The sequence below is a fragment of the Scyliorhinus torazame genome, chromosome 9, assembly GCF_047496885.1.
Source record: "Scyliorhinus torazame isolate Kashiwa2021f chromosome 9, sScyTor2.1, whole genome shotgun sequence".
NCBI classification, from domain to species: Eukaryota; Metazoa; Chordata; class Chondrichthyes; order Carcharhiniformes; family Scyliorhinidae; genus Scyliorhinus; species Scyliorhinus torazame.
In genome coordinates, this window is record NC_092715.1 from 192,759,263 (window position 1) to 192,831,351 (window position 72,089).

Below are 72,089 nucleotides of genomic sequence, written 5' to 3' on the forward strand. Positions count from 1 at the left end.
TTCTTTGATCCGGCCTGCCAAGGACTAGCTCTCCTAAGCCCTTCCTTGAGCTCCTTCCTAGCTATCTTGTATCCCACAAGTGCCCTAACTGAACCTTGTTTTCTCATCCTTCTTCCTCTTGACAAAACATTCAACCTCTTTTGTAAACCATGGTTCCGTCACTCGGCCATTTCCACCCTGCCTGACAGGGACATACATATCAAGGATACGCAGTGTTTGCTCCTTGAACAAGCTCCACATCTCAATTGTGCATATCCCTGACCGTTCCTGTTTCCATCTTATGCTCCCCAATTCTTGCCTAATCACATCGTAATTACCCTTCTCCAGTTATAAACCTTGCCCTGCCGTATGTTCCTATCCCTCTCCATTGTTATAGTGAAAGTCACCGAATTGTGGTCACTATCTCCAAAGTGCTCTCCCACAACCAAATGTAACACTTGGCCCGGTTCATTACCCAGTACCAAATCCAATGTGGCCCCGCTTCTTGTCAGTCTATCCACATATTGTGTGAGGAAACCCTCCTGCACACACTGGATAAAAACAGCCCCATCCAAACTATTCAAATTATAGTGGTTCCAATCAATATTTGGAAAGTTAAAGTCACCCATGACAACTACCCTGTGACTACCACACCTATCCAAAATCTGCATTGCAATCTTTTCCTCCACATCTCTGTTACTGTTTGGGGGCCTATAGAAAACTCCTAACAAAGTGACCGCTCCTTTCCTATTTCTAACTTCAGCCCACACTACCTTAGTAGACAGAACCTCCTCAAACTGCCTTTCTGCAGCCATTATACTATCCTTGATTAGCAATGCTGCTACTCCACCTCTTTTACCACCTTTTCTAATCTTACTGAAACATCTAAACCCCGGAACCACCAACAACCATTCCTGCCCCTGTTCTATCCACGTTTCCGTAATGGCCACAACATTGTAGTCTCACGCACCAATCCATGCTTAAAGCTCACTAACTTTATTCCTGATGCTCCTCGCATTGAAGTAGACACACTTCAAACCACCTTCATGCCTGCAGATCCACTCTTGTGACCTTGGTACCTTTCTCAGTACTGCACTACCCTCAACTTCCTGAACTCCAGCAACGCTATCTCCTGGACTACAAATAAGTTTCCCATCCCCCTGCCAAATTAGTTTAAACACCCCCGAAAAGCTGTAGCAAATTTCCCTCCCAGGAAATTGGTGCCCCTCTGGTTCAGGTGTAACCCGTCTGTTTGTACAGGTCCCAACTTCCCCAGAATGTGCTCCAATTATCCAAGTACCTGAAACCCTCTCTCCTACACCATCCCTGTAGCCACGTGTTTAACTGCACTCTCTCCCTGTTCCTCACCTCGCTAGCTTGTGGCACTGGCAGCAAACCAGAGATGACAACACGGTCTGTCCTGGCTCTCAGCTTCCACCCTAGCTCCCTGAATTCCTGTTTTACATCCCTGTCCCTTTTATATAGAACATACAGTGCAGAAGGAGGCCATTCGGCCCATCGAGTCTGCACCGACCCATTTAAGCCCTCACTTCCACCCATAACCCAATAACCCCTCCTAATCTTTTTTGGTCACTAAGGGCAATTTATCATGGCCAATCCACCTAACCTGCACATCTTTAGACTGTGGGAGGAAACCGGAGCACCCGGAGGAAGACACGCAGACACGGGGAGAACATGCAGACTCCACACAGTCAGTGACCCAGCAGGGAATCGAAACTGGGATCCTGGCGCTGCGAAGCCACAGTGCTAATCACTTGTGCTACCATGCTGCCCAACTTTTCCTACCTATGTCGTTGGTACCGATGTGCACCACGACTTGTGGCTGGTCCCCTTCCCCCTTAAGGATCCTGAAAACACTATCTTTAATCTTCAATTTAACTGTAATGTCTTTCATAGTACCCAGTTCTCTATCAAGCGCAACTGTGTGCTTCTTTGGAGTAAGTGTAAGGCTTAATTCTTCATTCGTCATCTGGTTGACCCCGGCCCAGTTCACTCGAATCTTTTCTAACCATGTTCGACCCATCCATGCTGGATAATTGCCCAAGAAAGATAAATCTGTTGTTTTCCCATTGAGTTGCACAGCTATGTCAATACGACCCTTCAATAGAGCCACGTCTAAGGTTTTCCTGATGGAGAATTTCTGGCACCCCACGAGACTGCTACCCCAGTGTCGACTTCCATCCTTACTGGATATCCATCCAGTAGTGCTGTGACCCCATACCTGTTTGTAGCACCATCAATGGCTAGCACATTCAGTGACAATTCAACTTCAGGCCGAGAGTGGCTTTGATTCTCTCAACCCTTTTGCACAGCACTTCTTTTATACTGTATACATTCTGTTTCGGTTTACCCTTGCTTCTTATTATTTTTGATTGTAGCTTGATTTTTCTTCCACCAGGCAAGCTCTATATGACCTTTTTCCCCACAACTTCTACATATTCCTTGCACCAGCATTCCACAGCTGAATAGGAACATAAGAACTAGGAGCAGGAGTAGGCCATCTGGCCCCTCGAGCCTGCTCCACCGTTCAATGAGATCATGGCTGATCTTTCGTGGACTCAGCTCCACTTTCCGGCCCGAACACCAAAACCCTTAATCTCTTTATTCTTCAAAAAACGATCTATCTTTATCTTAAAAACATTTAATGATGGAGCCTCTACTGCTTCACTGGGCAAGGAATTCCATAGATTCACAACCCTTTGGGTGAAGAAGTTCCTCCTTAACTCAGTCCTAAATCTACTTCCCCTTATTTTGAGGCTATGCACCCTAGTTCTGCTTTCACCCGCCAGTGGAAACAACCTGCCCGCATCTATCCTATCTATTCCCTTCATAATCTTATGTTTCTATAAGATCCCCCCTCATCCTTCTAAATTCCAACGAGTACAGTCCCAGTCTACTCAACCTCTCCTCGTAATCCAACCCCTTCAGCTCTGGGATTAACCTAGTGAATCTCCTCTGCACACCCTCCAGTGCCAGTACGTCCTTTCTCAAGTAAGGAGACCAAAACTGAACACAATACTCCAGGTGTGGCCTCACTAACACCTTATACAAATGCAGCATAACCTCCCTAGTCTTAAACTCCATCCCTCTAGCAATGAAGGACAAAATCTCATTTGCCTTAATCACCTGTTGCACCTGTAAACCAATTTTTTGCGACTCATGCACTAGCACACCCAGGTCTCTCTGCGCAGCAGCATGTTTTAATATTTTAGCATTTATATAATAATCCCTTTTGCTGTTATTCCTACCAAAATGGATGCCCCGGCTTCGCGCATCGGTGACATGTAGGAGTTTCAAAGCTCTTAGTTGTCGAATAGGCTGACATTTTGTGTATCCAAGTATTTAAACTCAGTTACTTAGTTTCTTTCACAACCAGTTCCATTGAAACAGTCATTTCCATGGCGTTTTTCAGAGTAGGGTTACTCCCGACAACCATTTCTGCATCGCCGCACTTCGCAGAGCAGAGACCAATTTGCCTCGAATTGTATCATTCAGCACATCATTGAAGTCACAGTACTCTGCAGGACTTTTTAAATAAAGCCATGAATTGTGCAATTGAGTCCCCTCTTCTTGATGTCTTTTGGCGAATCTGATGTGCTCTGCAATCACCAAAGGTTTTGGCGAACCGTGTGCTTGCAGGATCTCTATAATTTGTTCATATGTTTTAGTGCCTGGCTTCTCCAGTTGTAGTAAACTTCTGAAAACATTGAACACTTTCCCCCCATCATGCTCAGGAATGTGAGAACCCTAATATCTTTTGCTATTTTGTTTGTCTGCGTAAAATAATCAAAACAATCAGTATAGGAGCCCCATTGTTCCACATTTTCATCGAAGGGTTCGACGGCATGGAAAACTCCTGCCATTTTCTTCCAAATGGAGGTTCACCGTATGCACACTTGGCAATGTGTTTTCAGCAGCTACCTTGCTTTTCCTGTTTAAACAAGTCAACAACCCAAGTTTCAGCCTCTTTTTTTCAACACCCACAGCTCCATTATTGCTCTGCAGAGAATCACTACTCACGTCCAGCTCACCTATTATGTCTGGAGCACATGCAAGAGCTTTGCTTCTAAGTCTTTCCTGACTTTCATATAGCAAGTGCCGTTCGAAGTCCTCGTCGCCAATTTTCATGTTGTGTATTGTGGAGAACTAACGCTAGGAAACACAAGAGGGTCAAAAACTAACGGAGCTTTATTTACAAGATGTGTTCACTACAGGCTGCTTCTTCATTCTGGCAGTTTCCTGTGCTATCAACTTGTGATGCCACTTTCACTGAGGACATCCATTTATTAATACACAGTGCTTACAGCAGCTACTAAGTTTAAATATTAAAACTTAACAATTGCTTCTCAGTCAGAGGTTGTGCATTCAAACTTCACTTTGGAGACTTGGGGTGATAACCGATGCCAGGATAATTTCTGAGTCCTGACTTTGCATTATGCCTTTCAATTTGCAAATGTCAATGCTCTATTTGGGTTGTCGGCGAGCCCGATGCCCAATTAGCTGCATCCAGTGTTGCTAGAAAGCTAGAGCTGCCTGCAAAGCATGAATAATAAAAGATAGATGGCAGCCATGATGGAATTTGTTGCTGCCTTGCGGAAGAGAGGAGGCAGGAGTTTGGAGGTCCAGCATCCTCACTGAGCAGAGAAATAGTCAAACGGTCAACTAACTGGTACTGTATTTGATCTCACACAAAAACCCTGAGTGGCGAAAATGTTTCCTCAAAATAATTTCTTACATGCTCCCCTCATTGAACCCAACAGCTGTGCAAAAGCATGCACCAGAGAGTTTGGGTATAGCAATTTGCGAACTGAAAATTGCCCCCATGGGCAATTGTAAACACTGTCCTGAAACTCAAAATCTAGGTTGCACTCTAGTGTGGTACTAAGGCTGTGATGCACTGTTCCAGGCACCCACTTTTAGGATGAGATGGTGAATTTACATTTGTCTTCCCAGTTGAATTTAAAATAGCCCACAACATTATTAAACTCTGAGTTTGAGAGCTGGTGTGGTGCCTTGGTCTTTTCCAGTGCCATCAAAAACCAACTGCATTTCCTAAATTACTGTTTAAAAGCACATAATAGACTACAAACACTTTAGAATATCATCAGATCAGGAATGTCAGTATATAAATACAACCTCTTTCTCTTTTTTCATAATGATAGTCACAATTTGACCTCATGTATTTTAAGGAACCTCCCGTTAATCCCTGTTTGCCCCTTGTTTGTTTCTTTTTTTTTTGTTATTGCATTTATAATTTTTGTGCCCGGACAATTAAGATGTGCCTACACCTTTAAGATGGACTTCACCCTTAATTTTTTAAGAAAGGAATTCAGGAGGATGTGCTTGCATCGGTGATGACTCATCTTGATGGACTTGGCTGTTGGCCAATGAGTTGTTTACTATGCCAGGCTCTTAGCTGATAGTTTATGATGATTGGTGCTGACCATTCTGGAGTGTTCTGCCAGGGACAGGATGGCTTCATTTGTATTTTTAGTTTTGGTTTGTTCAAGAAACTGGAGGGCCACAGCCTGATGTCTCTCTTACCCGATGGACTCTGTCTAAATGTTCAATGTAAATACCTCTCTCTCTCTATAGTAAGATTTAACTGCAAGAAAGTTCACTCCCGCAACATCTGCAGACAGGACCAGTTGTTTAAAGAACCCTCTTTAAAATCTCTTGAGGGGAACTCTGTTTTTCCTAAGCTAACAAACATTCTGGTGGAGTTGGAAATTGGTAAGAATTACACAAGCCTGAGGCGGATCTTCTGAGTGAAGGCCAGGTTAATAAAAGTGAAAGTGACTCCCCAGAGGGTATCCCACAGTCTGGGGATTCAGACTGAATGTTGTAAATCACTTACAAATTTGGTGCCTGTAGGTCAATGCTATCCTGTTCCACTTATAATCTCTAACCCAACTCAGCGAAAATTGATGGGATAGATGTTGCTCCATTCTGATTGTTGTAAGGGGCCTAAATTCAATGATATTGGGTAATCTAAAGCATTTCTTAGGGAGCACCAGCCCACAGCATAAAACTGTCCTTAATTCAGCACAAATTGCGATTACATTTGTTGATTAGAAAGCCCACAAGGGTGTGTATTGTGAGAAGATCTGATAAATGCAGTAACGTCCTCCCTTAAAATTGAAGCTGAGACATATTACTCGGGGTAAATACATTTGGTGAGATTCTCCATTTCTTAAGTGTGAATGCAGAATGTGTGGACTTTCACAACAACAAAACTGGCGCCACACCTGGAACGGATCCGCTACTGTTGAGGGCTAACATCGGCAACACATGGAACACAAGCAATTCTAATGAGAAATGGTGCTGTATTCACCGGTTCCATGATTGACACTCACGAGGCTGACAAGCTGCAGCCGCATGTACACACTTCACTCCCCACACACACCATCCCAGCCACAAGATGGCAGCAAGGACAGCAGCTCCACACTTCACTGCCGCCAAGGAGGAGACCCTCATGGACGCGGTGGAGGAGAGGCAGTAACCCTGTACCCCGGCCCGGGAAGGAAGCTGCGAACTGCCGCGGTTCGCTGTGCAGGGCGCAGGTGGCAGAAGCAGTGAGTGCCGTGGGCAACACGTTCGGACCGGCCAGGAGTGCCGGAAAAAACTGCAAGACCTCTTCAGGGTAGCCAGGGTGAGTAGTCAGCACTGTGCCCCTGGCATCAACTGCTGTCGCACACACTCATATCCCTACCTCCCCCAACCCGGAGGGCGGCAGAACTCCTACCCAGCCCCTCATGCTGGTAACCATACCGGCCACCATTGCCTGGTGCCCTGGCCACTGAGGCCATCAGCTACCCACCTCCTCGGCTGCATGCGTTGGACTGTCTAACGCTGCCCCAGCCCCCCCTCCCCGGACATCCCCCCCTGAGATCACTGCGCACGACCGCCGGAAGTGGGAAAAGACAGGAGCGGGACGGTCGGACCTGCGGCCCAACACCATGGCCGAGCAGAAGGCACTGGACATGCTCGGTGGCCTGGAGGAACAGGAGGTCGCCAAGGTGGAGCTCGGCCACGGGCGAGGAAGTGGGACCCCATTTAGTTGTGGCTCCCCGACGTCTGCCCAAAGCCTAATCATGCATTTTATCTTCTGTCTTACAGGACCTGCTGGGGATGGGGTGGGTCCATTTGTCAGTGCCACAGCTGGAGCTCCCCCGAGCCGGGCACCAACTCTGAAAACATCCCGTACACTAGCCCTCCGCCCGAGACTCAGGAGACCCCAGAGCTGAGGTCAGAGGATGTGATTTTCCATCACAGCTACCACCATCCCAGAGACACTCACCTCGGTTTAGCATGTTAGTGAAGAAGCTCCTGGGACACTATCTGGTGTGCGCCACACAGTTGGCCCGGTACAGCAGGTGGAGGTGGAACACCTGAGGGGTGGACGGTCGGAAGGCAGGCCGACCTAAGGAACTGGCTGCCACCCAGACTGGTCTCGAGCTTCTGGAACAAACAGTCCCATCTATAGTGGAGATGCAGTCGCAGAGCCAGGGACAACATGAGGGGTTGCCAGCGAGCATCCAGTACCTGCAGGCGCAGTTGGAGGAACTCAACTGCGTGCAGGAGTAGGAGGTGGTGCCGCCAATGTGTGCCACCCAGGCCATCACAGCCTGGGTGGCGTCAACGGTGGAGCCATTGGGGGCGACTGTTTCAGCTGTGGATCAGCATGTCCAAGGCCTGGGGAATTCTGCACAGGTGCTGGTCGAGACCCAGGACAGGGTTGCTGCCTCACAGGCGACCATGTCCCAAGCCACCTGGAAATTACAGTGGCGTTCCTGAGCACGGCCCAGTCTCAGCAGACCATGGCTGGGAATGTTGATGGCATTGCCCAGAAGCTGGCCAACATGGCACAGATGTAATGGGATGTAGCCCAGTCCCAGAGGGAGATCGCACAATCACTGGCTGATGTGACACAACCCCAGAAGGTGATGGCACAGTCAATGGGTGATGTGGCGCAGTCCCAGATGGCGATGGTCCACTCCCAGCGCTCTATGGCCACGAGTGTGCAGACCCTGGTCAAGACCAGAGCGGACTTCCAGGACTGGCAGTGCCAGGTGGCGGAGAAGCCTCAGGGGATAGCTCTCCTCGACGCCCGCCTCACGGAGTAGCCCAGGGCGAACGGGCACCCCGAGGCAGGAGGTGGCTCCCATAGGGGGTGGTGTCGGAACACCGGAGCACCTCTGACCCGCCCCCCCCCCATCTCCTGTACCTGGCGCATCTGGTGGGCAGCGGGCCGAAAAGGGTGGTACTACGCCATCCGGGACACCTGAGAAGCAGCCGGGCCCATCCAGGCCTGGTCGCCCCAGAAGATGTCTGCCAACGGGGACACAGGTCGCAGGGCAGGAATCACAACAGGCCTCCTCCACTCCTGCTGCACCATCTGGGGCCCCACCTAGGCATAGCGTTAGGGCCCGTAAGGCCCGTAAGGTCCATAAGTTAGACACTAGATAAGTTGGCACGGGTGCAGGGCACAGTTTAGTTATAGGGGCTAGGGCACAAATCTGTATATATTTGTTCACAAACACCTGTTGCCACCATTACAACTTACCTTAGTGCTCTGTCTGATGTGTACGAGTGGTGGGCTGGTTGGGTCTGGCCGGGTGGGGGGGTGGGGGGGGCGGGGGAAGATGAGGGAATGGGCGGACGTTGGGGTGGGAGAAAGGGCAGACCCTGTGGCCTGGACTCCACCCCCACCTCAGGAATTCGATGGGACCGTGCGACGGAATGACCAGCTCGCATGCAGACGTCAGACGTTGTCAAACAACGGGGAGCATCGCAGAGCGCGTTGTCATTGTTGTCCATCCCATGGACCAGACCCGATGTTACTGCTAACCCAGGGCCCACACCCCTTAGTGTGACAGGTATGTATCACAGAGGGAATTGCAGGCGGGGGTTGGCCGGGAGGGGGTGTGTGGGGCTGGGATGCGGTGACCATGCTCCTGGCCATTCCCCTCCTCCAACCGTCCTCCCTCCAGTCGGTGAACCTGGAGGCGATCAGAGCGTCTGGTGCGTGTTGCCCTGGCGCAAAAGTCGTGCAGCCTCCCGTGCCTGCCCGGAACCCATGTCCCACCCACCTTCGCCCACTCCCGCATTCTCCTCATCGGACGAGGCCTGGTATTCCTCCTCCTCCAGCACAATCCCCCTCTGCTGCACGATGTTGTGGAGGATGCAGCCAGTCACCATGATGTGGGCGACCCTCTCAAATCGTACTGGAGGGCCCGTCCAGAACGGTCGAGGCACCTGAATAGTATCTTCAGGAGGCCGAAGCATCACTCGATCACGCTCCTGGTCGCTGTAGGGGATTTGTTGTAGCAGGTGTCCGCGTCGGCCTGTGGCCTTCGGATTTGCTTCAGCAGCCAGGATCGCAGTGGATAACCCCTGTCACCCAGGGACTAACCACCAGGCGGGGGGGGCGGGGTCTCTTGAACATGTCAGGAATTGTCGAGTGTGCCAGGATGAAGGCGTTGTGTACACTGGCCGGGTATCGAGTACAGACGTGAATGATGCACAGCCAATGGTCACATATCAGCTGCACGTTCATCGAGTGGAACCCGTTTCGGTTTGTGTAGAGCGGCCTGTCATCTGCAGGTGCTCGTAGAGGAACATGCATCCCATCGATCACCCCGTGGACCCGGGGAATCCCAGCGATGGCGACGAACTCCGCTGCCCTGGCATCGTGGTGGGCCTGGTCTACGTTGAAGTGGATGTATTGAGCTATCTGGGCAAATAAGGCCTCTGTGATGGCACAGATGCACCTGTGCACCGGGGTCTGTGAGACCCGTGAGGACAGGTTCCCCATTTGGCACCTGGAAGGATCCCGTGCGTAAAGGTTCAGGGCCATCGTCACATTGACGGCCAACCGGAGCGGGTGTCCTCCCCCATACCCCCGCCCTGCCAGGTATGCTATCATCTGGCAGATATGTTGCACAGTCTCTCTGCTCAGCTGGAGTCTTCAATGGCATGCCCAGTCTGGCAGGTCCTCAAATGATAGGCCGTGTCGGTACACACGAGGCTTCTTGTGCCGCCTCCTTGGAACCTCCTCCTCCTCGGCCTGTTGGCCGGTCGGCTCTCCAACCTGGACGGCTGCTGCCTGAACCTCTGTGGAACGCTCTGCTGCTGCACCCTCCACTGCTGCAGCTTCCTCCTCGAGCAGTGCCCCCTCGTACAGCCGCAGGGCATCCCCAGGGCTGCGGCGACTAGCATGAAGGTTACCATTGCTGGTTGAATTCCAATATCCATTGTCTGCAGAGGGTGATGTCATGATATTCAGGTAAACAACATAGCACATACATATTGATGGACAGATCAACAGACCAATCAACACACACAACACCACAGCCAATCACAGGCAAGAGCATACACAGTACAAAACAGGGAACACAAGACTTCCTGGGCATTCCAGCAGGAGACAGCTCAGGGCACAGAGCTCACAGCAAGCCACTCAGCCATCCACCATGTGCTGAGTGCCACTCCAAGATAGTATTAGGAATAGGTCCACAGATTCTAGGGTTATGATCGAACCTCAGTAACCAGTTTACCACTGTAAATAAATGTTAGCAATAAAACTGAGTTGCACCATTCGCAACCGTGTTGGTTCGTCTGTGTAGCAGAGTACCCAACACATCAGGTGAAAAGCCGAGATGTAAGCATGGTGCAAACCCCGTGCCCAACAAGGTCCACCGGCTACTTGGTGGCCCCAGTTGGTACTGCGGTCTCTGCCCCCACATGTTTCCACCCCCCATCCCTACATCCCTGGCCTGTCGGTAGCCAGCACCTTTGGGGCCTCTGGCACAAGCTGGCCATTCCATCACACGGTCCCATCGAATCCCTGAGGTGGGGGTGGAGTCAAGCCTACCCACAGGGTCTGCCCTTTCTCCCATCCCAACTTGCGCCTGATTCTGATGCCAGGCGTATGCACCGCAGCCCCCGTAGGAGCTACTGTGGGTGTTGCCCTTGGTTGACTCCCGGTGTGTGGCGGCCGGGTTGGGGCGGGAGGGGTGTGGGGGGGTGGGGGGGGGGAGGGGGGTGGAGGAAGGTGGGGTGTGGATGTGGGCCCATAAGGCCGGTGTCTCTGTGCAGAACTAGGGGCCAAGGTGGGTTGTCAGTGGGTGCGCAGTAAGATGGTCATGGTAATGGCGGTCCATACCTGGTCACCACCCCAGTCCCATGTGGGGGGGTCATACCGGCCACTCGGCCTGTTCCCTCCTTTTTCCCCCCCCTCCCACAGCCCTGGCAGGGCCCCCACCCCAACCAGCTCAGCCAGTTCCAATCCGGCAGCCCGCAGTTGCTCCTCTCCATGTCCTACCTCCTTTCTCTCTCCCTCAGCAGCCACAATTTCTGAAAGCACAAGTGAACCGCGCCATCGCGGAGGCTCCGGAGAATATCGGGTCGGGCCCGCTAATAATATGCAACGTCTATTCCTAAACGCATCGACGCCGCTGTCGAGGTGACGGAGAATGGCGATTTTGCGTTGGAACCTATTCTCCGCCCAATCGCGTTTCGTGATTTTGGCGTTGGCAAACCGAGAATCCCGCCCATTGAATTTTACCCTGCAACGAACAGACTTGCACCATACTGGTATGGGAAAACTTCATCCTGTTATTAGGGGCTGAAAATACTTTTATGAAAGTTCTATTTTTCAGACCTGTTACTGTATTAAGCTGCAAAATTAACCCAAAATATTTGAAAACTGATTTCGCAGCTGAGGTTTCAGCATTTTTGTTGCCAATTGGAACTGTAATAGTGCAGAAAGTTCGATTACACGTTAAGCTTGGTGAGCGGCTATGGTCGTTTGTTTTTATTAGCTTGAAAATGGGCATCGCGGTTTACAAGCAGGACCAATATTATAATCTGTAATCAGTAAGGAGGATCAATTTATCAAAATATGTAGTGACTCAATTGGATTTGAGTCCTGGCTGGAGATAGTGGTGCCCAAGCATGCTGCACGATGGCACTCCAGATGACAGAAGCATTGCAATGCATCAATGCTGATTAGGTGTCAGGCATTTACTCCGAGGGACGGAGCAAACTAGTGAAAGGAGAGACATTATCAAGCTGACCTTCCAAAAGCCTGGCTTTAGCAGATGCTACAGTCTGAGCATCTGCAATATGCACTATAAATTATTTAAAGAAAAGCTCCAAATTTTGAAAGCTCCTTTTGGGTGTGATAATTTTTTTGGCTTTCTTGGTCAGGATGTTTCTTGTGTGTATAAGCCATGGAGGAGCAGCAGTATTGAAAACGCTGGGCACACATGTATAGGACATGCTGCAAATCATAGGAGACTAGACAGCAAGATATGTGGCTCAGGTGTAGTTAAGGGCCAGGTGTAACGGTAGATTATTGACATGTGCAATGTACTCATTAGAGGCAGTGGAAGCAGCTCCTATGTTGAGATGGCAGACAAATGAGAAAGGCCTACTTTTAGCATAAGATAAAAGCAGAATACTGGTGATCTGAAATGAAAACAGAAATGGCTGGGAAAACTCAGCAGGTCTGGCTGCACGGGGAATGCAAAGGGGTTGGTTCAGAGCTTGCCCTTGCTGCAGCTTCTGCTCCATTGTATTGTTGCGCTGCACACATCAGAGGTAATACCACTGCTGGCCAGTGTTGTAGCCTGATTGTCAATAGGACATCTACTCCTCTGGCCATCCTGTGGATGCGGCATCACACTGGTCAAGCACAACTGGACAATGAAAGGGAAACCCTAATAACCATGTGGAGGCTGTATGAGAGATTTTTGCATTGCAAATCTTCGCTCTGGTGACGGCAGCACAACTGCAGGTCTGGTCCAGAGTTCTTTCACTACAATGAGATCCTAGCAAGGTGTAGAGCTAGCTACCTTTCACTCTGCACAAGAAAAATGGGGAGGGGTCATCTGGAGTCCATGGCCCCTGCTTTGAGTCTTCTGTTTGGGGGAAGGTGCACTCTTCTCAGCCTGAGCAGCCGAGGTTGATGGGACTGGGGACAACCGGACCCCTTGGAGTATCCTGCGTGGATTCGCTAGGGTTCTCATCCCGAAGCTCATCCTACAAAGGGCATGCAGGTGAATGACAGCCAAGTCACGAGTGCAAACGTATATCCTCCCAGGGAAAGGACTTGCCTGGCAAAGGCTCATGTGGTTCATCTTTCTATTGTGACAACGTTTCTCCATATGTTGTCGAGGGCAGTGGAAGCAAGTGGAATAGTGTGAGTGGGAGGCCTCTTGCTCATGGAAGTCTTCACCCTTGTCATAAGAGCGATGTCTCCAAGTGAAGCCATGTATTGGGGAGGAAGACACATCCTTGGTGGATGTGACCATTAAAACAGCTAGCAGAGGAATGACTCTAGGAGACCTCCAATCAGTGCAAGCTAGCATATATTTAGAGGTGAAAGATCTGTATTTTTATTCATTTACGGGATGTGGGGGTCGCTGGCTAGGCCAGCATTTATTGCCCAGTCCTAGTTGCCCTTCAGAAGGTGGTCGTGAGCTGCCTTCTTGAATCACTGCAGTCCTTGAGGTGTAGGTGCACACACTGTGCTGTTAGGGAGGGAGTTTCAGGATGTTGCCCCAGTGACAGTGAAGGAACGGCGATATATTTCCAAGTCAGGGCGGTGAGTGACTTGGAGGGGAACCTCCAGGTGTTGGGGTTCCCAGGTATCTGCTGCTCTCGTCCTTCCAGATGGTGGTCGTGGTTGTGGGTTTGGAAGGTGTTGTCTGAGGAACCTTGGTGAGTTATTGCAGTGCATCTTGTAGAGGGTACATATGGCTGCCACTGTTCATCGGCGGTTGAGGGTTTGCATGTTTGTGGAAGGGGGAGCAATCAAGTGGGCTGCTTTGTCCTGGATGGTGTCGAGCTTCGTGAATGTTGTTGGAGCTGCACTCATCCAGAAATGTGGAGAATATTCCATCACACTCCTGACTTGTGCCTTGTAGATGGTGGACAGGCTTTAGGGGGTCAGGCGGTGAGTTACTCGCCGTAGGATTCCTAGCCTTTGACCTGCTCTGGTAACCACAGCATTAATATGGCTAGTCCAGTTCAGTTTCTGATCAATGGTAACCCCCAGGATGTTGATTGTGGGAGATTCAGTGATGGTAATGCCGTTGAAAGTCAAGGGGAGGTGGTTAGATGCTCCCTTGTAGGAGATGGTCATTGCCTGGCACTTATGTGGCATGAATGTAACTTGCCACTTGTCAGCCCAAGCCTGGATATTGTCCAGGTCTTGCTGCATTTGGACATGGACTGTTCATTATCTGAGGAGTTGCAAATGGTGGTGAAGATTGTGCCGACATCCGCAAACATTCATATTTCTGACCTTATGGAAGGGTGGTCATTGATGAAGCAACTGAAGATGGGTGGGCCGAGGACACTACCCTGAGTAACTCCTGAAGTGATGTCCTGGAGCTGAGATGATTGACCTGCAACAATCACAGCCACCTTCCTTTGTGCCAGGTATGAACCAGCGGAGTTTCCCCCCCTGATTCCCATTGACTCAAGTTTAGCTGGGGCTCCTTGATGCCATATTTAGTCAAATGCTGCCTTGATGTCAAGGACAGCCACTCTCACCTCATCTCTGGCATTCAGCGTTTTTGTCCATGCTTGAACCAAGGCTGTAATGAGGTCAGGAGCTGAGTGACCCTGGCGGAACCCAAACTGAGCGTCCATGAGCAGGTTATTGTTGTGTAAGTGTCACTTGATAGCACTGTTGATGACTCCTTCCATCACTTTGCTGATGATGGAGAGTAGACTGTTAGGGCTGGGTTGCATTTGTCCTGTTTCTTGTGTACAGGACACACCTGGGCAATTTTCCACATTGTCGGGTAGATGCCAGTGTTGTAGCTGTACTGGAACAGCTTGGCTAGGGGTGTGGCATGTTCTTGAGCACAGGTCTTCAGTACTATTGCCAGGATATTATCAGAGCCCATAGCCTTTGCATTATCCAGTGTCTTCAGCTGTTTCTTAACATTGGATTGGATTGGATTGGATTTGTTTATTGTGACATGTCACAAGGTACAGTGAAAAGTATATTTCTGCAAGCAGCTCAACAGATCATTAAGTACATGAAAAGAAATGGTAATTAAAGAAAATACATAATAGGGCAACACAAGGTACATCAGGTGGAGTGAATCGTATTGGCTGAAGACTGACATCTGTGATGCTGGGGACCTCTGGAGAAGGCCAAGACAAATCATCCGCTCAGCACTTCTGGCTGAAGATTGTTGTGAATGTCTCAGTCTTGTCTTTTGCACAAATGTGCTGGGCTCCTCCATCATTGATGATGGGGATATTTGTGGAGCCTCCTCCTCCAGTGAGTTGTTTAATTGTCCACCATCATTCATGGCTGGATGTGGCAGGACTACAGAGCTTAGATCTGATGCATTCATTGTGGAATCTCTTAGCCCTGTCTCATACTTGCTGCTTATGCTGTTTGGCATTGTAGCTTCACCAGGTTGACACCTCATTTATTGAATTGCTCCTGGCATGCACTCCTGCACTCTTCATTGAACCAGGGTTGATCCCCTGGCTTGGGGGTAATGGTAGAGTGGGGGATATGCCAGGCTATGAGTTGCAGATTGTGGTTGAATATAATTCTGCTGCTTCTGATGGACCACAGCACCTCATGGATGCCCAGTCTTGAGTTGCTAGATCTGTTCGAAGTCTATCCCATTTAGCACGGTGGTAGTGCCACAAAGCATGACGGAGGGTATCCTCAATGTGAAGACGAGACTTTGTCTCCACAAGGACTGCACGGTGATCACTTCTACCGATACTGTCATGGACAGATGCATCTGCAGCAGGCAGATTGGTGAGGATGAGTTCAAGTCGGTTTATCCCAATGATTGTACACCTGTGCTGCCAGTGTTAATTCAATACTTTCTTATTTTCCCAACTCTACCGTTACATCTAGATGCATCGTCAAGATAGCCTACTGACTATTATGTCCTTTTGTCTGTGATGACTTTGCGGGTGTCCTTTGGAGGTTGGGATCCCAGCTTTGGGTCTCCTGCTCAGGGGCAGGTGGATGGAATCACAGGCAGATAGGACAGGGAATACCTGGACACCATTTGCATTTTTTAGGTGAAGAAGAAGTAGCTGGTGGTGTTCTAGTGGCGAAAGATGGAAATAAAATGACCTCAGTAGAGGCACACTGCAAGCCTCAATGTCCACATCTTCCTACATTTTCTGCCCACCCGATTTCAGGTGCGTTAGCGAGGGAGAATTTCTCCTCAAAAGGTGGCATTTAGTTTTTCCAAATGTATTTATCACTGTGCGATCTTGCAGAAGGAATGGAGCCTACATGAGCTATAAATGTAATAGAAGCTTCCATGTTCTTTTCTAATTACAAGTGTCTTTCCACTTCGGTCAGAATAACTTGTCTCCCTGTGTTTTCTAATATAAAAATGACTTGATCTTCTATCTTGTAGACTTGTAACTGCTCTTAGTTCTTTTGTTTATTTAGCAGGCACAAGTTTACTATTAATAAAAAAAATGCCTTGAAGTATAGATTTAGGATTTAGAATTTTGCAGGATTGAATTTTAATTAGGGAAACAGTTAACTGTCAGAATTCTAAATCAATGCAGTCAGACTGGGGATTTAGTTTAATTAATTAAATCACCAAACTCCCTCCAGGAAACATTTTTTTTTTTACAGATAATCAGATGTTATATTTTTACAATACCCAGTTTCCCATCTATAAGTGCTGGTCTCAACTCTCAAGTGAAGGCCTCTCTCTTCTCCAGATAACATCCCTGATTATTGAAGGTTGTTGAACCATGGCTAATGCTGTGCTTTTGCTATGGAGGGGACAGACCCCATGTCTACCTTAGTTGGAATGGGAATTAAACCCTGTGCTGTTGGTATCATTTTGAACCATACATTTGCTGCCTAGCCAATTGAATTAACAGGAACACCAACACCCATCCACATATCACCGGCTTTCATTAACACTGCAATGAAGTTACTGTGAAAATAGAAGGTGAGGAGATTAAATGACAAAGATGCCATGAAACATAAGATAAAGTGAGTAGTAATGATAGTATTAAAATCTAAATCTTTGTCCAGAGTAGGTGTTAATAGCAAAATAAAGATCAGCACTCTCTGAAAACGTAAACAAAATAGCAGAATGTGTTGATGGTAGAGAAAGGATCAGCAGTGTCTGAAAGCAAAAGCATGAGAACAAGGTGCAGACTGGGATTTGGAGGGGGGAGTGGGGGGTGAACAAAATTCAAAATGGAGGACAGAGTTCATGGTCTGAGGCTGTTGAACTCAGTGTTGAGTCCAGAAGGCTGTAATCGGATGATGAGGTGCTGTTCCAACAGTTTGTGTTGGGCTTTACTGGACCACTAAAGCAGGTTGACCACAAATGTGAACATGAGAATAAACTGGTGAACTGAAATGGTAAGTGAGCAGAGGTCAGAATCTTGCTTGCGGAGTGAGCAGAGGTGTTCCACAAAGCTGTTTATGTTTTGTCTCCCCAGTGTAGTGGAGGTTGCATTGTGAGCAGTGAATATAGTAGATTAAATTGAAAGAAGTGTAAGTAATTTTCTGCTCAACCTGGAAGGAATGTGTGGGAACTCCGGAAAGGCATTGCCAACTTGCCAACCAGTCAACACTCTCTTCTGATGTGGTATAAATTGTTATTCCTCTACTATTGGCATTCTTACAAATTATGTTCTGATGAGTGCAAGACAAAAACTTTGACAGCATGTCTCTCTTTCAGCAGTATTCAAATTTTGAAATGGCAAACGACAATTTGGTTGGTCAGGGTACCAGGAAGGACTTCCCACTATTTTAATATAGGACCATATGAAATCTTTAATGTCCATTGAAGAGGGACGGTAAGGTCTTGGTTTAACACTTTGACACGTTCTGCAATGGAGCACTTCCTCAGTATTGCACTGGAAAGTCAACCTGGATTTTGAGCTTAACCTCTGAAATGGGACTTTGAACTGATGAATTTCTAACTCAGAAGTGTTACCAAAGATACCTGCCAAACCAGTCATTTATTGATTTTCACATTAAACAATGGGGAGAAACAAGATTGAAAAAACTATGGGGGGAAAAATTGTTTGCTGAACCACAAATTACTTCTACTAGATTAATTCACAGCTCTCATGTTGGTTAAAAACAATACTCTGTAGCTCACAGACTGCTAATTGGCAACTGACAAAATATGTTTTAACTGCTATGCTCATATTAAAGTTAATCAAAAGGAATTGCATATTGAAACACTTGTACCAATGCCGAATTGCATTGATAACTCAATAAAATGTGATAGCTCTTTGGTTTTCCAAACACACTAATCCTTTCAGAGGTTCATTTGTACTTTAACTAATGTGGAAAAATAAAGTTTCATTTGTTCTGACTAGTCAGGGACATTTTTAAAAGGCACATCAATTGGCTGTGTTCTTTAACAAACAGAAACCATTAAGGCAGCATCAGAATGTCAAATCGAAGAAATATCCCAGTACTGTCATGCTATCGTTCTTAGATAATAAAATGTCGCTCCCAAAAAATTGCTGCTTGTTAATGTGTCTTGACTACATTTCCGCAGTGACATTTGGATAATTGTTTCATATTATACTTTCTGTTCTTTAGACTTGGCATCAACCATTTTACTCTTCATCTGTATTTTTTTTGTAATAATTACCATTTTTGCTTTTCTCATATATATTCAAGTCTTTTCCGTTTTCAAACAGAAATGCCTCCCCTTGACAGATTCCTTCATATTTCATTTACATAATGAGTCATACCATAGCATAAAGTAAAGTGCTGGGGGCTCCTTCGCCCACTGCTGACCGTCAATATTTGATGCTTGAGTAGTATGTATATTTTCTGAAGCTGTAGTACAGAGGGTTTCAGAAGGTTGATTTCCAAACTGCAACAACAATTAAAAATGCATTCCTCTTGCATGAATTCACACACTTCTTCCTTCCAGTCACCATTTCTTTGACAATTACATGCATTTATTACAGCAGTTGAATTTAATATCTGTCCCAATTCTAAATTAACTTGACTTCACTGTGATAGTTGGCTGGACATATAATTTATATATTTTTTTATTTTAGAGCAGTTCATTTCAACAGCAATTTGGCAGCTTAAAAAAATTATTTGTTTTTGACTTATAAAATGAATACTTTCTTTGAAACACAGCTTAATTGCAAAACTGTATTCATCAAGGGGATTAATCTTAATGCTGAATCTTAATGAGTACCTTGGCATGCTAATGCTCGGTATCTCATTATGGTTTTCCCACATTAATTGTGGGCAAGGAAAACACCAATCTGTTGAAGAAGAAAAAAAGATCGAAACTGCTAAAATAATAAACAGGTTTGTTGTTTCTCTCTAGGGTCTGTGCTTGTACGGGCTGGCTTGCTAGCTGAATGGTTTACTTTCAGTCAACCAGTCTGGAGTTCGAATAGCAAACTTAGCTGTCATTCAAACTTACCTTCCTGAGCTGGGTAGGTCTGAGCAGGTCTGAGACCTGCCACAGGATGGAGCACCATATGAGCTGATCCAACACAACAGGAAACACAACTGGTAGTATTGTGCCTGCCCTCGCTTGAGTTTTGCTTCCCATGCTGTCTCATCTTAAAATGGCACTTGTAACAGTGAGAAAGCATTCATCCCAAACTACTATACCTTCTCTAAAAAAAGTATGTTTATTCAAGTTTTATATAATAATGAACAACCAACACAAGAATGTAAAAATTACAAACAGCAACAAAAAATAATTGATTTACCTATAACGCCTTACAGCTGACAGTGTCTAGATCCTTAAAAAATGAATTAAATAGTTGCCATCTCGGGTAGAACCACTCCACTGAACTCCTGATCGTGAATTTACTTTTCTCAAAGTGTAGGAAGGACATTTAATTGCCCAACCAGCCTAAGTTACTGGGAAGATTGGGTGACCTCCGACCAAACAATAACCGCCTCCGGACTATCAGCAAGGGAATGGGAAATTCATATGAGAGAAATCGCAAACTTGAAAATAACAAAAAAAGGTAGCATTGGGTAACCGAAATTTGTCCGCAGCACTCTAAAACTGGCAAACCTCCCCTCCACGAATAGGTCACCAAAATGTCTGATTCCCTTCACTTTCCATGATTTTAATATTGGGTCCAATTCAAATGATGCTGTAACTATTTTTAAAAATAAATTTAGAGTAGCAAATTATTTTGTTCCAATTAAGGGGCAGTTTGGATTAGATTGGATTGAATTGGATTTTGTTTATTGTCCCGTGTACCGAGGTACAGTGAAAAGTATTTTTCCGCGAGCATCTCAACAGATCATTAAGCACATGAAAAGAAAAGGAAATAAAAGAAAATACATAATAGGGCAACACAAGGTACACAATGTAACTACACAGACACTGGCATCGGGTGAAGCATACAGGAGTGTAGTGTTAATGAGGTCAGTCCATAAGAGGGTCATTTAGGAGTCTGGTAACAGTGGGGAAGAAGCTGTTTTTGAGTCTGTTTGTGCACGTTCTCAAACTTCTGGTATCTCCTGCCCGATGGAAGACGTTGGAACAGCGAGTAAGCTGGGTAGGAGGGGTCTTTGATTATGCTGCCTGCTTTCCCCAGGCAGTGGGAGGTGTAGATGGAGTCAATGGATGGGAGGCAGGGTCATGTGATGGACTGGGCTGGGCTTCATGACTCTCTGAAGTTTCTTGCAGTCTTGGGCCGGGCAGTTGCCATACCAGGCTGTGATGCAGCCAGATAGGTTGCTTTCTATGGTGCATTTGTAAAAGAGTTAATGTGGACATGTCGAATTTCCTTAGTTTCCTGAGGAAGTATAGGCACTGTTGTACTTTCTTGGTGGTAGCGTCAACGTGGTTGGACCAGGACAGAGTTTTGGAGATGTGTATCCCTCGGAATTTGAAACTGCTAACCATCTTCACAATCGGCCCATTGATGCTGACAGGGGTGTGTACAGTACTTTGCTTCCTGAAGTCAATGACCAGCTCTTTAGTTTTGCTGGCATTGAGGGATAGATTGTTGTCGCTGCACCACTCCCCTAGATTCTCTATCTCCCTCCTGAATTCTGATTCAGCGTTATTCAAGATCCGGCCCACTATGGTCGTATCGTCAGCAAACTTGTAGATGGAGTTGGAACCAAATTTTGTCACGCAGTCATGTATGTACAGGGAGTATAGTAGGGGGTTAAGTACGCAGCCTTACGGGACCCCAGTATTGAGGACTATTGTGGAGGAGGTGTTGTTGTTTATTTGTACTGATTGTGGTCTGTGGGTCAAAGTCGAGGATCCAGTTGCAGAATGAGGAGCCAAGTCCGAGGTTTTGGAGCTTTGGTATGAGCTTGGCTGGGATTCTGGTGTTGAAGGCGGAGCTGTAGTCAATAAATAGGAGTCTGATGTAGGAGTCCTTGTTGTCGAGATGCTCTAGGGAGGAGTGCAGGGCCAGGGAGATGGCATCTGCTGTGGACCAGTTGCGGCGGTATGCGAATTGCAGTGGATCAAGGCGTTCTGGGAGTATGGAGGTGATGCGCTTCATGACCAACCTCGCAAAGCACTTCATTACGACTGAAGTCAGGGCCACGGACGGGAGTCATTGAGGCACGTTGCCTGGTTCTTCTTTGGTACTAGTATGATGGTGGTCTTCTTGAAGCAGCTGGGGACCTCGGAACGTAGTAGGGAGAGGTTAAAGATGTCCACGAACACATCTGCCAGCTGGTCTGCGCAGGCTCTGAGTGCACGACCAGGAAACCCGTCCGGACCCGTCGCCTTCCGAGGGTTTACTTTCAGGAAGGCCGATCTGACTTTGGAAGCTGTGATGGTGGGTATGGGTGTTTTATGAGCTGCTGGGGCACTCGGCAGCGGATCGTTGGTTTCCTGCTCGAACCGAGCATAGAATGCATTGAGTACATCGGGGAGGGGTGCGCTGCTGCTGGAGATACTGCAATGCTTCGCTTTGTGGCCCGTTAGATTGTTTAGGCCTTGCCACAACCGCCGAGAGTCTGTAACACTAGCCTGTGACTCCAGCTTGGTCTGATATTCTCTCTTGGCATCTTGGATGGCTTTGCGGAGGTCGTACCTGGATTTCTTGTATAGGTCAGGGTCGCCTGACTTGAACACCTCAGAACTGTCCTTCAGTAGGGAGTCAATCTCGCGACTGAGCCATGGTTTCCGGTTGGGAAACTTACGTACTGCTTTCTTTGGCACGCAGTCGTCCACACATTTGCTGATGAAGTCTGTGACGGTAGTGGCATACTCATTTAAGTTGGTCGCTGAGTTCTTAAATATGGACCAGTCCACTGTCACGAAGCAGTCATGTAGGAGCTCTTCTGTCTCCTCGGACCAGCACTGCACGACCTTCTTAGCTGGATTCTCCCGCTTGAGTTTCGGCTTATACGCCGGGAGAAGGAGCACCGTCTTATGGTCTGATTTCCCAAAGTGCGGTCGGGGGATGGAACGGTAGGCGACCTTTATTTTTGAGTGGCATGTTTGCATATCACCAAGAGCGTTGTCGCCCCTGGCGGGACAGGAGATGTGCTGGTGGAATTTTGGCAGTACACTTTTGAGGTTGGCCTTGTCAAAGTCCCTGGCCACAATGAACAAGGCATCCGGGTATTCTGTTTCGTAGTTGTTTATAACTGTGTACAGTTCGTCCAGCGCCTTCTTCACTTCTGCCTGGAGTGGGATGTAGACCGCTGTGATAATGGCTGAAGTGAACTCATGTGGAAGATAGTATGGGCGGCACTTTATGGTCAGGTATTCCAGATCCGGGGAGCAGTAGGTCGCCAGGGTCGCCACATCCAAGCACCAGGAGGTGTTGATGAGGAGGCAAACCCCACCACCCTTCGCTTTGCCTGATGACGCGGTGCGGTCCGCCTGATGAGTTGAGAAGCCTTCAGGTTGTATGGCACAGTCCGGTGAGGCGAGGGTGAGCCATGTCTCTGTGAAACAGTAAGAAGCCTTACAACACCAGGTTAAAGTCCAACAAGTTTGTTTCAAATCACTAGCTTTCGGAGCACAGCTCCTTCCTCAGGTGAATTCGGAGCACAGCTCCGAAAGCTAGTGATTCGAAACAAACCTGTTGGATTTTAACCTGGTGTTGTAAGACTTCTTACTGTGCTCATTCCAGTCCAACGCCGGCATCTCCACATCATGGCTACCATCGACTCTGTGAAACAGAGCACACAGCAGTCTCTTACTTCCCTCTGAGAGGGAAGTCTAGCGTTAAGTTCATCCAGCTTGTTTTCGATCGCTTGCACGTTTGCCAGAAGTATGCTGGGGAGAGAAGTCTTGAAACTGTGTTGCCTCAGTCTCACCTGTAGACCACCACGTTTCCCTCGCTTCCTCGGTCAGCAGCTGCGGCTGGATGGTCACAGGACCGATGGGAGAGGTCAGCCCTTGTGGAAGGTTGGTGATTGCGTCTGTCAGGGGCTGGGGCGCTGGCGGGGACGAGGGCGCTGGTTATGTTTCTGGGGTTGCATCTTGCATGGTCCTGGGTGCTGGTTGAGGTAGTGGGGTTGCTGAGGGGACATGTTTGCGCTCCGGACGGGTCCCGTAGTGCTGCGAGTACAGGAATACTTTGCAGCGCATTTGGGTCCTCGCGCGGTGTCTCCGCTGTTTCTGGGGTCCTGTGTCGGGGGCAGGGGCTTCCTGAGGCAGGCTGGGCTGGATCCCATGTTCTATTCCCTGCTTGAGTGCTCCTGGGGTTGTGGCTTGGAGTAGGCCCGGTCGGGTCTCCACGTGGATTTTTCTTTCTTCCATCTCCAGGTTGGTCGGGTTGCTGGGCGCGCCTCTCCGGGTCGGGTTGCTGGGCGGGCTCTCCAAGTGGAGTTGGGCCGGGTCTCATGGTCGGGGGTGGGTCAGGAGCTCCGGGGTCTGGACCGGGTGGTCTGGGGGCTGGCGTCGGTCTGTTGTGTTATGTAATTTGGAATAACACAAGCTGCCGCTTGATGCAGTTTTGAGTAGAAGATGCTCCAGACTTTGAAGTGAGTTCAATGTGTTTTATTTAACTATTAGCACAGTTCTCAATGAGTTCGATTCTCTGCTGATCTAAATGTAGTAACTCAGTCTAACTGAACCAGCCTTGCTCTAAGCCACGTGCTGAGGATACACCCTGTCTCACTCTGTAGATGTGGTCTGTGGAAAGAGGTGGGGTGTGAGTGCCTCATCCCTTTTATAGTGAGATACCACCCCTGAGTGTCCTGACTGCTCATTGGTCGTGTCCTATTCTATGTGTTCATTAGCTGCATGTTTGCATACCATGACATCTCCCTTTTTAAAAATGTTTTGTTGGCGTATGTGAATGTATTTACATGTGAATGAGTCTGTCTAACGTGACTGGCGGAGGAAAACAGAACAGAGCAAACAAAACAAACGTTCACAAGTCCAGTCTCTGAGGCTTGCGTCTGATCCTGGTTGACCGCCGGAGAGGTGGCGGAGGGGATGACGGCGCCTTGACTGGCGGGATGGAAGCCTGACTGGTGACCTCGTGGTGCGAGGTATCAGGAGGTGGCAATTCAACATATGGAAATGGAGAAAGTGGCTGCGGGCAGGCAACTTTGCGCAGTCCCCGTCGATTCCTTCGCACGATGGAGCCATCAGCCATACGTACAACATAAGAGCGGGGCGCGGCCTGTCGAACAACGACAGCCGGGGCAGACCACCCACCATCCAGTATCTTGATCCTGACAGTGTCTGCCGGGGATAGCACGGCCAGATCGGTGGCATGGGCATCATAGCCCTGCTTTGACGGTCTCTGATCTGCTGCATCTTCTGCGCACCGGAAAGTGATCCAGGTTGGGCAGGTGTATGGCTGGAAGCGTCACCCGCAGGTCCCTGTTCATCAGGAGTTGAGCCGGCGACATGACAATGGAGTCGCCCTGTACGCGAGCAATGCAATATGTATGTCGGAAGCAGAGTCCACGGCCTTGCAGATGAGCTGTTACACAATGTGCACCCCTTTCTCGACTTTTCCATTGGACTGCGGGTAGTGTGGACTGGAGGTGACATGCTGGAAATTGTATGACCTGGCAAACGTGGACCATTCTCGACTGCTAAAGCACGGGCCATTGTTGCTCATTACGGTGATTGGGATGCCATGCCTTGAGAACGTCTCCTTCCAGGCGTTCATGACGGTCTGAGAGGTGAGGTCCGGGAGCTTCAGCACCTCAGCGTAATTCGAGAAATAGTCGAATTTCAATACGTAGTCATGACTATTTGCATGAATGAGGTCGATGCCAACCTTGGACCATGGAGAGGTCACTATGTCATGCTGTTAGAGCGTCTCCTTGCTCTGCGCTGGCTGGAACCGCTGACAGGGAGCACAATTCAGGACCATGTTCGGGATGTCCTGGCTGATGCCGGGCCAGTGGACAGCTTGCCGGGCTCTGCGTCTGCACTTCTCGGCACCCAGGTGTCCCTCATAAATCTGGCGCAGCACCAAGCTCTGGAGACTGAGCGGAATGACAATCCTGTCCAGCTTGAGGAGGATACCATCAATCACTGTCTGGTCATCCTTCACATTGTAAAATTGTGGGCACTACCCTTTCTGCCAGCCATTGGTGCGTTTTGGATGGTGCGCTGCAAGAGGGGGTCTTTGGCTGTCTCATCACGGATGAGAACTACCTTCTCATCTGTCGCCGGGAGAGTGCTAGCACACAGCTGCACCTGCGATTCGATGTCAAGTGGGTCACTGGGCAAGGTGACGGAGTGGGACAATGCATCAGCAATGATGTGCTCCTTGCCAGGTGTGTACACCAAGTTGAAGTCACACCTCCTACGTTTAAGCAGGATTCTCTGCAACCGAGGCGTCATGTCATTCAGGTCCTTGTGGATGATGTGGACCAGAGGCCTATGATCCGTCTCGACAGTGAATGTCGGCAGGCTGTAGACATAATCATGAAATTTGAGGATGCCGGTGAGAAGACCCAAGCACTCCTTCTCAATCTGAGCATATCTGGTTTCAGTGGCCGTCATCACCCTTGATACGTAGGCTACTGGTGCCCAGGATGATGTGTCATCTCGTTGAAGCAACACCGCACCAATGCCACCTGACTCGCATCTGTGGATATCTTTGTCTCCCGGTCCGGGTCGAAGAATGCCAGGACTGGTGCAGTGGTGAGCTTGGCTTTCAGCTCCAGCCACTCTGTCTGGTGTGCCAACTTCCACTCAAAGGCAGTTGACTTTTTCACCAGGTTGCGTAGGGCTGTGGTGTGTGTGGCCTTGTTTGGAATGAACGTGCCCAGAAAATTGACCATACCCAAGAAGCGCAGCACCGCATTTTTGTCCTCCGGAACCTTTATCGCCTCGATGGCCTTGATTTTGTCTGTGTCCGGGCGCACACCATGCTGTGAGATCTGGTCGCCTAGGAACTTGAGCGGCGATGTGCCAAAACAACATTTGGACCTGTTTAACTTTAGGCCGTTGGCATGTACACGGCAGAATATCTTCTGGAGATGGGACACATGTTCTTCAGGGGTCGTGGACCATATGATGATGTCGTCGTCCACGTACACACGAACCCCTTCAATGCCTTCCATCATCTGGTCCATGATGCGATGGAATATCTCCAATGCTGAGATGATGCCAAATGGCATGCAATTGTAGCAGTATCTGCCAAAAGGTGTGTTGAAGGTGCAGAGCCTTCTGCTGAACACTTCCAGCTGGATTTGCCAAAATCCCTGTGATGCATCCAATTTGGTGAAGAAGCGCGCGTGTGCCATCTCACTTTTGAGTTCCTCCCGCTTCGGGATGGGGTAGTGTTCCCGCATGATATTCTTATTGAGATCCTTCGGATCAATGCAGATACGCAGGTCCCACGAAGGTTTCTTTACACACACCATCGAGCTGACCCAGTCAGTCGGTTCGGTAACCTTGGATATGATGCCTTTTTGCTGAAGATCCTTGAGCTGTGCCTTCAGGCGCTCTCTCAGTGGAGCAGGGACACATCGTGGTGCGTGGACCACTGGCTTGGCATCAAGTCGTAGCAGAATCTTGTATCGATACGGCAGCGTGCCCATCCCGTTGAACACATCTGGATACTGGGCGAGGATGTCGTTGTTGCCGGCCTGATGATCCACATGGGAGGATGTCATGGTGTAAACCCGTTGAATGAGGTTCAGCTGCTTGCAGGCACCTAGTAGGGATGCCCTGTCCGGCTTAATTATTTCAAAGCGTAATCGTGCTTGTGTGTGTCGGTTGGATACGTGCAGATGGCAGGATCCCAGTGCCGTGATGGCATTCCCGTTTTAATCCAGGAGCTTGCAAGCAGCTGGAAGGACCGTGGGGGGCTTCTTAATGCGTCTGAAGTCTGCCTGTGAGAGGAGGTTGGCAGAGGCACCTGTGTCCAGCTTGAACTGGATGGGGCAGTGGTTGACCTTCATCACTGCTCGCCATTCGTCCTCGGAATCCACAACTTGGATGGATTGGACTTGCGATGTGTCTGGTGTGGCATATTCACACTTTGTAATAATGCCCACACGGCAGGTGTTGTCCAGGCATTCATCATCTGGATTTGTTGCACTGCCGGGATCAGAATCCTGTAGATGTTGTTGCACACTCTGGATGCGCCGTCGTCGGAATTGGGCGTGCTGGCTCCTGAGTGGTGATGCAGATCTGCACAGGGCTGCATAGTGGCCTGGCTTCCTGCAGTTTAAACAATGTCTGCCTCTTGCGGGCAGTGTTTCTTTAAATGGGCGGTGCCACAGTTCGAACACGTCATGACGTTGGCGTCCTGATGCTCCGTGCGTCGTTGCACATGCGCAGTGCGGTTCTCAGACATCTGCACCTGCGCAGTGCAGGTTTCAGCCGCTTTGTTATCCCGATCGCATTGCGCATGCGTCGGGCCCCGGGAAGAGCGCGTGAGGGCAGCACGGTAGCTCAAGTGGATAGCACTGTGGCTACACAGCGCCAGGGTCCCAGGTTCGATTCCCGGCTTGGATCACTGTCTGTGCGGAGTCTGCACGTTCTCCCCGTGTCTGCGTGGGTTTCCTCTGGGTGCTCCGGTTTGCTCCCACAGTCCAAAGACGTGCAGGTTAGGTGGATTGGCCACGATAAATTGCCCTTAGTGACCAAAAAAATGTTAGGAGGGGTTATTGGGTTACGTAAGGATAGGGTGGAAGGGGGGGCTTAAGTAGGTCGGTGCATACTCGATGGGCCGAATGGCCTCCTTCTGCACTGTATGATCTATGTAAATGGCCGCTTTCGTCAATGTTGAGGCGCTGCATTCGGGAGATGGCCTGCACACTCTCCGCCTCATGGGAGGCTAGTCGATCATTTTCTGCCGTTTTGTATTGGGAATAGCGATTTTCAACGTGCTCATGCACTGTGCATGTTTCAATCGCGACTGGCAGGGTCATATGCTTGATCCTCAGTAACTGCTCTCTCAGAGGATCAGAGTGAACTCCAAAAACAATTTGGTCTCTCATCATGGAGTCAGTGATATCACCGAAGTTGCAGGATCACGCTAACAGTCTAAGGTTAGTTAAATATGAGTTGAAGGATTCGTCTTTACCTTGCAATCGCTGCTTGAATATGTAGCGCTCGAAGGTTTCATTGGTGTCCACCTCACAGTGGCTGTCAAACTTGTCCAGGATGGTTTGAAACTTTGTCTTGTCCTGGTCTTCGGCGAAGTGAAAGGAGTTGAATATTTCCAAGGTGTGATCTCCCGCTGTGGTGAGGAAAAGAGCTATCTTCCGTGTATCAGACGCAACATTGAGGTCTGATGCTTCGACGTAAAGCTGAAATTTCTGCTTGAATGTGCGCCAGTTGGCACGGAGATTGCTGAAGGTCCTGAGCTGGTGAGGAGCCTGAATCTTTTCCATTGTGCCGAAATACATTCGCTGGTCTTCACGGATCTTGCTGAGTTGAACTAACTAGATTGAACAGACCCCTGGTATCATGTTGTGTTGTGTAATTTGGAATAACACAAGCTGCCACTTGATGCAGTTTTGAGTAAAAGATGCTCCAGACTTTGAAGTGAGTTCAATGTGTTTTATTGACCTATTAGCACAGTTCTCAATGAGTTCGACTCTCTGCTAATCTAAATGTAGCAACTCAGTCTAACTGAACCAGCCTTGCTCTAAACCATGTGCTGAGGATACACCCTGTCTCACTCTGTAGATGTTGGTCTGTGGAAAGAGGTGGGGTGTGAGTGCCTCATCCCTTTTATAGTGAGATACTACCCCTGAGTGTCCTGACTGCTCATTGGTCATGTCCTATTCTTTGTGTTCATTAGCTGCATGTTTGCATATCATGGCAGGTTCTTAGGCTGAGTTGGGCGCTCCGAGGTCTGGGTCGGGTCCAAATCGAGGTTGGGGCCTCACTTCCGGTTTCGGCCCCATCCGCTTCCAGGTCATGGAGGTCAGGTTGGATCGGGTCAAAAGGTCTCCACGGACCTTGGAGGATGTTCAAGCCTGCAAGAAAAGATAAAAGTGAGAGGTTAGTAATTACATTTTAAATGATTAGAACAATGGTACAAGGCAGCAGTGCTAACCACTGCACACCGTGCTGCCTCTTGGTGTAGTAACTATGACCAGGGAAGTGGATGTCTTGAATGTATTTCGAGCCATGGTCCATGGGATGGAAGATAATGAGAACCCGCTCTGCGATGAGCTCTGGTGCTTGACAATGTCTGACTCCTGCCCACGGTAGCACTTATCATCCACCTGGGTGATCCCTGCATGCGAGCTGGCCATTCCATCACACGGTCCTAACAAATCCCTGGGGTGGCGGAGGTGGGGACGAGAATTCCGCCCTTAGTCTCAGGAACAAAGAATTCCGTGTAGTGGGAACCTGGACCTCTTCCAAAAAGCTGTTGAGACAAGGTCAATTGAAAATTTCAAAACTGGGATCTCATTTTTTTTTTTTATCAGGACGAAATATTCCGGATATAGAATCAAGGTGGGTAGTTGGAATTAAGTCACACATGAGACATAATCTCACAGAATGGCAAAACGAGCTTGAGTGGTTGACTGGCCAACTCACATTCCTAAGACAAATAGTGATATAGTGAACCTGGGGTGCAACTTGGTTCTGCTGAAATTCTGTCCACTGGCAAAATTTGAGACAGCCTTACACATAGTAAAAAAAAGATCAGTGCACTTTGCTGTGGTTTGGCAAATAATTGGCAAGGGCCTGTCTTCACACCGAGAACCAAAGAAGACTTTAATACTAACAATGTGAGTGGGATTCTCCGTTGGCCGATGCCGATATCGTAATCGGCGATCGGGCAGAGAATCCCTTCCGACGGCCAAATTGGGGGCGGCGATGGTTTGACGGCAGTTTGCGAGTTTGCGCCAACTCTGAAATGCCGTCATCGCGTTGCGAGCCGCTCACCGTTGAAACGGCGTTGGCGAGTCATTGGAAGGCCCTCCAGCGATGCTCCACCTCTGATGGGTCTAGTTCCCGACTGCGCGGTTGACGTGTAGTCTGAACAGTAGGGTACCCAGCATGGCGACTGCGGACTGTGTCCAGCGCCACCAAAATCAGCCGGGGAGGGGGGTCACATTTGGCGGGTCATGCCCACGCACGTCCGGGGCCATGTTGTACGACGTGACCGCTGCAGGTCATCGGCGTGCGCATGCGTGGCCACGGACAAGGCAATTTTCTGACCGTTTTTGGCGCCGGAGCCGAGAGTTTCACCCAGCGCTGCTGTTAGCCCCTCATCATTTGGCGTTGGCTAAGTGCCGGCTGAAACGGGGAATCCAGCCCTGTGTTCCTTGTATGAGTACTTGTAAGTCTCTCTGAAAAATGAAAAGTTTCACACCTTTCTGTTTTTCTATTCTTCCTTCCAAAGTGAAAAACATCAGACTTCTGCACATTATGCCCCATTGTGACCTTTCTGCCCACTCGCTTAATCTCTCTGTCTCTTTTCAGCCTTTTTGTGGCCTGCTCACACCTAACATTCCAAATAGCTTTGTATCATCAGCAAACTTCGATACATTACTCTTAGTCTCCAAGTCATTCATATAGATTATAAATGGCTGAGGTCCCAGTAACTTCCTGCAGGATTTTCAACTTAAGGCACTGGTGCGCCGCAAATGCACTGCGTGATGACCCGGAAGTACGGGCGTTCAGGCATACGTGCTGAAAGCACATGACGTTCAAACTCCCAGCCATTTTTTTGTCTGCTTGAAGCCCCGAGCAGCTGAATGAAAAATCCAGCTGCAGTGCTAACGTGGGCCACTTACCCGGATTTTTGGTGAGTTTTTACACATTTTTATTTACACTGAACGTTTTCAGTCCAGCAGAGGCAGGAGACATCGGGAGACACTTTTTTGGCAGGTTAAAGTTTTGTATTATTAGTGCTTAGCATTTATAAATATGTTTAAAATACAAATAAAATGAAAGGAAGGTATATATATTTTTTAACTTTGGTTTGTCATGAGGCTGTTAATTCCATTAATAAAGGTACTTTACTGTATAAAGTGAGTTTGAAGTCACAGAAGGTGAAAGAATTATTTTTTTTAAACGTTGGTTTATCTTGAGGGTGTTAATTCCATTTAAGGAACTATAATGGATAGAATGCGGTGATCACTCGCTAACGTGTACGATTGTCCAAGTAAGATACTCAGTGTTACTGACCACTGGTTCTGAAGGTCCTGGTGTGGCTGATGAGCCCGATCCTGGAGCCACATCTTTAAGTGCTCACTTGATAGGAGTTTCCAAAAGGTGGGATTGGTCTTTGGAAGCTAAGTTGCGGATATTCCTTTCTCAGGCCCCTTTTCCGGGCCTCCTTTTGCCATCGGGGGTTCTCGAAGAATTGTTACCCTTCAATCAGGAGGTTCTGCCAAGTTGGGCTCTTCTGAGCAAAGGTCCCCCCGGCATTGACTTCTATGTTCCATTGCTTAAGGTAAGCCTACAAGGTGTCTTTGAAGAGCTTCCTTTGTCCTCCTCTTGTTCGGGATCCCTCCTTGAGCTTGGTGAAGAAGGTTTGCTTTGGCAGTCGGGTATCTGACATCGTAAGTATTTGGGAAGCCCAGAGGAGTGCGTTTCAGAATATCATGGCCTCAATACTGGTACTATTGACTCTTTCAAGGACACTAATTATAGCATGCCTGAACCTCCCAGCTGATTCATAGCTAAAGTACATTTGGATTTTGCATGTATTCTAAGCTGAGTTGTCTCCCTGATGTAATGTACATCCTTAGAAGCCTCAGTGATTGCTTCAAATGCTTCAACAACATTTAATGGCTTAGTTGACATATGCAATCCTCCTGTAAGCTAATGCAATATCTGCCTGACAGGTATTGCAGCGAACCAATCAGCCACCCATAAGACTATTGCCAAAGGCCATCCTGAAAGGATGTCAGAGAAGATGTGTGCCAGGCCACTGCGCTTCAGCAGCTACTTCCTTTGGATGTTGAGTTTGTCAATTAACAATTATCTAAACCCTCCCCTTCCTCCCCTCCTTTTCCATCCCTCACCTTCCCCCTTAGCTCCCTCTCCTCCCCCCTTCCCTCCCTCGCTCCCATTTACAAATAGATGGGACAGTGTGTTCAAGTGAGAAAATATATTTTATTAAAAAGAAATTTGTAAAAGTTTTTCTTTTGTAAATTTAGAATACCTAATTATTTTTTCCAATTAAGAGGCAATTTATCGTGGCCAGTCTACCTAACCTGCATATCTTTGGATTGTCGGGGTGATACCCATGCAGATACAAGGAGAATGTGCAAACTCCACACAGACAGTGACCCGGGTCCTCAGCACCGTAGGCAGCAGTGCTAGCAACTGCGCCACTATGTCGCCCTGAAATTTGTAAAAGTTAATTAGTTTTAGGTCAATGTTCAGCTGATAAAGTTAAACATTAAGTTAAATGTTAACTGGGTTCAAAGTTTAGTATTTATCACATAATTTTTATTAATAAATGTTTTACATTAAACTTTACAAGCTTCTGCAAATGTCTTGCTGAAACATCAGCGTGCAACATTTAATTAAAATAATTATAAATTAATAAGACAATTGAAGTAAACAAGGTAGAAACATATTTAACATGGTGGCACACTACTTAGTACTACTGCCTCACAATGCCAGGGACCTGTGTTCAATTCAGACCTGGGGTGACTGTGTGGTGTTTGTACATTCTCGCTGTGTCTGCATGGGTTTCCTAGAACAATGGAATAGAACCATAGAATTCTGACAGTGCAGAAGGAGACCATTCAACCTATCAAGTCTGCACCTCTGAAAGCGTACCCGACCTGGACCCACTACCCAGCCCTATCTCCAAAACCTAACCTGTACATCCCTGGACACCAAAGGGCAATTTAGCATGGCCAATCCACCTAACCTGCACATCTTTGGACTGTGGAAACCCACGCAGACACGGGGAGAGTGTACAAAGTCCACACAGACAGTCACACAGGACCGGAATTGAGCCCAGGGCCCTGGCACTGTGAGGCAGCAGTGCTAACCACTGTGCCATCACGCCGCCGCCACCGCTTCTTCCGTGTGCTTCAGTTTCCTCCCACGGCCCAAAGACGCGCAGCTTAGGTGGATTTGCCTTGCTAAATTGCCCCTTATTGTCCAAAGGTTAGGTGGGGCTATGGGGATAGGGCAGGAGCATGGGCCTGGGTAGGGTGCTCTTTTGGAGTGTCATTGCAGGCTTGATGGGCCAAATGGCTTTCTTCTGCACTGTAGTGAATCTGTAAACACTAATCAAAAAAAAAAATCAGATGTTACAAGACAATAATAGCAAAAAACCTTGGGGCACGTTTAAAATCTTGTGACCATAATCTAAATGAAATCATACAAACATTTTTAAGCATGCCACATATAAAATTATATAATAATATAGCACAGATTTATATAGTTTCACAGTTTTAAAACAAATAACCAAACCTCTGTTCACTTATAAACAATCACCTTTAATCATGAAACAGTAAAATTAAAAATAACTTTAAAAGAATCAACATTAGTTGCTCTGGCGCATGCCCATCTCCAACACCCAAGCCATACACCAGCGGGCACCACCCATGTGGTGTTGGCCTTCGTGGCATGCATGGTCGGCACCACCTCCTGCTCCTGCAGGCGGCTAGACTTTTCCAGCTGCTCCTGCAAGTGATGGATGGTTGTTGACACCCCCTCATGTAATCCCTGGCTCTGCACCTGCATGTCCGACATTGATGGGGCCGCAATTCCCAGACGCCTGATACCCCTCTGGACTGCAGTTGGTCCCTGGGGTCAGGCTGTCCTCCGACCGTCCACCCCCTCGGGGGTATCTACCTCCACCTGGTGTACCGCAGTACTTCTGTGGTGTGCACCAGATAGTGCCCCAGGAGCCTCTTCATGCTCAACCAAGGTGAGTGTCTCTGGACTTGGGGAGGGTACACATGACAGCAATGGTGCAAAGTCGGTGTTGCCACAGGACATGTCCTCCGGGGTGTCGCGGGGTTGCAGCTGGGGGCTCGCATTGCCAGCAGGTTCCGTCTCGTCAGCAGGTGAGCCTTGGATTTGGGGCCGGAGGTGGGGGACGCCAGATGGCCCCGCCTCGTCACCGGGTCCTCCTGCAAGATAAAAGACAAGACACATGGTTGGGCTGTGGGTGGGGTGATGGGGGGTTGGGGTAGTGCCACATGTGCCGTAAGGACAGCGCAATCCATCGGGGGCTCACTTGATTCCCTGATGCCGATCTCCACCTCGGCGACTGCCCGCTCTCCGGGTCCACCGACCATGTCCAACGCACTTTGCTCTGTGGCACTATGGGTCCGTAGGTCCGGCGGGTCCCCTCCGGTCGTCTCTCGCTCCCGGCGGTTGTAGGCCATCTTTTCCTGGGGGTGGGGGGGGGCGCAGATGATGCACAGTGTGTGTTACTTAGACACAGGCAGCACAGGGGGTCCGCGGCTAGAGGTCTGTGTGTGCAGAGCACCTGGTTATGGCGGACAGTATGGATGTTGGCATGTGATGCAGGTGGGGAGTGTGTGGGCTGTTTGCAGGTGAGCTTCAATCGCCATCGAAGGAGCAGGGGGAGCTGTGTGTGGGTGGCATGGGCCTTGGTGCCTGGGGCACGGTGGTGGAGGTAGCTCAGCCTGGCTGGCCTGGGGTGTTGCTCAACCTCACCCAGCACTGCCTGCAGATCCTCTATAGTGTGGAGGCGGGTTGCGTTGTGGAGAGTTATGGGTGGGGGGGTTGTGGGATCGGGGTGGTGCCAGGGGCACAGAGGTAGTGACTCACCCGTGCCGCCCTGGGGAAGTTGTGCAGCTTCTTCCTGCACTGCTGTCCGGTCCTGGCAGTGGGGCCCATGCCACTCATGGCCTCTGCCACCTGCACAGAGGTCCGGTTTACGACCGCGGGTGGCAGCCTCCTTCCCACCCCAGGGAATAGGGGACGGGATTCACCGACCCAGCGCCGTGTCAGAGAATCGCCGGGGGGCGCGCAAATCACGCGACACCACTCCGACGCTGGTCTGCCGATTCTCCGGCGCCAGTCGGGGGCCGTTCAACGGGGCCCTCCTGGCAATTCTCCCCGCGCGATGGCTGAGTGCCCGCCGAGTCCCGCCGCCGTCATTCTCGTGTGGTTCTACCCAGCGGGACCTCGGCGTTCATGCTGCGGAGGGCGGCCTGGTGGGGGGGAGGGGGAATCCTACTCCAGGGCAGGGCTTCCACGGTGGCCCGGCCTGCGATCGGGGCCTACCGATCGGTGGGCGGGCTTATCCCGGTGGGGGTCTATGTTCCCCCGCGCTGGGCCGCTGTAGGTCTCGGTCATGTTGCGCCGAGGCCGGTGCGGAAACAGCAATCCACGCGCATGTGCAAACTCGCGCCGGCCGTGGCGCACATGCGCGGACCCACGGCACCTGTGCTGATGCTCGGATCGGCAGCTGGAGCTGCGTGATGCTCTCTAGTGCTGTGCTGGCCCCTTGTGCGGTGCAGGATCGCTGATCCTCGGGGCCAGATGACGCCATCGAAAAACGCTCCGGCGTTTACGACGGCGTCAACACTTAGCCGCAGGATCGGAGAATCCCGCCCAGGGTGTCCTGCCTCTCTTCCATGACATCCAACAATGTCTCAAGCTCCGGATCTGCGAATCTCGGGGCAGTTACTCTTGGTTGCAATGAGTGTGTGGGGAATGGGGTGCGTATCTGCGGCTACAGCCTGTCAGGCTCTCGGATGCTAATCCAGGCCCAAGGCAATTCAGATGCCGACTTTCATTGGAATTGCACTAGTTCCACATGGCACTGGTGTTTGCCCATTAACGTGACCTGAATCGCTCTGGAACTGCTTTCGTCAACGTAGAACTCTTTCGATTCTGTCTCGGCGTCAGCGCTTAGTCTTCAAACAGAGAATCTTGGCCTATCATTCTATGAATGTATATTCAGATCTCCTTTACAATAAGTTGCAACATTTCCCCTGATGGTTAATATTGGGCTAATTGATCTCTCGTTCTCTGTTTGGTCCCTCCTTCCTTACTTGAATAAGAGTTTTCGATATGCTGACTTTCAATCAGCTGGAACCTTGAGAAATGTGGAGAATCATAGAATCGTAGAATTTACAGTGCAGAAGGAGGCCATTTGGCCCATCGAGTCTGCACCAGGCCTTAGAAAGAGCACCTTACCCATGCCCACACCTCCACCCCATCCGTACACCTCCACCCTATCCCCGTAACCCAACCTAACTGTTTTTATTGGAAACTATGGGCAATTTAGCATGGCCAATTAACCTAACCGGGACGACTTTGGACTGTGGGAGGAAACCGGAGCACCCGGAGGAAACCCACGCAGACACGGGGAGAACGTGCAGACTCCGCACAGATATGTAACCAGTGTATAAAACTATCTCTGCATATACCTCTTTTACACCCTGAGGATGTCAGTATCAGCCCGGGGGATTTATTGGCCATTTTGGCTAAACATGCAATCCAATGTCCTCCGAAATGAGTTACAGAGAGGTTTCCTCCTGCTCTGATTATCAGGTTTTTAATACCCAGCCTCAGTGTGTCCTGATGTAAGATTTTCTCAATCTTTATCGGCCTTGGGCTCCTCACCTTGGTTTTCCATAATATTATCTCCAGTACTCATAGCGGAAATGTCATATTTTTGCATGTCATTTAGTCTATTACTGCGAGCTATGATGTTCCGATATTTGACTCTAGGTTACGAGTACACTTGAGGCTTGTTGAGCCAGAGGGCATTGGCTGATTAGGACGAATCAGCCTGTTTTCTACAAGTATTCTGGATATTCTGCTCGGGGTAAAGGAGGAGCTTAAATCCCAGGAATAAACCAATTCAAATTTTTACACGACTTCTATTTTTCTGTGCACAAATATAATCAAGTTGAAGTTATCTAACATTTTGGTTTGTTGTCCAATCAACAGAGTCTAAGACCCAGAATTTTGAAAAATCTGTCACCTCTGAAAAATTGAAAAAAAAGTCACAAAAAACAAAGCCAGAATTCTCCGTTTGGGAGACAACTGTTCTCCCACCGGAACTGAATCACACCTGATTTGCGCTCCTGCTGAGAGCGCAAATACGGAAGCGAGCCTCAATCCTTAGCCATGCAAATTTATGCATGGCGGGGATTGTGAGGGATTTCCTAGCAAATACCACTATCAGGCCACCATATTGAGCCGGCGGTCCGATAGCGAGGTCCAACGGCTGGGTCCCCCTCTCCCCCACAATGCAATTCAGCTCCCCGACCCCAACCCCTACACGAGACTTTCTGGGAAACCCCTCTGGCCACAGTAGAATTACAGCGACCCTCACTAGAGACCTCCCTCTGCAAGAGACACCTGCCTGGAAGTACCGCATTCCAGAGACCCCTGTCTAGAAGCCCCCCCCCCCCCAATAATACAGGCCCCTTCTGGAAGCTGGAGAGCAGTCCAGACAGAGAAAGTGAGAAAGATCACTGTTTTAAAACTCACTCGTGCAATACGGCTGCTGGCTTAGGCAGAAGAAGCAGAACCTGTCAATTCCTGAAAAGAGAAAATCAGTCAGCTGGGTTCAAACCCCCTCAGATCCCTGATCTGCAAGTCTATCCTAATATCACTATGAAATTGCTTTAACTAGGCTGTAATTGTCTGCATTGTTTCATTCATCTCCCTTCACTCTTGGGTGACTTTGAAGTACCCAGCTGGGAAGCTACCACAATGTTTAGAAACATCTAGCTATCATTGACAGCTCCTGGACAACATAAAAAAAAGTTAAGTGTTTTCTGCGTGACAAAGATGAAGTGAGAGCACTTAAAGCACTTAGCTGCCCAGCTAATCTAGTTGAAATTTTTGATGAATAGAGGCTTATCTATGGATAGTGTCTATATTATCTTCCAGAAGACAGTTGATAGATTACCACACAAGAGTACATTAGCAAAAGTGATAGTAAATGGAATGGGATGAAATCTTGCCACATTATAATTGGGTGGAGGATAAATAACAAAGAGTAGAGATCAAGGGAATGTTCTTTGAAAGATGAAGGGCTGGATTGTCCGCTATCAGGATTCTCCATTGCGCCAGCAGTCCAGGGATTTCCCGATGGCATGGGGCTTCCCACAATGGGAAACCCCATTAGCCGGATGGTGTGATGGAGAATTCCGCCTGAGATGTGACAGAGGTTTGTCTCCAGGGATCTGTAATGGGGCCTCAACCTTTCACCAGATATATTAATGAACCAGCTGAAGGAATAGGGATGGGTTAGCTCAGTTGGCTAGATGACTAGCATGTGATTCAGAATAATGCCAACAGCATAGGTTCAATTCCTGTTCCGGCTGAAGTAGACCTGAACTTGCCTCCTTGCCTTGCATATGAAATGGAAGACAATGGCAAATCACATGGATAGGAAGCTGCCAATAAAATAACCCAGGATGAAGCACCAACAGAAATTGAGCCAAAGGCCTACCTTTGGGCAAAGCACACATGATGACGGTGATGAGATGAAGGTAAAGGATTAAATATCCAAATTTCCAGATCATACAGAGTTAGAAGGCACTCTTTTTTGAAGTCTAACACAGGTGGCTGCTGGGAAGATTGGTGTGATTCCCACTGGGCAATGGGACAACTGAACATGTGCAATATTTTGCTATTAAGCCTATTTATTATGCATTAGCGAGGAGCTTGGTGAATCTCAAGGTGGAGCAGGCAGGATGTTGTCCATCCCACTATTATCTCATGCTGCCATATGTAAACTGCAGTCAGACAGCCATTCACTCAATGTAGGCCAAGATCTCTGTGTTCCCCAACTCATGGTGAGAGAGAAAGAAATTCAGTCACCAGAAGGGTTTAAAATTGATAAGGAGGAGATATTGGATAGCTTATCTGTGTTTAAGGCACTGGGACTGGATGAGATGCATCCAAGGATACTGAGGGAATTGAGAGTGGAAATTGTAGAGGCATTAGTCATAATTTTTCAGCCTTCCTTAGACCTGTAGCCTCTATACATATCTGTGCCAATTATTGGATCAATGAGACATCTAATTGGAATGTTTCTTAACCCATTCCTTAACAGTCTCCCCTTCCTTGGAGAAAAAAAATAATTTGGTGAAAACAAAATGTCAAGAAACTTGAAAAATACACGCAATTTCCCCTCCTCTTTTCTTTTGAAAGGAAAAAAAGCAGTCACGGAAACAGGTGCCCTTCATTAACAATATCCAGAATTGCAGACGTTATATCCTTGTTCAAAAAATGTGAATGGATAGGTCCAGCAACCATAGACCAGTTAATTTGTTTTTAATAAAATTTAGAGTGCCCAATTCATTTTTTCCAATTAAGGGGCAATTTTAGCGTGGCTAATCCACCTAGCCTGCACATCTTTGGGTTGTGGGCGAAACCCACGCAAACACGGGGAGAATGGGTAAACTCCACACGGACAGTAACCCAGAGCCGGGATCGAACCTGGGACCCCGGCGCCGTGAGGCAACAGCGCAAACCCACTGCGCCACCGTGCTGCCCTAGACCAGTTAATTTAACTTTGGTGGTAGGAACACTTCTGGAAAAAATATTTTGGGTCAAAATGTATAGTCACATTGTCAGATGCAGGTTAATTAGGGAATATCATGTTTAACTAAATTGCTGGAGCTTTTTGAAGAGGTGATAAAGAGGGTTGATGAGAGCAATGCTGGTGGTATGGTGCACATGGACTTCTGACCTCTGGTGGCATGAACAGAGGAGGGGCCACACTGTCTCTGGCCTGCCCCGAGATGCGTTTCTGAGTGGTAGAAGTAAGCAATCTGTAAGGTAGATTGACTGCCCACTCTGAGAAGCATAATAAAGGCCAAAACGACTGGCCAGTTTGCAGGGCCTCTGGCATTTTGCTGACAGTGGAGTGCCCCCCACTGTCATGTTGTGGGGGAGCTGCCAGCATCATAGTGGTGACCACTATGGCCATCAGGTAGGCACTCAGAGCCAGAGACTGCATGGCCCAAAGAAGGGACTCCAAAACATGACAGATTGCCCTGTGAGACCGATGAAAGGCTTTCTCTCTGATCCCTCAGCCATCCTGAATTTAATATCATGCATCATATTATTTACTATGTTTCGTCTTTCTACTTGCCTCTGTCAGCAGCATCCACAACTAACCTTGGTGCTGTTAAGCTTCAAAGCTGCTGCTCCTCTGATTCAGCGGCAGCATCAGGAGCCCACTTGCTGAACTTGGCTGGATGGTGAGCCCACAGTCAGGAATTAAGAGACTGCCTTCAGTAAAAATACCAAGCTGGTCCCGTTTGTTAGCCTCTGGCTGCTGTTGAATAAAGAGTCAAGAGATCTGCTCCTTTTCCCAAACATCTTCATTTCTCTTTGAACACACTCAGCACCAAACTCTATCATCACATCACATACTCCAAAGGCCACCTGTAGCCTCTATACATATCAGTGCCAATTATTGGATCAATGAGACATCTAATTGGAATGTTTCTTAACCCATTCCTTAACAGTCTCCCCTTCCTTGGAGAAAAAAAATAATTTGGTGAAAACAAAATGTCAAGAAACTTGAAAAATACACGCAATTTCCCCTCCTCTTTTCTTTTGAAAGGAAAAAAAGCAGTCACAGAAACAGGTGCCCTTCATTAACAATATCCAAAAGTTTCTGTGAACTAGTCCCTCTTTTCGTTAAACAGTCGGGGCAATTGATAGCTATTGGCGACTCATTTAATTTGTGCCATCTCCTCTCTGTCCAACATTTCCTTCAAACTTGTGATGTCTATCCTTAGCCTTTTCTCCAGAACAGATAAAATTATCCATCTACACTTTTTGTAGAGTGCACATTTTCCCACGGGGATTTATTGTCAATGTGACACTCAATGGGTATGTTATCCAAACCCCAAAATGTTTGTCAATATCTGAGATATATAAAAGGCCATATCCACCGCTTCTACAAGGCTTAAAGTCTCAGCAGTCAAAGTGTTTTTGACCACTCTCCTTATTTTCTTTGTTTCCCACACAAGAGGGCAACATTTACCGTTGTTCCCCAAAAGGACAATTATAAAACCTCCTGCGTTTGAAACCCCATCACATAAATTTGCATCGGATGCATCACTATAAACTATGAGTTTCAAGTGCCTAAGATCACCTAAAACCGGGAACCTCAAAACACACTCCTGCATTTTTAGTTTGACCAACGCTTTATTTGCTCTCATTATGTCTTCCACTTTAGGATCATTCATTTTTGTACTCAACTCTAAGACATCAAAACTAATTCCGGTCTAGTCTGTCAACCTAACCAATTCAGTTGCCCAATTAAATGTTGCAGTTACTCTTTTTCCATCTTTGAAACCACTGCATCTTTTTGTGAAACCCGAGTACGACTAATTGCTATTGGGCTGATGCTTTCCAAATAGGATTGTTGACGTAAGGTTGCCCCTAACGTATATTGGACTGGAACCAGTCCAATATATTTAAATGCACCCGAAGCCTGACTTCCAACCATGAATTCTTTCCTCAACCCAGAGATTATAATAGCTTCGAAACCACTCATCCCATCCCACAAAAAATCATCAACATGCATCATAAAGATGCCAGAAAGATTTCCCTTATGGTGCCAGTAAAACATTGCCGGATCTGCTTTCAACTGGCAACAGCCTAACTTTAACAAAACTGACCAAACCGAAAAATACCAGACTCTAGATGCATCATTTAATCCACATACAGATTTGTTCAACTTCCAGAGTACCCCTTCTTTGTCAGCTGCCTCTTTAGGAGGATGGAGAAAAATGTCTCTCAGAAGCTGATGCCCCTGCAAAAAGGCAGCTTTTATATCTATAGATTTGCATTCCCATGCCTTTTTGGCTAATAGAGCCAAGAAGATCTTTAAAATAACCTTTCCTGCCGTAGGTGAATCTATCCTTAAATCCTGATCTTCTAAGTTTTCTTCAAACCCCCTTGCCACAGCCTGGCCTTTGCCTTATAAGTTCCATCTGGAAGAACCTTTTCCGTGCAAATCCACCTGTGGGATAGAGCACTTTGTCCCCCATCCGGTACTTCCGTGTACACCCCAAATTCACTCCAACTATGCAGTTCTTGCTGTTTGGCATCTTTGATAACTTTTTCATCTAATTTATTGGAGGCCACCAAAATCTCACGTGCATGTGGGCTTCTACTCCTAGTAGCATTCATAGTCTTACCTATGTTCCGAGACCTTGAAACAAAACATCCCCTACCCCACCTGGTATCTCGTTCTGTACTGCTACTGCTTGATCTTTCCCTTCTGCTGTGGGATGTCCTTTCAATAGTTCTCGACCTTTTCCTGTGATCCTGTTCACTATTTGGTGTACTATCTGAACTGGCACTGCATTTCTGCGCCTTCCATTTTTGAACTTCATTTTCCCAATCCATTGTCTTGACTCCTTCCCCTGAATGCTGTACATTCAACCAATGTTTATACTTTCCAGTGGCCTTCCCTGCGCTACTAATAACAGTTGCATCCTTCCATTGACTAGACCCTTCAGGCAAGTATGTCACTTTTGTACCAACTTTTGGGAGTTGTCCTTTCGGAAAAATGGCCTGTTCTAATTCATCAGAAATATTGTGTTCCTCTACAGAAACCCTGTCTATATCAGTCACCTGGTCCTCATAGTTCTGTATCATGTGTGTACCAGATGACCCTGGCTCCTCACCATGTCTGTCTGCTCTGTCTAAACTTGAAAATTTGTAATCTGTACCCATTATCCATGATGAATGTACAATTGTTTTGCCATCTATGCCAATGGTCTTCCCTGGGCCTTTCCATTCATTAAAATTGTCTCTCTTATAATATACTATGCCTCCTTGCTGAAAAACAGTATTTGATGGCCGTACATTATGCCTTAAAGCTCTACGAATTCTTTCAGCGACTTATGCTTCCAAAAAAGCTTTTCTACTGCATGTAATACACTTAAATGTTCAGCAAAGGCAGAGCTAATTGTAGTCCCTTCCCAAGCTGGAGGCTGGTCATCCAAAATAGATGGAATTTTAGGATTTCTACCAAACGCTAATTGATAGGGACTATAGCCTCCAACCATCTGCAATGAATTCTTCGCCCATGCTAAGGCTGAATTTAACTTGCAATTTGGTCTATCTGCCAAAGTTTTCTGGAGCATATCCTCTATTACTGCATGGTTCTATCACACACCATTACTAAATGGGCTTTCCGCAGCCGTGTTCATAACTGTGATTTTTACATTTTCACACATATCCCTAAACTCATCATTAGCAAATTCTCCCCCGTTGTCTGTGAGGAATTTTGCCGGTGAGCCCATTCCTGTCCCTATCCATTTTTCCATGATCTGATCAAGGATTACTCTCTTTTCTTTACTTCGTACAATGGTTGATTGACTAAATCTGGTTGCTAAATCTACAAAATGCAAAATAAATATATTGTTAGCTTTATCCCAGATCTTAAGGTCCATGGCCACAATGTTGTTAAAATCCCTGGCCACAGGTCGGGTTACTACCGGTCGTGATGGTGTCCTTCTGTACTTCCTACAAATCTCACAGCGATCACTAACCTGTTCTATCAGTTCAGTATTGTCTTCCTCCCTTACCCCTGCATCCTTTAATAAATTTTTCAGCCTCCAAGGAGACGGATGCGCAAATTGCCTGTGCAGTTTTAATACAACAAGCTTTTTATCAGCTAAAGTCCCATTTCCAGCTGCCATTAACACATCCTTAACAACTGCACCTGAAATATTATTTGTCAGTAATGGAATACACAATAATGTCCTGACTATGTAAATTGTAAGTCCACCGTCTTTTCAAAAACTGTTGCCTTAATCTGTTCCATATCCAGTTTCATGTGTGCTTTCTTCATTGACGGTCTGCACAGAAGCAAAGGTATCTCACTTGATACAACATCCGTGCTAATGAAATGATTCACTCCGGCAATACTGCAAGGGATCACCACTCTTTTCAGCGACTTCAGAATATTATCATCCCAAACCTGAAACTTGTGGAACTTACAAATTCCTTAACCTTGTTACGATTTTCAGCATTCAAAGAGTCCAGGTAACATTTTAACCAGTCAATTCCACACACAGTAGATGTGCAGCCACTGTCCAATACAGCACAATTGAAGGATTCTGCAACCAACACCCTCATTACTGGAGTAAAACCGCTTGTTAATAAGGCAATGCCTTCTTTCTGGTCACTATCTTTTTCCTCTTCTGACTCTTCCGTGTCATGTGTAGCTTCAAACACTCTATTATAATGTGTTGGACAGTTGAAAGCATAACGGTATTGAGAGTGACACCGAAAACATCGATTTATCGTACCCTGGGGTTCTGGGGTAACATTTCTGGGGTTCATTTTCCTATTTCCATTCTCCATGTCCCTCCTCCAATTATTATAGGTTTTAAATGGGTTTCGTTCCTCACAATTTCTGGGACCCGAACTCCTTCCATATTCTTGGAATCTGTTCGTAGTATCTGAGCCGTAGTATCTCGCCATCCTGTCAGTAGTGTATCTTCCATAGTCTGTTTTATTGCTGACTGACCCATTTGTGACATAAGAGCCATAGGAATTGAATGGTTCCCCATGAACTTCTTTAAGGCCTCTATCATAGAACATACAGTGCAGAAAGAGGCCATTCGGCCCATCGAGTCTGCACCGAACGACTTAAGCCCTCACTTCCACCCTATCCCCGTAACCCAATAACCCCTCCTAACCTTTTTGGTCACTAATAGCAATTTATCGTGGCCAATCCACCTAACATGCACGTCTTTGTACTGTGGGAGCAAACCGGAGCACCGGGAGGAAACCCACGCAAACACGGGGAGAACGTGCAGACTCCGCACAGACAGTGACGCAGCGGGCAATCGAACCTGGGACCCTGGTGCTGTGAAGCCACAGTGCTAGCCACTTGTGCTACCGTGCTGCGATCATCTGATCGAATAAGGTATCTGATGTGTTGGGTGCTCTGGATCCGTGGAACACATACAGGCCACCAACACTTAAAACAGTACAACACGATTTTATTAAGTTAGAAACTGTTGACCATACTTTCACTGTGGGTTAACACGATGTTAGATTAAGCTAAAGACCTATGCCTGTCCTAACCAGTCTATGCACTCAGCACATGGTGAAGAACTGTGCTGTACGCTGTAAGCTCTGTCCTACTGAGAGGCTGCATCCTGAATGAGCGGGAACTCTGATGCCCTCTGTCTATATAATGAGTGTGCTCTAACTGGTGATTGGCTGCGGTGTTGTGTGTGTTGATTGGTCCCGCTGTGTGTCCATCAGTGTGTGTGTATCTGTACCATGATATACTGGTGTATATCATGACATCCCACCTTTGAAAAAAAATGTATGTGTTTGGCAATAAATAATGCGTGGTGAGAATGTTCCTAACTACGTGTGGGGTGCGAAGACATATTTACAGGACTATGTACATGAGGACTAATCTATTTACATGGGAAGGTGCCTGGTGCAGAGAAGCAGTATGAAACAAGAGTAACGAGATCAACACTATATACAAACCAAGGAAACGATCAGACAAAGCAACAAAACAATTCAGAGAGTCCATTAATTCGAATAGTTCATAAATTTAGTCTCTGAGGTGGGCGGCGAATTCTGGTTGACCGCCTCAAGGGTGGGTCGAGAGCCGTCGGTTCAGGAGCGGGCTGGACTGCGTCAAAGTCAGGGGGAGGCTGAGTGACAGGGAGCTCTGCATCGTCCGTGGCATGATCAGCAGGAGGGCGAGGCGACACTGGAGGATCACGTGGCGAGTGTGCAACGAGACGAAGGGCGCGTCCATTGCGGCGCAGAATAGAGCCATCCGGTAGACGAACCAGGAACGAGCGGGGGGCCACCTGCCGAAGGACAACAGCGGTTGCAGACCAGCCACCATGCGGAAGATGGACGCGGATGTTGTCACCTGGAACCAGAGCAGGGAGATCAGCTGCACGGGAGTCATGAGCTGCCTTGTGCTGTGCACAAGACAGCTGCATCCGGCGAAAGACCGGAACGTAGTCGAGGTCTGGGACATGGATGGACAGCACCATCGTCCTCAGGGTGCAAATCATGAGTAACTGGGCTGGCGACAGGCCAGTGGGGGGGGGGGGGGGGGGGGAGCAATAGGCAAGGTAGAAATCAGACCCAGCATCGGCAGCCTTGCATAGGAGCTGTTTGACGAAATGTACTCCCTTCTCTGCTTTGCCGTCAGATTGGGGGTACAGGGGACTGGACGTCACAAGGGCATAATTGTACCGCCTGGCAAAGTTGGACCATTCTTGGCTGGCGAAGCAGGGGCCATTGTCTGACATAACCGTGAGCGGGATGCCATGTCGAGCAAAGGTTTCTTTACATGCACGAATGACTGCAGACGAGGTGAGGTCCTGCAACCGTATCACCTCCGGGTAATTCGAAAAGTAGTCCACGATCAGGACATTGTTTCTGCCCAGCGCGTGGAACAGGTCGATGCTGACAAGTGGGACAGTTGAGCACTGTGTTGGCGATGTCCTCATTAATGCCGGGCCAGTACACTGCCTCTCGGGCTCGTCGGTGGCACTTTTCCACGCCAAGGTGGCCCTCGTGTAGTTGTTCCAGGACAAGCTGGCGCATGCTATGCGGGATGACAATGTGGTCCAGTTTTAGAAGAACCCAGTCTACTACTGCCAGATCATCTCTGACATTATAGAATTGAGGGCATTGGCGCTTGAGCCACCCATTCGTTAGGTGGCGCATGACACGCTGTAGCAAGGGGTCAGCCGCCGTCTCGCGGTGAATTTGGACGAGGCGTTCATCCGAGGCAGGTAGATTGGAGGCCGCGAATGCCACATGGGCGTCAACCTGGCAGACAAATCCCGCTGGGTCACATGGAGTGTTGACTGCCCTGGAGAGAGTGTCAGCAATGATGAGGTCTTTGCCTGGGGTGTATACCAGCTGGAAGTCGTATCGCTGGAGCTTGAGAAGAACACGCTGGAGGCGAGGCGTCATGTCGTTCAAGTCTTTCTGTATTATATTGACCAGCGGGCGATGGTCGGTCTCGACGGTGAATTGAGGAAGACCGTAGACATAATTGTGAAACTTAACCACACCGGTCAGAAGGCCCAGGCACTCCTTGTCTATCTGCACGTAGCGCTACTCCGTGGGGGTCATTGCATGTGATGCATATGCAACGGGGGCCCATGATGAGGCCTCATCACGTTGAAGGAGCACTGCCCCAATGCCGGATTGATTAAAGTTTTGGTCTCCTTTACTGGATCAAAGAAAGCCAAGACCAGGGCCATGGTGAGTTTGGTTTTGAGTTCTCTCCATTCGCGCTCGTGGGCAGGGAGCCATTGGAAGTCTGTCATCTTCCTGACCAGGGTCCGGAGAGCCTTGGTATGAGAGGCGAGGTTAGGGATGAATTTCCCTAAAAAATTGACCATGCCCAGAAATCGGAGGACCGCCTTCTTGTCCTCTGGTGTTTTCATAGCTGTGATGGCAGCTACCTTGTCCGCATCCGGCTGCACACCCAATTGGGAGATGTGGTCCCCGAGGGACTTAAGTTCTGTCTGACCAAAAGAGTATTTGGCCCTGTTGAGGTGGAGGCCATGCTCATGTATACGTCTGGAGGCGACTAACATGCTCCTGCAGGGTGGTGGACCAAATGATTATGTCATCGACATAGACGCGAACACCTTCAATACCTTCTATCATTTGTTCCATAATCCTATGGAACACTTCTGATGCAGAGATGATCCCAAACGGCATCCTGTTGTAACAATATCTTCCAAAGGGGGTGTTAAATGTGCAGAGTTTTCTGCTGGATTTATCGAGCTGGATTTGCCAGAATCCTTTTGAGGCGTTGAGTTTGGTAAAGAGCTTGGCGCGAGCCATCTCACATGTGAGCTCTTCGCCCATGGGAATTGGATAGTGCCTCTCTCATAATATTGCGATTTTGATCCTTGGGATCAATGCAAATTCTCAATTCGCCGGAAGGCTTTTTTTACACATACCATGGAACTGACCCAGTCGGTCGGTTCCGTGACTTTGGAAATCACTCCTTGGTTCTGGAGGTCCTGCAGCTGCTGCTTGAGGCGGTCCTTAAGGGGTGCTGGGACCCTGCGAGGTGCATGCACCACAGGTGTGGCATTCGGTTTTAATAAAATCTTGTAGGTGTACGGGAGCGTGCCCATGCCCTCGAAGACGTTGTGGTACTGGTTGATAATGGTGTCGAGCTGCGCCCTGAAGTCAGTGTCCTGAAAGGCAGACGCGTCAGCAGGAGAGAGAGTGTGAACTCTCCGAACTAGGTTCAACAGCTTGCATGCCTGCGTGCCGGTCAGGGAGGCTTTCGAGGAGCCCACTATTTCAAAGGGAAGGATGGCTTTGCGTGACCTGTGCGTCACTTCAAGTTGGCACGAGCCACTGGTAGCAATGGCATTGCCGTTATAATCTAATAGCTGGCAGGATGGCTAGTTTGACCCGAAGGCTTTGGAGATTGGCGGAGGCACCAGTGTCCAGGTGGAATTGTATTTGGGAACGGTTGACACACCACTCATCGCCCTGATCGATGCTGTACACCGATAGAGGCTGGATTCTTTGCTTCGGGGACACCCTGTTTTTGTAATGATACTGACTCGAAAAGGCGCCTTCGGGTCCTCGGTGTCAATATCGGGTAGCAGGTCCGAATCGGGCTCGGTGACCATGGGTTGAATGGCCCGGACATTCCTGCGAGGCTGGCTGGAGTAACGAGAGTTGGCAGGCTGAGCTGATCTGCATAAAGCAGCATAGTGGCCAAGTTTGCCACATCGCAGGCATCATCGGGATTCGGCAGGACATTGCCGCTTTAAGTGGGCGGAGCCACAGTTGCCGCACCAGTGCATTCACTGCACCACCGCGCATTCGCGGTGCAGTCCTACGTGGTGCGCGCCTGCGCAGTACGTTCGTCGACGTCGCCGTCCCCTCGTTCGGTGCGCACAAGCGCGGGAGTCCGTGAAAACTCACGAAATGGCCGCCCTCATCCAGGCTGAGGCCCTGGAGTTGCTTGGACCCATTCTGCCTCGTGGGGACCTTGCCGCGCCGTTTCAGCCACTTGGATGTGGGAATACCGACTAGTGGTGTGTTCATGTAGCACGCAGGTCTCGATGGCAATCGCTAGGGTGAGCTGCTTTACCTTGAGGAGCTGCTGGTGTAGGGGGTCCGACTGAACACCAAAAACGATCTGGTCGCGTATCATGGAGTCGGAGGTGGGCCCGTAATTACAGGACTGAGCAAGGATGCGGAGATGGGTGAGAAAGGACTGGAAAGGTCCATCCTTACCCTGCAAACGCTGTTGGAATACATAGCACTCAAAACTTTCATTCACCTTGATGTCGCAGTGACTGTCAAACTTAAGGAGGACCGTCTTGAATTTTGATTTATCTTCACCATCAGCATAGGTGAGAGAATTTAAAATGTGGATGGCATGTTCCCCGGCCGTGGATAGAAAGAGAGTGATCTTCCTAGTGTCGGAGGCAGCTTCCCGGTCTGTGGCTTCAAAGTCGAGCTGGAAGCGTTGTTTGAATATCTTCCAGTTGGCCCCTAGGTTACCGGTGATGCGGAGCGGCGGCGGCGGGCGGACGCTGTCCATTTTGCAGGATGGCTGTATGCTGCTGGAAGGCAGATCACTTGCAGCTAGGTCTAAGAAGTTCTAACATCCCTCAACTACTGGTACCATGATGTGTTGGGTGCTCTGGATCCGTGGAACACATACAGGCCACTAACACTTAAAATAGTGCAACACTATTTTATTAAGTTAGGAACTGTTGAACATACTTTCACTGTGGGTTAACACGATGTTAGATTAAACTAAAGACCTATGCCTATCCTAACCAGTCTATGCACTCAGCACATGGTGAAAAACTGTGCTATATGCTGTAAGCTCTGTCCTACTGAGAGGCTGCATCCCGAATGAGAGGGAACTCTGATGCCCTCTGTCTATATAGTGAGTGTGCTCTAACTGGTGATTGGCTGTGGTGTTGTGTGTGTGTTGATTGGTCTTGCTGTGTGTCCATCAGTGTGTGTGTCTGCACCATGGTATACTGGTGTATATTATGACAGTATCATTATCCGCAAACTTAACTCCTGTCAAAATCAGGAGCCTATCCATATTGGACACTCCAGCACAGTCCAGTAACTTAAATGCCAACACAGATTGTGGAAATTCCAGGCGGTGTTTGTGCAGTCTTCTGTATAGTCTGCTAAATTCCATTATATAGTCCTCAATAAAGATATCCTCTGTTTTCCGGAATCTGTTGAATTCTGACCAGGCTTCATACGCACTTAGCAAGACATCCTTTTGATAAATCTTATCCATAAAACGTAATAGAGTCTCCAGACCTTCTTCTGAGTCAAACTCTTCCAATTCCAGTTCAGGAAACACTTTGCTTCGGATTTTACTCTCATAAGATAGAGAAAGAGCCAATGCCATACCTAGTTTCCTCTTTCCCAATGCAGTTATCTTAGTCCACATAACTACTGCAATTCTCCATTGGTCGTATGATCCCCTTTCAGAAAAGAATGGTGGATAGTCATATCCGGCCATCTTTATCCTAGGTTCAGCCATATTTTCTTCTTTTTTTTTCTTCTCACTCACTCCTTGGTTGATGTTTTTTTTTCCTGGAAAAGTATCTTTCAACCCTTTACATTTACACAGCAAACATCCTCTGCTACCACTGCTGGCCTCTGGCTGCTGCTGAGTAAAGAGTCAAGAGATCTGCTCCTTTTCCCAAACACCTTTCTCTTTGAACACACTCAGCACCAAATTCTATCATCACATCACATGCTCCAAAGGCCACCTGTAGCCTCTATACATATCAGTGCCAATTACTGGATCAATGAGACATCTAATTGAAATGTTTCTTAACCCATTCCTTAACACCGTTACCAGCAAGTGTTGGCTTTTCAGCCTGGCATTGAGTCCTGAAACCTGCAATATCATCAGCCCTGGGTCTTCATATACACAAATCAATAGAAGCTAGTACACAAGAAATAATCAAGAAGGCTTAATGGGATGTTGCCCTTTTATCTTATAGAAATTGGCATTCATAAGTGGGAAAGTTGCATTGTTCTAAATTGTACAGTGCCAATGTCAGGCCATATCAGCTTTGGGCATGAAATGTCAGGCGAGATATTGTGAGCTTATAGGGGGTGTTACCTTCTTCACTTTGTGGTGAACCACAAGCTGTTTCTTATATCGACCAAATGACCACACAACCAATACGTTAGCTCAAAAACACAGTTTATTAATAGCACAAGACTTGTATCTCTATGTAATAACACACGCGGCTCCATACTAAACTACACCTAACGATTAAGATGACCTTTACTTAACTTTGAGTGACTGGAAACTGTATGAGATAAGGCCTTTAGCCGGGTCCACGTGGTCGGTTTGGAAGTTGTTGGGTTCATCTCAGCTGGGCTCGTCCTTCAGGAATGGTCGCGGGTCCTTGAACTTGGTTGTTCTCCTGGAGTTGGTCGCACACAGGCCGGTCCCAAAGTAGACTCTAGTGCGCGGGGCTTTTTATCCTATGTCTCTTTCACGCCCTTTTGGGCGGTCCTTATTCCGGGTCCAATGGATCAATAGGGTTTTCGATCACCCTCATCGATCTCAGCCAATTAGGGAGCGGATACCTCGATAGCTGGGTGGGAATCCATTGGGTCCCAGCTATCATTGTCGCAGGCACATAGGCCTTTCAAAATAAGGGGTGTGGTGCCGGTTAGTCTGCTACTGTTGTAACTCCTTGATTCAAACTCTATTGTCCTGGTGGAAATGGTGATCGACTCTTAATGGATACAAGTTTCAGCCAAGTCTGGTTTCTTTCTGCACTACACAGAGGCTGTCTGTACCTGTCTGTGTCCCAAATTGACCACAATTCCCATGGTCCTTTGCAGGTGACCATTTTACATGGGCTACAGGGGTTATAAAGAATTATGCCGTGTCTTCAATGGTTAAACATTAAGAACGGGTTTCATTAACTTGGCTTACACTCCCTTAAGTTTAGAAAATTGAGGTGTGATCACACAAAATGGCTCCATACATTACTGAGGCAGTTTGGTACTATTTGAGATACCGCATTTTAAATAACCGGTCTTCTCACGTGAGCATAAATGCTGCACTGTTCCTATTCAAAGAGGAGCAAGGCTTTTTCACTACTGTCTTGGGCAATATTATTTCCCAAGCATCTGGAAACATCATGCATAATGCAGCTTGGCTGGGAAGCCAGACTCTCTCAAAGGGATATACGTTATGGACACAGGTGCAGGGAAGGGAATACTTTGCTTGACTGACAGCTTTATGATGTTATAATAAGCTATTTTTATGTGATCTCTTTTGTCAATGGTTGAATGTTCATTTGCACAGGATAAAGAGATGTTAGGTGCTTATAGCATTTCTTGTTGACACTTTAAAGGTCTGATTGATACTTCCATAGAATTGTAGCACCAGCAGCTTTTTTTTACAGAAAGTTATGAATGAGTGTTTGTAGTAGTTTCACACTGCCATTTTTATTATCGGATTATTTGGTTCTGTACAGAGTACATACAGGGTGGATGGGCAATGAAGTTTCCATGAGTAAGCATGGAAGGTATGAGAAACCAAGGAGGTGTACGGGAGCATGGGCTGGCAGGGAGAGGATGTCGTGCCATGGAGGTTGGGTGGGGGTATGAAATGGCATGGAGGGGGCCTGGGTGAAACCTTTTGACTTTGCCTTTCAAAACGTTCCCGAATTCAAATTATGGTTCATGGCTCCTCTGAAGGGTTGTGAGCCGCAGGTCATAAAGAAGTTGGCTGGACTCCAACAAATTGTGAGGAGCCAACCAGGTTGGGAGTGCCAACCTCTTATAATGGAGCCAACCAGGTTGGGAGTGCAGAGTGTGGTCTCACTACCCACACCATAAAACATTGGGGGCATCGGGAATGGGAGCCGGATTCTTAAAATCAGCTCCTGCCAACCATTTTTAAATGGCTCCAAGTATTTATGACAACATGAGATTCTGTCCCATGGTTCCAGGAGGCAGTCACATCCCTTCAGTTAAGTAGAATTTAACGGATAGTCAGTGGTCAGGAACAGGAGGGTGAGACTGCAAGTTAGGCATACACTGGGATCCAGGATGTAGTGAAGGAGGAGCCTCAGTCTTTGTCTTTGACCAACAGGTAGTAGCTTCTTGCTAGCTTTGTGCATGAGAACAAGGACTGCAGAGTGGATGGTGTCATGGATTTGCCTAGCAACAGCAGTAACACAAATGTCACAAGATATAATAGGATGTGACCTACCCTGCAACAGGTAGAAATCTGCCTAGTGACAGCAGTAGCCAGTATTCAAAAGGCCAGATGAGATGTGTCTCTCCCCAGTAACGAGCTTATAAGGCATTTAGATATAATCAGATGTGAATAGTTATTAGTAGAAATAGCTTACCTAGATGATTGGGAGATCAATGAGGTATACACAGGCTAAGGTCAAGACTCAAGGAATTTGATAGAGGCAGACAGCCAAAGACAAAGAAGACAGAACCAAAGTGAAGCAAAGGTATATTTGACAGGACCCGTGGAAACACGAGGGGCCATTTGACACCTATTTGCCTCAGAAGCAAACAAGTTTCCAGCTAACAGCCCAGAGGCCAAGTTTAACATCAAAAAGCTATTAGATCTTAGAGCCAAAACAGAGCAGAAACCTTTGTAAAGGGAGTTCAAATATTTTTGCTGGACCAGACAGGGTGTTTTCCAGACCTGATTATCATCCCTGCATTGTGTGGTAACTATAAGTTGGTTTTATCTTCCAAATTTATTTAGTTTGGATGTTGTTTGGGGAACTGGGGAAGTTTTAAGGAGCTCAGAGATCATAGATATATTTTGGAACAAGGGGTACGTTCACCGAAACTGTGTGTGTGTTTAGCAATCCATATATTTAATTGTCTGAGAGTAGTATGGATGAGTATTTGTTTTTTTTCTCTAATACAATAAATAGCCTTTAATAATTGTTACACAATGACTGGGCTGTTTATTCTAACTGGGGTTTCACTTGACTCCTCACACCATTCCAAAAGCAAAACTATACACCCCACGAACTGGTGTTCCAAGTTGGGATACCACTGCAGATAATATCAGCATTGTTTGTGACAATGGGAAAATTGGCCATGACTCCATGGTGCAGGAATCAGTAAAGCGCAGGGAATGATAAGGAATGTGGTAATGATAGGGGCAGTATAATTGAGGAGATAGATGCTGTTTCTCTGCAGCCACAGCCGAGCAAGCCGAAAGTTGTGCTGTTTGCCCAGTGTAAGGGCTGAAGACAGTTCCTGAGCAATCTCTGGATTGGTATTACCTGGATTGCTATTACCTCAGCCATGTGCAAACAGACATTGAGTCAAGCAGACTAGAGAATTAACAGTTTGGCTCAAAGAATAGTGTTGGAAGGAGGGATTCTGATTCAGGACACTGGAGAAAATAGAACTGTTCCATTCATATAGCTACCACTTAAACTGGGCTGGGATTGTTCTCAACCTTGCTCCTCGCCTGAGGTGTGGTGATCCTCAGGTTAAATCACCACCAGTCAGCTCTCCCCCTCAAAAGGAGAAAGCAGCCTATGGTCATCTGGGACTATGGCAACTTCAGTTACCTGTTGAATCATATAACTATACTGTGGATAGGCTTTAATTAAAAGGGGGTAGAGGGTGGTGGTTGTCAAGTGAAAAAAGATTTTGGAATCTAAGGAAAGAAAATAGAGTCTGTGGAGCAGTGCAGCGATTTGGCTAAAGACAAGCAGAAACGGACAGGAAGCGACAGAAAGTTTTTCAGTGTTTAAAGTCTATGCAAATAATGGAGAAGAAAATTATCTTTATCTGAACACATGAGGCATTCAGAATATGACAAATGAACTGGAGGCACAAATGAAAATAAATGATTTTTGTATTATAAAAACAGATCTTAGCAGCTTTTACAAACATATAAAAGGGAAAAGAGAAGCTCATGTAAATGTTGGTCCCTTCGAGACGGAGGCTGGAATAATTATCATGCCCAGAGAGGTAAGTAACGCACCTCCTGACTCCCCAAAAGTTTGGCATCCATCTGTAAGGCACAAGTAGGGAGTGTGATGGATCACCTCAACAACACTTGTGAATATATAGTTCATAGTTTTGTTTTAGAAAATAACTTTCTGTTTCAGGAATTAAAAGGTTAAATGTAAGATAAATGGGAAACTAAGCTGTGTTTATCTTACAAGGTCACAGGTGGAAGTGAGTAAATTTGAACAATGGGTGACCCATCTCTGGACCTCTTAGCGGAACCAGGAAGTCTGGGGAGAGTGCAATTCCATCCATTAATGGTATAAATTATTCATCTGGGTCACAGAATCAAAGGGCAGAATTTTATCAATGGCATGTCATTCCTTATGGAATTGTGTACCACTTCTGCTAGCTTACTTTTTCCCATTTCTCACGTGATCATAATTGAAATTTGAAATATCAGTGGTGTGCCGGGGAACACATTTGATTCTGCAGTGGGGATGCTTTACAGTAGCAAAACCTGGGGCACGATTCAGCCACCACATTGCACCCAGCGCAGAGCCATTAGGCTCATTGAAATACCTGGATGCCACCTTTACCCAGCGTCTGGGAGCCTGGATAGGGCGCCTTTAGCACTGGTTTCCACAAATGTGGACCAGGTGTGATGGAACCTTAGGGGGTTTTGCAGGCCATTAGAAACTCCGGGTGAACAGAGACAGGATAGGGTAGTACCCTGCCACTCCCCTTGCCACTCGGGCACCTTGGCATTGCCAGCCTGGCACAGTGGCAGTGCCACATGACACCCCGGTGAGCTTGGGAAATCGACTAAAGTGTGGCCTTGGCAGGGAGAAACTCTCAGAGGTTCAAAAAACTGACAAATTGCTGCTGAATAGTGGGGTGAATCTTGGCGCCGCAGCCACTGAGTAACACCCCGCTAAATGCATCCAAAAATGGACCTCGAATTATTTCCGCTGAATCGTCAGCTGACGGTGCTGCACCTATGGGTGGGCTAGAAAATAGCCACCTGGTCAAATTGGGGGCTTTGCATCATTGCCACAACTTTCCTGCCCAACTCCATTTCCATTAATATAAGTCGTATTGAGAGCAGAAAGGAGAGTTCTTTCAAATTTAAATTTCACTTTTAAATGATTGACATTACATTTATTTTACTTTATTCAAGTATCTAGCATTGCTATTTGTTGGGACAAGCTTAGTTAGAGATCTAAATGCTCGTCTTGGGTTGTCGTACATTGAAGGGTGGAGTTCAGTTAGGAACAATTTCTTTACAGTGGAAGAAACAATGTTGTGTTTTTTTATTCATTCTTCATTGAATGTCCATGTGTTGCTCTGTTTACTTGCTATAAATATGGCAGTTAATTAGGTCGCCTTTCTTAATCCTAATTATGAGTATGCTTTCAGAGTCGCCAGGTATCTCTCAATACCGCCACAAGGCTCAACCCGAATACCGATCAAAGAGCCAATACACCAGTTAGTTACTTCAAAGTCAGTACTACTTTATTTACACACAGTAAGATTTACTCATGCACAATAACACTACAGGCTAAACTATATCTATCACTAACACCTATATTTAACTTCGGGTGCCCACTTAAGTCAGAAGAACAATGGCCATTGTTCGGATGTGAGGCTGTTGGGTTCGAAGAGGTAACAGGAGTACAGCTAAGGTCGCCCGTCTGGTAGCGAGCATTGAACTTGAACTGACTTGCTTCTGGTGGTGCTGGTGGAAGGGTCTCTCCGCTCGAGAGCCAAATCCAAGAGACTGAATCTTTTGTGGGGGTTCCTTCTTATACTTGGAGGGGCTTCGCGCGCTTTTAGGCGGGCCTTAACCTTGGTCCCAATTAATTGGGCCACTTCTTGATCATTGTCATTAATCTAAGCCAATAAGGGGGCGGGTGCCTTGATGGCTGGGCGTGTCCTAGGTGGCCATTGGCCTTGCTTTGTTTTGTCTTCTGGTTGGGATAGTGGCGCCGGACTGTCTGGGACAGTATCGGCTACCTGAGCACTCGTTCTTTGTTTCCCGGAGATGAGCCATCAATATGTAAATCGACCCAGAGTTTCGGTTCCGTCTGCTGACTGCCTTCCAAATATATAGTCAGGCTCTGTGCCTGCTTGTTGCTTTGTAGTGTCCATTTTTCTCTATAGGCTCTGCGAGTGTCCATTTTGTATACTGAAAGTGGCCATCCCAGATGGCTACACTTCCTCCTTGTGATCCTCAACGCGAAGCGTGAAGGATCATATTACTGAATCTTCTTTGTTCTCTGCCTAAGTCGAGCACCCGCAATCAAGGACATGTTCTATTCTACTCTGTCCCATGGATTGGAACCTTTACCTAAATTGCTTTATGTATACCACATTATTATAAAATTCTAAGGGGTGCTATAACGTTCAAGCATGCATTACATTTCTTTTTCATTTAAAACACGGGAACCTCTAAGTATACTTCTCTAAACTACCTTTAGTCAATCGAAATAATTTACAAACAGTATAAACTATATAATAGCAGCATTACATTTCTCTGTATCTTGGCGGTCAAGTACAGAATTTCACATCTTTCTTTTATTAGAATAAACAAAAAATTAGTCGATGCACTTTATTTACTTAGAGAGAGTGGGGGGTTTGCTGGAGTCCGAAAACAGGGGGTCTGGGTGTATATACCGGATTGTGGGAGGCTTTCCTTCGCCATTTCCGAAGTCTCAGTGTCTGGATGACACTGCAGAGTATTGCTATGACTAACAGGGCTTCTACGATGTATGAAAGGGAATACCATTTTATAAAGTTGTCACACCAGGTTGGTATGTCAGTGGCTGTCTCTGGGTGTGGTGTGTGGCAGGGATAGGAAACATTTACGGCCTGTGAGGTAGGGGTCAGGGGGGTCGCGTCCGCGCACAACTGTAGTGACCCCACGAAGATCCAAATGTAGATCATGGGGCGCGATTCTCCGACCCCCCACCGGGTCGGAGAATCGCCGGGGGCTGGCGTGAATCCTGCCCCCGCCGTGTCCAGAATTCTCCGCCACCAGATATTCGGCGGGGGCGGGAATCGCGCTGGTCGGCGGGAATCGCGCCGGTCGGCAGGCCCACCCCTGGCCATTCTCCGGCCCGCGATGGGCCGAAGTCCCGCCGCTGTCAACCTTGCCAGCCGGCATGGATTAGACCTCCTTTTCAACAGCGGGACAAGGCGGCGCGGGCAGGCTCCGGGGTGCCGGGGGGGGGGGGGGGGGGGGGCGCGGGGCGATCTGGCCCCGGGGGATGTCCCCACGGTGGCCTGGCCCGTGATCGGGGCCCACCGATCCACGGGTCGGCCTGTGCCGTGGGGGCACTCTTTTTCTTCCGCCTCCGCCATGGTCTTCACTATGGCGGAGGCAGAAGAGACCCCCTCCCCAGCGCATGCGCGGGGATGCCGTGAGCGTCCGCTGACGCTCCCGCGCATGTGTCGCCCGGTGAAGTCCTTTCGGCGCCGGCTGGCGTGGCACCAAAGGCCTTTCCCGACAGCCGGTGGAGCGCAAACCGCTCCGGCGCGGGCCTAGCCCCTCAAGGTGAGGGCTTGGCCCCTAAAGGTGCGGAGAATTCCGCACCTTTGGGGCGGCCCGACGCCAGACTGATCTGCACCGTTTTTGGCGCCAGGTAGCGGACATTGCGCCGTTTGCGGAGAATCCCGCCCATGATGTCTGTCTTCATGTTCTCTTTTTCATTCTTGGTCTTCCTCTGTTGTTCCGGATTTCCTGTGGACACAAGCATAATATCTGTTATTACCTTGTTTAAGATCTTGTACATCTGTCTGTCTGTCCTTTTATTATTAATTGCCCATTAGAATTGTCACCATATGTGACTCCCTCATTTAAAAAAAAACAAATATTTTTTTTTGGGGGGGGGGGGGGACAAGACATCCGAAAAAGAAAATACTGTCACAGCACGAGCAGTCTTGCAGTCTGTGTGCTCTATCCGGTGAGTGGACGGACAATTTCTCTGTCCAGCAGCAAAGTGTTCCATCCAAGTGTTTGAGGATGTAAATAGCATGTGGGATAGCGACCTAAGCATCTCCGGAAAACAAACAAAACTTGTGGCAAAGAGCATTCTTTAAACCACAGACTAAAAGAACAGTAAAAGAGTTTCGAACCAAAAGCTCCGAATGGGGTGCGTGTGGGCTGCGGCGGTGCAAGAATGGGTGGAATCCCCGGGTAGGACGATGACCAGTGCCGTAGGTGCACTGCCCGTGCGTAGCTGACCAGATGGTGGTCCTCAGGCAGGGCGGGGATCAGTGCCGTTACTCCACTGCCTGGGTGACCGGGCCAAAACGGAAAGAATTTGTGTTCATCGTGGATACTGCCTCTTATGATTGCCGTCGAATCAGAAGAGTAGTTATGAATGGGTGTCTGCCGACAAACTTATTCCTTTAACTGCCATTTGGCATTAAAAGAGTAGTTGTGACTGCCTCAAAATGTGGCGTGGGGCCATGAATAAACTTTATCAAAGTGTCGTACACAATACAAACATTCAACATTTAAAAATAGCAAACTAAAATAACAAAATCGGGCAGGCTCCATCAGAAAGAAGGACACCGTAAATCTTAATCGGTTCCTTTTTACCATCATCTGGACACCTCATTGCTCTATAGCGAAAAGAGTCGCAAAGGGGCTCGTCTGGTGGGAGTCAGACCCTGAGTCATCATCTTCTCCCGGTTGCCACACTTGTGACTGGAGTAGCTGTGCCAAGGCTGCTTGGGGCGAAGTGGGGTCCATCTCATCATTACGGATGAGTCTTTAGGAATTGTCACGGTGCCAATGTTTAGTGTCTAGGTTGGAGGCGGTATGGGGCAATCCATCGTCATCGGGTGGTGGGTCCGGTTCAGGGGCTTTTATGTAAGTGGTCTCAAAGGGGCGAACGTATCCTGTTCGGAGTGGCTGGGAGTGGGGCCAGGTGCAGAATTGAAATAGTGTGGCAGTTCCATGGGGTCTAATGTATCAGCGCTGTCGCTGTCGCTGTTGGTGCTGGTCGAATGAAGGGAGAGGCGGAGTTGTGCCTCTGGGGGTGGAGTCGAAGTGGTGTCCGAGGATGGGCTGGATTGGTTGGGGGGGGGGTAGGAATAGGTTGTCCATGGGCGGGGCGTGTTCGTCTGCTGCTGCAAGTGAGATGTGGTGTGAGTGGTTGCTCTGTATTCCATAAGCCTTAAGCTGGTTTAGGTGAAACCATCCTGACTTGCCATTGGGATAAGTGATCTCATAAACGGAGGGCCTGACTTTATCTGAAATGGAGTAGGGTTCTGCGAATTTGGGGGAAAGAAATGAACTGTGGTTGTACAGGGAGAGCATGACCTGCTGCCCTACTGAAAATTCTGTGGCGTGTACTGTCTTGTCGAAACATACCTTACTTTCTTTTGTGTACCAAGCCTAACAGCTGCGGCGAGCTGGGCTGCTTCAACATTATTGAGAATGTGCTATACCGCTTTCTCATGGGTGAGGGCGGTGACTGTGGGGCTGGCCAAATCAAGCCCTAACAAGTATTCTGTTCCCTTCATGGGTCGTCCGGTCATGAGGGTGTGGGGGGTGTATCCTGTCGAAGTGGATACCGTGTTCCTTATGAACATTAGTGCAAAGGGGAGAACTGTGTCCCATGTGGTATTGTGCTGTTGCACCATTTTCCTGAGGGTTGCCTTGAGGGTTCTATTCATTCTCTCTATGATTCCGCTTGATTGGGGGTGATAGGCGATATGGAACTTTTGTCGGATGCCGAAAAATGTGAGGACATTTTTCATGACGCATCCTGTGAAATGTGAGCCTTGGTCTGACTCTATACTACGGGGAAGGCCCCATCTCGTAAAGATGTGCTGCGTTAGAATCTTAGCTGTCATTTTAGCCGTGTTAGTTCTGGATGGAAAAGCTTCCACCCATTTCATGATGGTGTCGATTACTACCAACACATACTTAAAACCATTCTTGCAGGGGGGTAGGGGACAAATGTAATCAACCTGTAAATTAATCCAGGGGCCATTAACAGGGCAGGTGTGACTGAGCTGAACTTTCCTCGCATACCTGTCTGGATTGTTCTGGGTGCATATCAAACAATTTTCAATGTAATGCGTCACATTGGATTTTAAATCGGACCACCAACAGAGAGGTCTGAGGTGGGCAATGGTTGCATCTATCCCTTGGTGTCCATGGTTGTCATGGAATTGGCAGATAATTTGGTTTCTATCTTGGGTGAGGACCACATAAATACCATCTTTTCGAATTATGCCGTCGTGTGTCGTTAAAGTGTTTCTGCACTTATCGTAGGGGGCTGAGAAGTTACCTTTTAAAACTTCCCTGAGCATTTCGTCTTCCTTCTGGGCTTGAGCTAAATCCTGAATATTGGTCTGTGAGATCTGGACCGCGTGTACTGGGGTACCCTTGGGGGGATTCCAAAAGTGAGGGAGATGCTGAGACTGAGTTAGAGAGATGCTGAGAGTGAGTGAGAGCAGCTGAGAGTGAGTGAGAGATGCTGAGTGAGTGAGAGAGATGCTGAGAGTGAGTGACTCAGATGCTGAGAGTGAGTGGGAGAGATGCTGAGAGTGAGTGAGAGATGCTGAGAGTGAGTGGGAGAGATGCTGAGAGTGAGTGAGGGAGATGCTGAGAATGAGTGGGAGAGATGCTGAGAGTGAGGGAGGGAGAAGCTGAGAGTGAGTGGGAGAGATACTGACTCACTCACTCTCAGCATCTCTCCATCTCACTCTCAGCATCTCTCCCACTCACTCTCAGCATCTCTCCCACTCACTCTCAGTATCTCTCTCACTCACTCTCAGCATCTCTCCCTCACTCACTCTCAGTATCTCTCCCACTCACTCTCAGCTTCTCCCTCACTCACTCTCAGCATCTCTCCCACTCACTCCCAGCATCTCACTCCCTCACTCTCAGCTTCTCCCTCACTCACTCTCAGCATCTCTCCCACTCACTCTCAGTATCTCTCCCACTCACTCTCAGCTTCTCCCTCACTCACTCTCAGCATCTCCCTCACTCACTCTCAGCATCTCCCTCACTCACTCTCAGCATCGCACTCACTCTCAGCATTTCTCCCACTCACTCTCAACCTCTCTCCCACTCACTCTCAGCATCTCCCTCACTCACTCTCAGCATCTCCCTCACTCACTCTCAGCATCTCTCTCACTCACTCTCAGCATCGCACTCACTCTCAGCATTTCTCCCACTCACTCTCAACCTCTCTCCCACTCACTCTTAGCATCTCTCTCTCACTCTCAGCATCTCCCTCACTCACTCTCAGCATCTCTCCCACTCACTCTCAGCATCTCCCTCACTCACTCTCAGCATCTCTCTCACTCACTCTCAGCATCTCTCCCACTCACTCTCAGCATCTCACTCCCTCACTCTCAGCATCTCCCTCACTCACTCTCAGCATCTCTCCATCTCACTCTCAGCATCTCCCTCACTCACTCTCAGCATCTCCCTCACTCACTCTCAGCATCTCTCTCACTCACTCTCAGCATCTCTCTCACTCACTCTCAGCATCTCTCCCACTCACTCTCAGCATCTCACTCACTCTCAGCATCTCCCTCACTCACTCTAAGCATCTCTCCCACTCACTCTCAGCATCTCCCTCACTCACTCTCAGCATCTCCCTCACTCACTCTCAGCATCTCTCTCGCTCACTCTCAGCATCTCCCTCACTCACTCTCAGCATCTCCCTCACTGACTCTCAGCATCTCTCCCACTCATTCTCAGCATCTCCCTCACTCACTCTCAGCATCTCCCTCACTCACTCTCAGCATTTCTCCCACTCACTCTCAGCATCTCTCCTACTCACTCTCAGCATCTCCCTCACTCACAGTCAGCATCTCTCCCACTCACTCTCAGCATCTCCCTCACTCACTCTCAGCATGTCTCCCACTCACTCTCAGCATCTCCCTCACTCACTCTCAGCATCTCCCTCACTCACTCTCAGCATCTCCCTCACTCACTTTCAGCATCCCTCCCACTCACTCTCAGCATCTCACTCACTCTCAGCATCTCACTCACTCTCAGCATCTCTCTCACTCACTCTCAGCTGCTCTCACTCACTCTCAGCATCTCTCCCACTCACTCTCAGCATATCACTCACTCACTCTCAGCATCTCCCTCACTCACTCTCAGCATCTCTCCCACTCACTCTCAGCATCTCCCTCACTGACTCTCAGCATCTCCTTCACTCACTCTCAGCATCTGTCCCACTCACTCTCAGCATTTCTCCCACTCACCCCCAGCATCTCCCTCACTCACTCTCAGCATCTCCCTCACTCTCAGCATCTCTCCTACTCACTCTCAGCATCTCCCTCACTCACAGTCAGCATCTCTCCCACTCACTCCCAGCATCTCTCCCACTCACTCTCAGCATCTCCCTCACTCACAGTCAGCATCTCTCCCACTCACTCTCAGCATCTGAGTCACTCACTCTCAGCATCTCTCTCACTCACTCAGCATCTCTCACTCACTCTCAGCTGCTCTCACTCACTCTCAGCATCTCTCTAACTCAGTCTCAGCATCTCCCTCACTCACTCTCAGCATCTCTCCCACTCACTCTCAGCATTTCTCCCACTCACTCTCAGCATCTCTCCTACTCACTCTCAGCATCTCCCTCACTCACAGTCAGCATCTCTCCCACTCACTCTCAGCATCTCCCTCACTCACTCTCAGCATGTCTCCCACTCACTCTCAGCATCTCCCTCACTCACTCTCAGCATCTCCCTCACTCACTCTCAGCATCTCTCTCACTCACTCTCAGCATCTCTCCCACTCACTCTCAGCATCTCTCCCACTCACTCTCAGTATCTCTCTCACTCACTCTCAGCATCTCTCCCACTCACTCTCAGCTTCTCCCTCACTCACTCTCAGCATCTCTCCCACTCACTCCCAGCATCTCACTCCCTCACTCTCAGCTTCTCCCTCACTCACTCTCAGCATCTCTCCCACTCACTCTCAGCATCTCTCCCACTCACTCTCAGTATCTCTCCCACTCACTCTCAGCTTCTCCCTCACTCACTCTCAGCATCTCTCCCACTCACCCCCAGCATGTCTCTCGCTCACTCTCAGCATCTCCCTCACTCACTCTCAGCATCTCTCCCACTCACTCCCAGCATCTCTCCCACTCACTCTCAGCATCTCTCACTCACTCTCAGCATCTCTCCCACTCACTCTCAGCATCTGAGTCACTCACTCTCAGCATCTCTCTCACTCACTCAGCATCTCTCACTCACTCTCAGCTGCTCTCACTCACTCTCAGCATCTCTCTAACTCAGTCTCAGCATCTCCCTCACTCACTCTCAGCATCTCTCCCACTCACTCTCAGCATTTCTCCCACTCACTCTCAGCATCTCTCCTACTCACTCTCAGCATCTCCCTCACTCACAGTCAGCATCTCTCCCACTCACTCTCAGCATCTCCCTCCCTCACTCTCAGCATCTCCCTCACTCACTCTCAGCATCTCTCCATCACACTCTCAGCATCTCTCCCACTCACTCTCAGCATCACTCCCACTCACTCTCAGTATCTCTCTCACTCACTCTCAGCATCTCTCCCTCACTCACTCTCAGTATCTCTCCCACTCACTCTCAGCTTCTCCCTCACTCACTCTCAGCATCTCTCCCACTCACTCCCAGCATCTCTCCCACTCACTCTCAGCATCTCTCCCACTCACTCCCAGCATCTCACTCCCTCACTCTCAGCTTCACCCTCACTCACTCTCAGCATCTCTCCCACTCACTCTCAGCATCTCTCCCACTCACTCTCAGTATCTCTCCCACTCACTCTCAGCTTCTCCCTCACTCACAGTCAGCATCTCTCCCACTCACTCTCAGCATCTCTCCCACTCACTCCCAGCATCTCTCTCGCTCACTCTCAGCATCTCCCTCACTCACTCTCAGCATCTCTCCCACTCACTCTCAGCATCTCTCCCACTCACTCTCAGCATCTGAGTCACTCACTCTCAGCATCTCTCTCACTCACTCAGCATCTCTCACTCACTCTCAGCTGCTCTCATTCACTCTCAGCATCTCTCTAACTCAGTCTCAGCATCTCCCTCACTCACTCTCAGCATCTCTCCCACTCACTCTCAGCATCTCTCACTCACTCTCAGCATCTCTCACTCACTCTCAGCATCTCTCACTCACTCTCAGCATCTCTCGAACTCAGTCTCAGCATCTCCCTCACTCACTCTCAGCATCTCCCTCACTTTCAGCATCTCCCTCACTCACTCTCAGCGTCTCTCCCACTCACTCTCAGCATCTCTCTCACTCACTCTCAACCTCTCTCCCACTCACTCTCAGCATCTCACTCACTCTCAGCATTTCTCACACTCACTCTCAGCCTCTCTCCCACTCGCTCTCAGCATCTCACTCACTCTCAGCATCTCTCTCACTCACTCTCAGCCTCTCTCCCACTCACTCTCAGCATCTCACTCACTCTCAGCATCTCTCCCACTCACTCTCAGCATCTCTCTCACTCACAGTCAGCATCTCTCATTCACTCTCAGCATCTCCCTCACTCACTCTCAGCATGTCTCCCACTCACTCTCAGCATCTCTCTAACTCAGTCTCAGCATCTCCCTCACTCACTCTCAGCATCTCTCCCACTCACTCTCAGCATCTCACTCACTCTCAGCATCTCTCCCACTCACTCTCAGCATCTCACTCACTCTCAGCATCTCTCATTCACTCTCAGCATCTCTCCCACTCACTCTCAGCATCTCACTCACTCTCAGCATCTCTCATTCACTCTCAGCATCTCTCTCACTCACTTTCAGCATCTCCCTCACTCACTCTCAGCATTTCTCCCACTCACTCTCAGCATCTCTCCTACTCACTCTCAGCATCTCCCTCACTCACAGTCAGCATCTCTCCCACTCACTCTCAGCATCTCCCTCCCTCACTCTCAGCATCTCCCTCACTCACTCTCAGCATCTCTCCATCTCACTCTCAGCATCTCTCCCACTCACTCTCAGCATCTCTCCCACTCACTCTCAGTATCTCTCTCACTCACTCTCAGCATCTCTCCCTCACTCACTCTCAGTATCTCTCCCACTCACTCTCAGCTTCTCCCTCACTCACTCTCAGCATCTCTCCCACTCACTCCCAGCATCTCACTCCCTCACTCTCAGCTTCTCCCTCACTCACTCTCAGCATCTCTCCCACTCACTCTCAGTATCTCTCCCACTCACTCTCAGCTTCTCCCTCACTCACAGTCAGCATCTCTCCCACTCACTCTCAGCATCTCTCCCACTCACTCCCAGCATCTCTCTCGCTCACTCTCAGCATCTCCCTCACTCACTCTCAGCATCTCTCCCACTCACTCCCAGCATCTCTCCCACTCACTCTCAGCATCTCTCCCACTCACTCTCAGCATCTGAGTCACTCACTCTCAGCATCTCTCTCACTCACTCAGCATCTCTCACTCACTCTCAGCTGCTCTCACTCACTCTCAGCATCTCTCTAACTCAGTCTCAGCATCTCCCTCACTCACTCTCAGCATCTCTCCCACTCACTCTCAGCATCTCTCACTCACTCTCAGCATCTCTCACTCACTCTCAGCATCTCTCACTCACTCTCAGCATCTCTCGAACTCAGTCTCAGCATCTCCCTCACTCACTCTCAGCATCTCCCTCACTTTCAGCATCTCCCTCACTCACTCTCAGCGTCTCTCCCACTCACTCTCAGCATCTCTCTCACTCACTCTCAGCCTCTCTCCCACTCACTCTCAGCATCTCACTCACTCTCAGCATTTCTCACACTCACTCTCAGCCTCTCTCCCACTCGCTCTCAGCATCTCACTCACTCTCAGCATCTCTCTCACTCACTCTCAGCCTCTCTCCCACTCACTCTCAGCATCTCACTCACTCTCAGCATCTCTCCCACTCACTCTCAGCATCTCTCTCACTCACAGTCAGCATCTCTCACTCACTCTCAGCATCTCCCTCACTCACTCTCAGCATGTCTCCCACTCACTCTCAGCATCTCCCTCACTCACTCTCAGCATCTCCCTCACTCACTCTCAGCATCTCTCCCACTCACTCTCAGCATCTCACTCACTCTCAGCATCTCTCCCACTCACTCTCAGCATCTCACTCACTCTCAGCATCTCTCATTCACTCTCAGCATCTCCCCCACTCACGCTCAGCATCTCACTCACTCTCAGCATCTCTCATTCACTCTCAGCATCTCTCTCACTCACTTTCAGCATCTCCCTCACTCACTCTCAGCATCTCTCTCACTCACTCTCAGCTGCTCTCACTCACTCTCAGCATCTCTCCCACTCACTCTCAGCATATCACTCACTCACTCTTAGCATCTCCCTCACTCACTCTCAGCATCTCTCCCACTCACTCTCAGCATCTCCCTCACTGACTCTCAGCATCTCCTTCACTCACTCTCAGCATCTGTCCCACTCACTCTCAGCATTTCTCCCACTCACCCCCAGCATCTCCCTCACTCACTCTCAGCATCTCCCTCACTCTCAGCATCTCTCCTACTCACTCTCAGCATCTCCCTCACTCACAGTCAGCATCTCTCCCACTCACTCCCAGCATCTCTCCCACTCACTCTCAGCATCTCTCCCACTCACTCTCAGCATCTGAGTCACTCACTCTCAGCATCTCTCTCACTCACTCAGCATCTCTCACTCACTCTCAGCTGCTCTCACTCACTCTCAGCATCTCTCTAACTCAGTCTCAGCATCTCCCTCACTCACTCTCAGCATCTCTCCCACTCACGCTCAGCATTTCTCCCACTCACTCTCAGCATCTCTCCCACTCACTCTCAGCATCTCCCTCACTCACTCTCAGCATGTCTCCCACTCACTCTCAGCATCTCCCTCACTCACTCTCAGCATCTCCCTCACTCACTCTCAGCATCTCTCTCACTCACTCTCAGCATCGCTCCCACTCACTCTCAGCATCTCTCCCACTCACTCTCAGTATCTCTCTCACTCACTCTCAGCATCTCTCCCACTCACTCTCAGCTTCTCCCTCACTCACTCTCAGCATCTCTCCCACTCACTCCCAGCATCTCACTCCCTCACTCTCAGCTTCTCCCTCACTCACTCTCAGCATCTCTCCCACTCACTCTCAGTATCTCTCCCACTCACTCTCAGCTTCTCCCTCACACACTGGAACCTGCCTTTGCTAGGGCGTCTGCCTTAACGTTACCAGGGGGGGAAGAACGATGGTGGCTATGGACTTTAATGATACCGTATTTACGATCTTCCGCTGTCCTGAGAATATGCTGGAGTAATGGGGCTGAGGGTAGGGGTTTTCCATCCGCGGAAACAAAACCTTGAGATTCCCACAGGGGTAGGAATTCCGTTAAACTATTGCAGACATATAGGCTGTCGGAGTATATGTCGGCTGGGGTCGGGAACGAGGCGGGGTGCTCTACAATGTATGCTACGGCTGCTAATTCTGCTGCCTGCGAACCTAGATGTCCAGGCAATTTCAATGATATCTCCTCTAACGTGCATCCTCTACATAAATGCCACAACCAGTGATTTGTTTACCGTTTAAAACTGTGGAGGAGCCATCCGCATAAATCTTAAGAGGTGCGTCTGTGTCTGTATGCTGGGGTCTCTGGGGTGTAGTACATGGTTTCGGGGGAGCTTATTTGGGTACAAAGGGTCCTGTATTGTGCCTGGTGGTGATGATTTCACACTCATGTGGGATGCCTGCGTAATGTAAATTATCTGCGAGAAACGTGTGTGTCTTAGTCCTTTTACCCATAATGTCCCGTCCTTGTAAGAGTAGGGTCCATCGTGCTGCGCGGATTTGGCTGACTGTGCCGTCCTTTAGTCTACCGTTTAGTAGAAGTTGGGTTGGGGTGTGCTCTGTTAAAATGGTTACGGGGTTGAGTCCTGTTCTGTGCGCAAAGTACTGAACTGCCCAAAAAACTGCGAGCAAGTGCCTTTCGCAGGCAGAAAATCCTTGCTCTACTGGATCGAGAACTCGTGAGGCATATGCTACGGGGCCGAAACGATCGTGTCTTTCCTGAAGGAGCACGGCAGAAAGGGTTCTGTCATTGGTTGCAACCTCAATTGCGTATGGGGAGAGTGGATCTGGGACCTGTAATGCAGGAGCTGTGCTGAGGGCTCGTTTTAATGCATCCACAGCATCCGTGTGCTGTGGAAGCCATTCCCATGGGGCTTGCATTTTTAGGAGTTCGGAAAGAGGGGCTGCCTTGGTGGCAAAACCGTCCATGTGGTTCCTGCAGTAGCCAACCAGTCCTAGAAATGACCGGAGGGCTGTGACATTAAGGGGCAGGGGTAATTTGACAATTGAATGAATGCTTTTCTGCTCGATCTCACGTTTGCCATGGGTGATTACTGTGCCTAAATAAATGGCTTTTTCTTGTAGAATCTGGGCCTTTTTGGGGTTTACCTTACATCCGATTTCGTGAAGGAGTCCTAATAATTCGGTGAGAAGCGAAATGTGCTCTCCCTTAGTGTTTATCTGTAGACGTAAGTCGTCTACATACTGGACAAGGCAATGGGGTCGGGAAAATTTAGCTAATCCATTCGCCAGCTATCGGTGGAAAATGGAGGAGGAGTTGTGGAAGCCTTGTGGCAGGCACGTCCACGTGTATTGCTGTCCCTGGAAGGTGAAAGCAAATTTGTATTGGCACGCTTTATCCAATGGAATGGACCAAAAGCCGTTGCTGATGTCAAAAGCCGTAAAAATATTTGACAGGAGTACCTGTTTTAACATTGTCTTGGGACTCGTGGCCACAGTGGGCTACTAATGGGGTCACTTTGTTTAGTTCCCTATAATCGATGGTCAGTCGCCATTAGCCATCGGGTTTCCTGACGGGCCAAATAGGGGCATTCTTCGTTGAGGCTACTGAATGAAGTACGCCATGGTCAAGTAAGCTCTGGATGACCTTTGCAATTTCTCCCTCTGCTTGTTGGGGAACACCGTACTGTTTTTGGAGTTTGGGGTCGGGTCCTGTGATGTTTCCCAAGCTCGGGATAATCTCTTTAGTGCACATTTCTCATTGTGGGTGTCGTCTGACGGGTCATAATTGGCACAAGTTCTCTGTCCTGCTTCAGTCGCGTAGGATTCAAGTCCATTTGGCCATATTCTCTGGTTTCAAATGGGCGCGGGCTAACTCTCCAAATACTGCTGTGAAATGAGTCCAAAGGAGTCCAGCAAACGCTGTTGGGTGCTTGGTCTTTTTCTGCCTACATTTATTGAGGCCTTCTAAGGGATCTCTCTTATTGTAGCTGATCGCATCTAGGATCACTGCATGCATTTCTTGGAGTGTGCCTCCTCCTACATTTTGTGGGTCGGGAACGGCTGCCACAATTGAGGGGTCGAGGCTCAAAACTGTGAGCTTAACTTTCTCTTTTTCGTCCAGGCCGTACATGGTCGCCTGTTGTTTAACCTTTGCAAAATAATGGTGTGGATCCGATGTGGGTTGGAACGGTATTATTTTGTCGCACGCGTCCCTTAATTGAGTGACGGTTAATGGAGCGGTGTACAGAAAATCGGGGTCTCCGTTTGTGGTGGCCCTGCGTTGTGTGGTGACAGGGTTCATAGGATTGTGCTCTACCTGTGCAGTCGGGGGTGGGGGTGCTTTCCTTTTCTGAGTATTATCCTGAGTACATGTTCCATGTACATAGCGATGGGCAGTTTCATTTAACTCCTGCCAATCAGGGCCATTTTCCTGATCTAACTGGGGTCCAAATGTATTCTGGAAACCATTTTGTACAGCGAGCAGGGATTGCAGGTCTGCAATTTGCTTTTGGCATTTGGCATGGTCCACTGAACTCTGCCTTTGTTCTGTCGTGGAACTGTGGAGTGCTCGTAGGGCCGCTTTTAAATCCTGACATTGTTTCTTTAATTGCTCAACTTGAAGTTCTGTCTCTTCTCGTACCAACACCGCGCATTGCGTGTCTTGGTAGGCCTTATCATACTGTGACTGAAAGCTGCTTAGGTGAGCGAGACAAGGTTGGTGTGCCCGTTTGATATCAGCCATCTCCTTCTCCTTCGCCGCTAACTGCTCCCTAAGTTGCCTGTTAACTTTCTCACACTCGCTAACGTCTCCCTCACTATTCTTCTCTCTGTTCTGAATCTCTCTGCGAAACGTCTTCACGACCTCCTCTGTGCCTCGCAATTGTGCCAAGCAGGACACAATTGCCATCGGTTTACGAGCTTTCCCTAAGCTTTTCTTATGAATCTCGGTCAGGTTCTCCCACCAAGTATGTCCTATATTTCCGGGACCTGTTTCATCATTTGCACAAAGTTTGCTCCAAAGGGGCCATCCTTTCCCTTTTAGATATGCCTGAATTTCCTCTTCCCATATGGGACACTGCCCTGCTCTATTGGTCGCTGCGACCTCGAATTCCTGGGGGTTCATAAGGCGTTCCATTGCCTTCATTGCCATCTCTACTGTTATCTATGGGTTTCTACCGAATTTGGAACAGGGAGGAATAAAGTTGTGATGCAAACACGGGTACAGCTTCAGCTATTTTCCGGTCTACAAAACTCCCGACAGTTTTACGCAGCAAAATCTATCAAGTTTACCTTATATCCCTTGTTAGTACGCATGCAAATAACACACTTCCGAATCTTGGAGGTTTGATCAGTATTGGGCTCTTGTGGTTTTTACTTTTTCCAATTGGGTTTCTACTTCAAATTTGGGTTCTCTCGGAGTGACAAAGCCACTTCTAGGTCAAGTCCCGTCAGATGTCGGCAGTAATGTTGCTCTGTTTACTTGGTATAAATATGGCCGTTAATAAGGTCG